General features: G+C 35.9%; 1 protein-coding gene, 1 long non-coding RNA gene and 1 pseudogene across 9 annotated transcripts; 1 reads left to right on the top strand and 2 right to left on the bottom strand.

Annotated features, from left to right (window-relative positions):
• Positions 1-13137: 13137 nt before the first annotated feature.
• Positions 13138-44343, bottom strand: LOC147387656 (uncharacterized). Of its 7 annotated transcripts, none has more exons than XR_015171297.1 (9): positions 44102-44343; positions 43843-43933; positions 42864-42964; positions 39830-40012; positions 39347-39526; positions 39156-39258; positions 38568-38629; positions 38178-38473; positions 37828-38086 (listed from the first exon to the last, which is right to left on the bottom strand). XR_015171297.1 is itself a non-coding variant. In XM_086420925.1 (8 exons), exons 1-7 carry the CDS (start codon positions 44189-44191, stop codon positions 38586-38588), a joined length of 792 nt encoding a protein of 263 aa, XP_086277051.1. In that variant the 5' UTR covers positions 44192-44343; the 3' UTR covers positions 13615-13725; positions 38568-38585. The 7 variants fall into 7 exon arrangements, 5 of the variants coding, with proteins under 5 accessions (XP_086277048.1, XP_086277049.1, XP_086277050.1 ...); XR_015171298.1 differs by having other exon boundaries at positions 39395-39526; positions 44102-44342; XM_086420925.1 differs by lacking the exons at positions 37828-38086; positions 38178-38473 and adding an exon at positions 13615-13725.
• Positions 44344-51672: 7329 nt separating this feature from the next.
• Positions 51673-53836, top strand: LOC147387655 (uncharacterized). Its single transcript, XR_015171309.1, has 5 exons — positions 51673-52161; positions 52492-52590; positions 52702-52782; positions 52935-53062; positions 53267-53836. It is a non-coding gene; the product is annotated as an uncharacterized LOC147387655 (long non-coding RNA).
• A 1311-nt stretch (positions 53837-55147) lies between these two features.
• Positions 55148-62911, bottom strand: LOC147387654 (transcription factor VOZ1-like; annotated as a pseudogene). The gene is made up of 9 exons (XR_015171296.1): positions 62791-62911; positions 62327-62558; positions 62095-62250; positions 59710-60755; positions 57877-58122; positions 57124-57274; positions 56704-56774; positions 55588-55688; positions 55148-55280 (listed from the first exon to the last, which is right to left on the bottom strand). The product of XR_015171296.1 is annotated as a transcription factor VOZ1-like (transcript).
• Positions 62912-66194: the final 3283 nt, after the last annotated feature.

The raw sequence follows: 66194 nt of genomic DNA, 5'->3' as shown, positions 1-66194 counted from the left end.
ATACAAATTACTCGAATAAAATTAATGATTACGTCCTTAATATAAAGAAATTCTTATTTTTTGATTAAGTTTTGATCTTACGGATTTAATGGTTTATCAAACTCATGTAAAAGGATAAATATTTCTTTCATAATGATATTTTCAAAGTGACTAAACTATCTTTGAGTGAAATTACCTTTCTTACCCTTAAAAAGAAAAAATATATTATAAGTACAGAAAATAATAGAAATAAAGTTTATATCTATTTGTTATTAACTATGTTTTACTAAACATACATTTATACATATAATATTATATTTAATCACACTTCATTATTTTCAAGGTATTACATTTGTTTCTTACTCAATAATAGCTTCCAGACAAATATGACAAGGTAGTTACAATTCAAATTCAATAATATTAAATCCAGATAAGAACAACACAGAAATACAAGATACGAGATTTTTACTAAATCTTTAGAAGACCCATTAACATGTGGACCACCCATTCAATATAGTTACAATTCAAATTCAAAAATATTAAATAAAGATAAAAAAACAACATAGGACTACAAGATACTAGATCATTACTAAATCTTTTGAAGAACCGTTGGCATGTGGGCCACCTTTTCTTGCAAGTTAGGTAGACACTTACTTGTAACATTAGGAAAGGGAATCATACTCTAAACTCCCCCTCAAACTATAGGGCATCAAAGCGCAAGGAATATTTGACATGGAGAAGGCTTAGTGAAGATATCATGCACTTGATTTTTAAAAATAAAAAATAGATTAACCAAATATCCTGATGCAACCTTTTCCCAAATAAAATGGTAATCAATCTCGATGTGTTTTGTACAAGCTTGAAACAACATATAGTTTGTGAGGTAGAGAGCATAGATATTTTCATGGAAAAGTGTTATAAGCTGATCTAAATAAAGACTAATTTCTCGTGGAAGAAATGTGAGCCATGACATTTCATTAATTGTAGTGGCCAAGCCCCTTTGTTTAGCTTTCACACTACATCTCACAACCATAATCTATTTTTTGGCACATCAAGATCCATCCATTGTTGACCAATGAGATATGGAGTATCCGGCCCAATTAGTATTAGAAAACCCATATAAAATGAAATGATTATGAGAACTTAACCTAACAACATGTATAGTGATTTGATTTTCTAGTTCGAAATAAAAATCGATACTATATGGATTGGAGTTACCACCATTCATTTTTGAAAAAGGGCGTGAATGGCCACTTGAATAATAATTTGAAAATTTGATTTTTTTAAGCTAAGTAGTGATTCTTGTATGGATAAAGGATTCGGTCTACCTAGAATCTAGGTAAGGGTTCGATTAGAGATTAAAGAAGGTGTTAGGCACCTCTCTCTCTCTTTCTCTCTTTCTCTTTACCAAAGGGTGGTAACCTTTAAAACATAGTCATTTTTAGATAAATAAAAGAAAATAGAAAATTCGAATAAATGATGGTTTTGTACCCTTAAACATAAGGGGCCTTGATGTTGGCCTCGATCATGAGGATCACCTCATTAAATGAGATGAACATTACTCATATCTTGCTTTAAGAGCACATTTTTTTTAAAAGGGTTGGCTTCGACGATTATGAACCACTCTCATAGAATAAGGACAAGTCAATTACCTTTAGCCTCAAAATAATTTTAGTGGTGGTTGCATAAAGTGTTTAAGGTTTAAAGAAGATAAATTTTTGAAAATGGCTTCAACCCTTACACTTTTCATAATGCCGAAACCCGATCTACCGAGAATAGGGAAGAGTATTCATGGCATCCTAAAGCTTTCTAAACAGAAATTAAAGAAAGGAGGGTGATGGAAAGGAAAAAAAAGGGAAAACAATATTAAAATTCAATTCTAACCCACTTTGTGAACTTTAACTTATTTCTTCTTCTTCTTCTTCTTCATATGTTTTTAATTAAATCCTACTTTTAAGGTGTGATTTTTTATGTGGAGAAGAAAGGAAGAGAGTTGGGAGGGATTTGAGTTAAGAAATTGTAAGAGTTTAAGGATTTTTTTAGGGGGGCTTGATAGCATATGAATTTCACAATGGGATATGCAGTGTTTTATAGAGGTTTAAGATAGATTTTGGGATCAAAAGGGTCTAAGGTAGTTTGTGAAGGGAAAAGGACATAAGATTTGGGGATAAAGTGCTAAGAATTTGAGGTTGATGGGGGTAAATATCACATAAAAGATAAATGGATCTTTTTTAACCTATGCCAATGGATTGGTTTGACAATCCATACCCTAAGTTGAATGGTGTTTAAATTAGCAAGTGTTCTTGTTAGGTTGAGAGAATAATTAATATAAAAGATTAGGTAGATTGATTTCGAAAAGATGAGTGTAGTGACGACATGTGGCAAAGAAATTTAGAGGTGTGAGTTAAGTGAGTTGATTAAGGAAATGGAGAGTGATGTAGTATGGAGGTTACTTGTGATAGGTTTTTGAAGAAATTTTGGAGATTAGGCTATGACATGGGGTATGGTGGGGGAATGGTGTATGTAACTATTGATGATGAGGTTTGGTGAGATCGATTTGAGAGAGTGAATATGGTGGTGGTAATGGCACATGTCTATTTTATGAGAATGGGCTTTTGAACCTTGCTGGACCTTGACCTAAGTTAATGGATATGGATTGGATTGTTAGATTTGAATTTTAAGTGATATGGAGATAGGCTTGGGCATGGTTATGAACACATGGGATTAGGCTTTGAGAGATTTAGAGTGAATGGGTTTTGTAGGTTGGATTTGGGGATTGACTATGTCTTTAGGTTGGGGAATGGTTAGGTTAGAATTTTACTTGGGGGATTGGTTGAAGTAGGTACGGCAATTGGGTTTAGAGGGGTGTAATGAACTTGGGGGGTATAATGGGCTTTGAGATTGGTAGGCTTAGAATTACATTTATTGTGGACCTAGAGGCCTATTGGGAGCCTTAGGGCTTGTAATTTAAGTAAATGATATTTTATTTTTTTGAAACGTGGGCTCTTAGGCCTTTAATTAGCAACTCAATCCAAAACACATTTTATGAGGCCTTTTTCAAGGTGGGCTTGTGCAAATTGGGGTGTCTACAACATGATCAATTGTTCCTGGGATATAACTAAGAATTCTAGACTATTTGGAAATGAAAATCTATAGCTTGGTGATTGTATTAGCACACATTATTAACACTACACGATATATCAAGCTTGGTAAGGTAAGATATTAAAGTCTAGCACTATGTTTCTATAGAATTGTGGATCAGAAAAGGAATCATTTCTATGGCTTGGATACCAAAGTTTGGACTCCATTAGTATAGCAATGGGCTTGCAACATGTCATTTGGGCTCGTTTAATCAAATTAGTGGCATCTTTGACTTGATTGGGAAATATCCCACCATTAAACTAACAAACTTCCACACCTAGGAAGTAGTGCAAGTTTCCAAGATCCTTTGTGGAGATTTCTTGGCCCAAAAACTCATGTAAAAATAGGAGATATCACAGGTGAGAATGATGACTTTGACATACAAAAGTAAGAGAAGAGTACCATGGTGATTGTGACAAACACATAGAGATGAATCAGCAGAACTGCATGAGAACCCAAGTGACAGAAAAAAGAGACTAAGGTGGTGTTTGTTTTCGCTATTTTTTAACGTTTATTGCTATAAAAAAAAAAATTCAGCACTTTTTGTCAAAATAGCACGTTTGTTTACTCCATATTTTCAGCGCTTATTGCTAAAAATAAGTGAAAAATATTAAGCACTATTTTGATGCTGAAAAAAAGTCCTGAAGCGGTAAGCACTTCGCTTTTTTGGACACAGACAAGTATACCCTTCATTTTTTGGGCATGGACAAGTATGCCCTTATACTTAAAAGGATATTACCCCTTATATCCTATGGATAAGTATAGAAACACCCCACAAATTAATAAACCCACACCATGGCCAAATTGTTTTCTCTTATATGGGTTAAAAGTTTTGGAACGAGTTGATTTTTGGTGAGGATGATCTCTACAATGAGGAGATCATTCTCACAAAAAATCAGCCCATCAAGAAACTTCTAACCCCATCAAAACAAGTTCAAGAATTATAAATCGTCCATTTTTTTTTTTTGGAAGCTAATTTTGACGTGGTTAGAAGTTTCGGAATCAGCTGATTTTTGGTGAGTATGATCTCTAAACCATATAGACCATCATCACCAAAAATTGGTTTATTCCAAAAAATTTAACCTATATAAGACAAAAAAAATTAGCTATGGTGTGGGTTGCCCTTATTAATTCGTGGGGTGCTTTTATAATTACATATCCTTCATTTCCATAAAAAATTATTCATCCCAAATTAAACTCTTTCAATGTTGATTTCAAATTTTGGTGACTTGTATGACATTATTGTTTTTAATTTGAAATTTATTATTTATAAATTGAAATTTTAAGTATTACTTATTGTTTAAAAATGAATTTAATTTTAATTTTATAAGAAATAATATATTTTATTGTATTTAATAAGAAATAGGCATTTGAAACATGCAAATAATGTATAATATGATTGTAAGGGTAAAAAAGACAATTTACCAATTTTAGTAATGTGTAACAAACATGATTCTGCATCTAAACAAACAACTTTTTCAATACTTAAATTCAGCGCTTATAAGTTTCAGTGCTTAATGCTATTCAGCACTTATTTTTTTCAATTTAACAAACAGCACCTAAGTCAATCAGCCAAGCAAAAGGGGCTTATCGAAGCCCATATAAAGCCCTTTTTAGGCAATAAACACGATTTGGCTGAACTAAGTCTTTGAAACTATGTGGTTGCTCTATGTAAACTGATTCACTAAGCTTTATTGTTCTGGAAAAATAATTTGCGAGTGTCTCAGTTATGAACCTAGGAGATAGTGAGTACGACGTAGATTGTTGTTGGCTTAATGATAGCGGAAAAGGTTTCAATGAAATACATCCCTGGAACTTCATTAAATCCTTTGCAACAAAACGTGCCTTCAATCATTCGAGAGTGCCGTCAGAAAGCAGTTTTCTTTTTGAAAACCCATTTGCACCCTAAGATATTCGTTGGAGGCGATTGTGGAACCAGCTCCCATGTGTGTTTGTGAAGAAGGGTTGCAAGCTCCCCATACATTGCGAGAAACCATCCAGTATGCTTTTGTGTACTCTAGACGGATTTGGGTTTGACTGGAATCGTTTCAGCCAAAAATAGATACTTGGGATTGGACTCAATGATTCCAACTTGAGTTTGTTATCATTGTGTGAGTAGAGAACTCAGGATCACATCATGAAGGCTGGTGGTCTTATAGTGTTGAATTGATTAGAGAAGCAAGAAAGGGTTCCTAGATTGATCCGTCATGGGCTGAAATAAGTATGTGGCTTGTTGGGAAGGTGTATAAGATTCCTTAGAATGGTTTTGAATCAGCCTATTGTGAGTTAAGCTACAGATGTTAATAATAGGCTCTTTATGGACCTGTTGGATAGACATGATGTCTTGTGCCAAACCTAGTTCAAAAGTTCAGTCCTCCATACATGAGGCATTAGTAAGTGATGATGGTGTTATAGTAGTGAGGGGCACATTATTGGACTGATGTGTGACATGTGGATTCACTTTTGTCGTTGTTGGTAGGTCATTTTGATCAATTAATGGATCCATATCCATATTAGCATCAACATGGAAAGAGGGTGATGAGCTTAGTGATAAAGAATCATCACTACCTATATAAGCCACTAATTAAACTATGTAGTTCCATTGATAGCATTGGTAGTTGAAAATAATGAATCTAAAATATTGAAGGGAAAAATGTTTTCATGAAACACCATATGAAGAGATGTGTACATCCTTCCTGTAGGAGGATAACGGCAAAAATGGCCTTTAAATTGATGACTATAGCCCATGAAGATGCATGGTAGAGAACGTGGATCAAACTTAATTTTTTTGGATAATCACAAAAGTACGGAAAACACCTACAGTCGAACTTCTGTAGTGAGGCATAAACGTTTTTCTTTCCAAAATGTTTCTCAAATGGGCTTTTCATTTTTAAGGACCCTTGAAGGTAAATGATTTATCAACTAGAATCGTTTTGAAACTTCCAGCAGCAGGGAAGTTTCAACATTTTAAAAAATATCCTTTTGATGGAACTCCTTATACAAGGTAGAAGATTCCTGCTGCCATGGTGGTTTGGAGAGTTTTCTGATTCAATCAATGTAAATTTAGATTAGATGGGTTACTTTTGATCCCGAAATATATAGTTTCAAGGCTTGTGGAAGTCCAATTTCTTATGTCACTTTAGGTTATATTTATGTTTCTTTTTCATAGGGATGGATCGCGGAACCCTCGATGAATTCACTTGGAATATAAGATTGATTGTGGTATGTTAGGAATTTAGGGAGCGTACCTGTTAAATGCAGTGGAGATCCAAACCTAGAGTCGTGTCAGGTTGGGTCAATCACCGAAGATCGAAAAGTAAAACACTCGTTGCGTCGACGTTACTAAAGCAATCACGATGATTCCACGCCTTAAACTCTAGGATTTTCTATAGAAACTCAAAAACCTGTAGAACTTAGAAAGGAGAGGGAGTAGAGAGAATTTCTGAATTTTTTTTTTTTTTTTGGTATATCTCACGTATGTGATTTTACTCATATTTATAAGGATAAATAAATAATGAGATTGCAGTCTCCTAATCAAATAGGGACTCAATCTCACTAGGACTCTTAACTCTTAAAGGAGTCTTAATGTACATGAATGTGAGATAGGCCCACATGAACGCCCAATAACCAATATCTCCCACTCGTCCATAGTGGGGTTCAACAATCATCTCATCATCTTAAATTATGCAAGTATTCTCTTTATACAAGGGAATAAGGTGTGCAACCAACGGGAGTTTATCTTCCAGAGAAAGCATTATGCTAAGTTTCTATCTAACTAACAAAACACAATCATCTCGTATAACTTACATATGCCCCAAACTTATTTGGCCACATCGGATTGGGCATTTTTCAAACCCTCATGAGCCTAAGCTCATAATAATGTTCAATCCTCTACACAATGTACGAGCTTCCTTTTTTAAAATAAAGATAATTTGTAAATCTATACATATAGTTGAATATATGATAGTATAAAAAAATCCTTTTGAAAATAGAAATATCAGTACACTCGTTGTGTACAATTTATCATCAGAATATGATGCTAAATAATCTTCATCAAGCCCTCATGTTGTTTAGTTGTGGTTAAATTATTTTTCCAGTCATGTTCCATTAGACCTTATCAATCCTACTTATAAGTAACATGCTAGAGTGTCAGTAAACATTAAGGCACAATAATCACTTAATTATTCGATATACTCACACAGTAAGGAAATTGGAAATAATTCATTTACTCATATAGGTCAAAATAAATATCACATATAATATGAATTACATGCTATGATTGAACTCCTTAAAAGTTTGTCAACCTTAACGTCATACGTATCTGAGTCTAGTCACACTATGGGTGCCTAACTTGAACTTCTCAATCCAATTTCTTACCAAAGCACCTGATTAAAGTTCATATCCGGCTTCCTTAGGCTATATGATTTTATAAGTCTACGAATCATAATTGATTTCTATAAATCTCATATCGACAATATTCGAGGTGACATCAATACAATTATCAAACTCGCAATCATTATGCCTTGTAAATTGGTTCAACCCTTAAGATTTAATTGTCTAAACAATTTGTCTTCCTGCTTGCAATCTATGAGCCAGGACGGTTATTATGTGAATTAATGACCTTAGCCGACGAAAAAGCATGTCCATGTTCAAAAATATGGTTAAAAGTGTGTGGGTATAAGATAATCAAATAATAATGCAATATAACAATGAAATAATCAAATGACAGGAATATAATATATATATATATATATATATATATATATATATATATATATATATATATATATATATATATATATATATATATATATATAAGAGTGACAATAAATCTAGGAATCTACCACAATCACAAATCAATACCTACTAAGTTCCAAACTTCTAATATGAGTCTGATAAAATTCTCGGAGAATAGGTTTGGTCAAAGGATCTTTTACCATCTGGCATACAGAAATATGTCATAAGGCTACCTCCTTGTGCGCAACCATGTATCAAATGTAGTGGTAGCTAATATCAATGTGCTTTGATCTTCCATAGTACTTAGGATCCTTCGCATATGTTAATGTTGTCATGCTATTATAATACAATGAACAGGATGTCTAGCACTATGCATTATACTAAGTTGAACAAGGTATCTTCTCAACCACATACTGAGTTGAATAAGGAATCTTCTCAACTACATGGTTTCCTAAACCACAGCATAACATGCAATATATTATGACTTCATTGTGGATAAAGCAACACAAGATTATTTCTTTTTAGACCAAGAAACAACACCACCTCCAATCAAGAATACATAACTTGATATGGATCTCCACTCATCTAGATGGCTAATCCAATCCGCATTATTATAACCCTATAATCGTAAATTTACTCCCTGATAACATAGTCTATAATCTATGTCCCACGCAAGTATCAAAATATTCTCGTCATTATCTTCCAATGAGAAGTTCCTAGATTACTTTGATACAATCCCACATGAAGTCAAATTGTCAAAATGTGGATCCCCTTGCACACACATCATGTGCATGCATTAAGGATTTTTTTGACCAATGGTTTAAATCCTTATTAGCCCATGGGCCCCTTGCACATGTGTGGGCTTATCAACCACATATGGTTGATAAACAAATTTCTTCTCAACCATGGTTTAAATCCTTTTCAACAATATACTGAATTGAACAAGGAATCTTCTCAACCACATACTGAGTCTCTCTCTCATATTCACTTAAATGATATGAGAAGTTCTATATAAGAACTAAACAAATTTCTTATTCCTATCTGATGTGGGACTAAAGAGTTTCATTAACAAACTCAATAGTTCTACAAATCACATATAATAAACCATGGCTAGTAGGGGTTGTTTGGAGTTGATTTCTCATTCACCCAAAAAGGATTTTTGACAACTAAATGAACAAAATTATTCTCTTTAAAAAGAAGAATAAGTTCCCAAGTAGTCCCACTCCAAACAAAGTGTGAGACCTAGTAGTTCAAATAAACTTACTTGGTCACAAAAATCTGGAAAATCCTGCAGATTTTGCCAACAAATGCTATTTTATTAACCCTCATTGGTTAAATGGCCAAGCCCATATGTCATGAAGCACATAGGTCTTGATTTCGAATCTTCCCTGACCTAGAAATTACTTATGCAGGGAGGGGGGGGGGGGGGTTGGACTTCATGTGACCCACGAATTAGCAGGTGCTCTAAGAGGCCTGGATATCTCGATTCCAAAAGACAAAAAAAATGAAAATATCAAAGATTGTTTGGTTTCTTTTATTTTTATTTTTTTGATATCGTAGATATCCCAAACCCTTTTGAGATAAAATTAGTCCCTACGATCGCATGCCCCAACCCCTTCCCAATATGCGATGGAGTAAGTCAGATTAAGAGGCCACCCAATTTAAAACACAAGACCACAGGGAGCAAACCCCAATCGTTAGTTTTGTAACCATTGAGCCCCCCCCCCCCTGGGTCAGTGTACAACTATATTACCAAACGATTCAAAAACTGATGGATGACACAAATGCCCTACCATATCAAGTTTATATCAAAACTAGGGAACATAGTTAGCAATTTGGTATACGGCAAAAAATCATTACGGGATTAATTCTAGTACGATTTGGAATATACATTTAGTAGTTCATTTAAAAATTCGATCAAAATTTTGAAGAACAACAAAAATGTGATTCGAGAATAGTTTGGGTATAATTCGACTTCAATACTCTAAAAAACTTTAAAAAATTTGTGCGTTTACATAATAAATTTTTCATCATACTCATATCCGAATATATAAAAAATTCCCCTATTTTTTTAATATTTATTATTTTTATATCTAATTTTTCAAAATCACCATCAAGACCCTTCATATTTGAATTCATCCTTAGTAAATTACGAACGTATGATATTTTTATGCATTTATATTAAACAATTAAGCCTTATTACAAATCAGTGATACTTGGATGCCTTTACACATATTCTATATATAGAAAAAATTTAAAACTAAGAAAAAAATTGTACTTATGATTAATCACACTACTAACAAACCCCAAGGAGGTGGATCAATGGCAATTTCGATCCAATAAGTGGTGAGAGTCCGTAGGTTGAGTGTTCAATACCTGGTATGAGCAATATTTCCTCAGGACCACCCGCATAAGCGTTACCTCACTTACTTGGTGTGTGTGATGTACGGGCATTGCACATGCCCAGGGGAGGGTCCGATATGCCTTGGTTCCGGCCCTAGCTCATCCTGTCCCCAGACATAAGTCCGAACACCCCCATTATCACAACAAAACAAAAAAAATTTCATACTAGTAACACAAATCTTCATAATGCAAAGTACATACTATCTTAATTAATTGAGTTACCAAGACTCATGTTCTAAAAATCCAAGGAGAGAGAAGAAATGCAAAAGGAGTAAAAAAAAAACTACTTGTTGATTGATAATTTGAATATTCAATAACAAACAATGATTAGTGCGATAACAATCAACCATTAGTGATTGTGTAATGATGAAACCTTTGAGTATAAAGATAGAATAATGAAAATATTATCATGTCATATTGAGATAGAATTTTTTTATTATAAAAATATGGGTTAATTTGTGTTTTTAACCTTTTTGTATAAATATTTTTGATTTGTTTAATTCAGGAAAAGAATAAATTGTGAATGATTCAAAAAATCAAGAATTTTTAATAGGAATTAAATTGGATGGAATTTTTAATCGTTTTGTTTATCATTTGAAAAATTCAAGTATAATTCACGAATTATTCAAAGAATTACTGACTATGCTCAGGAAAGGTCGAAGCTATGGATTATCAAGTGCATAAGATCCACTTTGATATGAAGCCCAAGAAAGCCCAATAGTTAGTGGAGGAATCCAAGAGTGAGAACTATATGTTAATATGGTAGCGAACTACGAACTGGTACAAACTAAATCAATTCCAGGTTGGGTTCGTAGTGAGTTCATGAAAAATACCAAACCTAACGAACTCTTATTTTGGTGAATTTTAGAGATGCACAACGGTTTGGTCAATAAAAGACACAAATAACCCTCATTTTAGAAATCCCAAGATTTGGTCAATATTAAAGATAACTCTTTATATTTTAAATTGATCATATGCCCCCCGACCTGAGTCTTCTTCTATGAGATGAACATAAATGACTTAAATATCCGCCACGAACTGCCTCTAATAATCTGGTTCGTTCAAAAGTAGTGAACCACAAATCCCAAACCCAAATTCGAGCAAAATGAACCAACAAACCAAGTAACAACAAGAGACTGCAGTAGTGATAGGCTGAACAAGGAAAGGTTCATAGTTCATAGAGTAGTAACAAGACCTAGAAGGAAGATCAAGCAGAAGGTCTAACCTAGGGCTGTCAACGGATGCTTATCGGTTAGGATATGGCAATATCTGAATTCGAATTCGAATCCGACGGATGTTCTAAAACTCTATCCGAATTCGAATCCGATTATCTTATTGGATATCAGATAATATCCAATTAGAATTCGAATAATTTGTATATTAAAAAAAAGCATTATTTTTCCTTATCCAACTGATTTTTCATAATTAAAAAAAAAAAAAACTTATTATATATTATGTTATTTGTATAAAAAATTAATCAAATAAAATAATATATATTATATATTATTTCGAATCAGATTTGAAATCTTAATATCCGAATCTGTATCCGATAAGGATTCGAATATATAAAACTATCCGAATTCGAATCCAATATCCAAAATTTTTGGATAATATCCAATTTTTCGAATTCGAATCAGATTCGAATTTTCGGCTATCCATTGACACCCCTAGTCTAACCCAGGCCAACTGAAACGAATTCTATATAATGGGCCCTACAAGAAATAAGGTTCCTGTTGGGTTTCCCTGCTTGGAATTTATTCCTAGAGATGTGCCTTCTGGAACCATTTCTCATTTTGTTAGTTTATTTGTACATAAGTTCTAAGAGTTGATGTAACATTTTGATTGTTGTTGTCTGTTTAACTACGTGCTTTCGGTAGAGTTTATTGTAGTTTTCTTTGTTGTTTTCACCCCAACACTGCAATATCAGATGAATCCACTTAATCCAAAATGGGGTTTGTCTTCTAAAATAAGAATTACCCATAAATCACAAACAAACAAACAAAAAATTTTGAAAATTAACATTGTAAAAGTGGAACATATGTGAAGATTTTGTAGGCATAGAAATTTTAAACTGATCCCTACATTTTGTATGAATCACAAGAAACCCCTAAAATTAATAAAAGGCTTTATAAATTTAAATTGGAGTCCATATTGGGAACGAGCCTCCACCTGTTTGGATTTCACTTTTCCATTGATAAAGCCCATGAATTAATAAAGTCCGATTTCAAGTGATCCACACTAAAAGGCTTTAGACGCATACCAAAATGTAAAACCCACTAAAGATCCATACAGTTCTCAAATTTGAAATTTGACCAAATTAACCTTTAGACTAATTAATCAAAACTCATTAAATCATGGCCATAATTGAAATGTTAAATTATCATAAATCTATAAATACTAAAACTTCACTCATATAAGAGGAGCTTGAATCATTTTTTTTTTTCAAAAGAAGAAATGGACTTTAACCTCTAGAGAAGATCAAGTTTACAAACTCTCATCTTGAAACAAACAAAAAAACCTCCAAGAGAAGATCAAGCTTAAGGCCTTCTCTATGAATAAATAACTCCTTCTATCGATCAAGTGCAAAGTCCCAAGATTAAATAACTTATACAAAATCTCTACAGAAAAACAAACATCTCAAGCGATCATCCACAAATCACGAAACCCTTTTTCAACGGATCAAACGTAATACCAAGAGAGAAAAAAGTTACACGTCATTATTTTGTATGTGACTATTAATCAAAGGATAACACTCCAGTGATCAACTATACCAAGAATTATACATACATTTCTTCATCAAATCAATTATAATCTTATTTCACACATCTCAAGGTAGATCATAAAATTTTTTATCAATAGACTTAATGATACAAAAACTAAACAAGCAACCCATCTTTACTCAAAATATAAGTGTCAAGTTTGTTAAAAGAAATACAAATGATAACAAATAAAGTAGGTGCATGTACTAAAAAGTTTTCGGTTCAGCATACATTGTACATTGTCGTGAGGATTTTAATCCTTTCAATCTATGTACAATCAGGAAGTCCTTTTCATCGGTCAGACCATGTGACTGCATTGCAACCCTGCAGATCCAAGCATGAGAAAAACTAAATCATTATCTTAGGTATGTTGTAGAACACCAAATCAAATTTTCATGAGTTAGAATTCCCATACTTTTCCGAATTCGCACTCGATGTTGGTCTGGATATATGTGTCGCCAGTGATGGAGGTCCCAATGTAGAGCCATGTGAAGCACTGGAGTAAGGTTGCCTGCTTACTTCTGACACGGGTGCACGCAATGGAAGATGCTTGAAAGCCCCAAAGTCGAGATGAATTGGGAGTTTTGGTTGTGAGGGCTCAGGATTGTCTTTTGTCACGATGTGATCTCCGCAATTGACCATGAGACACTGGTGCTGGATTCCTTCCCCATCCAGGTGAAGGCATGTCACAATATGAAAGATGGCTCTGCAAATTTGCAAAAAAGAATAAAATAAAAACATGCAACAAAAAGAACAGAAGATTGACCGTATAGTATTAAAAAAAAAAGGGTTTGAAATCAGTTTACCGTCTTGGGAAAGAATGCCTAGTTCCCCACATGTAAAAAAGCACTACGTATCCGAAAGAAATTTCCTGTTTGAGAGTGGTCATGTCATCATTAAATGATTAACAAGTAGCACAAATGAATAAAAATAAAATACTTAATCTATGCAACATAAAAATGTTTGAGCTAGAAAATTTTGGTGTCTTTAAGCTTTTCTCGAAGGGGGATCTTTGCAAAGAATATTGCTTAAATTAAAGACAGAAAAAAATGAAACTCTAATTTCCAAGTTTACATTGCATGACAAAAGCTAAGTTACACGAGAAATTAGATACATATCTCGACATAGAAGGAATCTTATATTTGAATGGGAGAAAAATTGCATACCTTTACTCACATTGCGCCCAAGGTTTTTGTTTTCTTTTAAAGCACGAAACAGGTTAGGATTACAAGTAAACAAGAAATGAATCTATCCAATAGTATAAAGTAAATTGAGGGATGTTGCTTAATCACTTTTATTTATTATTATTTTTTTCATTTTTATTGGCTAGTACCAAAATAATTAAGAGAGAAACAAAAATGAAAGACAAACGTTATGCACAAGAAAAGCATCGCTTACCCAATATTTCTGGCAATGAAGACACGCAGACTGGGCAATTTAAACTGATGCAGTAGTTTTCCCAATCAAATTTGCAAAAATATACCAAAAATCTACATAGGACCTGTGAGGGGTGACTTAGTTGTAAATAAAATTTATTTATACCTAGAAAAAATAAAAGAAAAAAAAATTAGAATTTATCTGACTCGCCAATAAAGGTTCATCTATAGAGATGAGTGGAAAAGATTGATGACATACAAGACCAATGTCTCCAATGCATATGAAGACATCAAACCATGATGAGCACCGTCGGCTCTCATAGTAGCCCCAAGCTTTAATTAGCATAATGCTGCCCTTAAAGAGGTGGTCTTTGCCAATAATGGGATCAACCTTTGTAATAAAAAGCACGAGAAATGTCAAACCATGTGCCTTAAAAAATAAAGGAAAAGGTTTATATTCAAGAAGCCTACATAAATAGTAAGCTCATTTGATAATGTGCTAAAACCTTCAAAAAAATAAGAGAAATTATAGAATTAAAATCGTACCAATGGAATGTAATATAACCTAGTATTTTCCTTTTAGAGATACATTTATCCATGATTTCTAAATTTTATAATTCTTCATATGGTATGGTAAACTATTGATGAATAAATTATAAATAATTTATCTATAATTTTGAGAGGAATGTAGACTAACCTCTGCATTAAGGCATCGGATGTCCCTCACTTCAAATTCAGCAGAATTGTTCTTCTCTTCTCTTTGAAGGACCACCCAAACATCATCAGCCAATGCAGACACTAGATTTGGACTGGTAAGTGCGGTCAAACCTACCGGTCCATCTAGTAGATACATTTTCAACGGCACCGAACCAAACGTGAACTAAAAAAAGAGAAGTTATAAAAATCAATGAAGAAATCCTCATCTTCAATGAGATGAGAGCTAATTCTCTTCCATGATTAGAGCAATAGAATGTGCATAATGGGGTGTCACATTCAAGTTTAAAGAACCACTCCTTCAAGAAGAAGGCTTATTATTCTATTTAAAAGAAAGAAAATGCCATTCAATCTGAAATCCCAATCACATATCACCCACACTTTTTTACTTATTAGGTGGCTTGTGGCAATCATCCCTAAAGTATAAACTACTGTAATGGAACTTTACTGCTAGATTAATCCCAACTTTTTTGAACTCTTAAAGACTAAGAAAAATAAATAATTAGTGTTCCAATTTTTAAACATAAGTTTATCCCTACTAAATTATAGATAAATTTCGCTCGGATGCCTCTCAAACCGAGATGACTCTCCAGAGTTGGTCTCGTCCGAGATTTAAAACTACACATCAAACAGACAAGACTGCAAGGTTCATTTTTTGTTTGTGTCATCAAAAGAAATCAACATAGCATCTAAACTAACTAATACTATGCCTCTATACTTCTTTCGTATAGACAATTAAAGAGAAGTTTCTCTAAGAAACTTAGGAGACATCTCATAAGAAACTCGAAAGATTTATAACAAAACAATAGAAACGAGAATTCTCCAAATGAGGGACTAGCCGATTAATTCGACAAATTAATCGATAACTTATCAATTGATCGTGAAATATGGTAAAAAAAATTCCCCTTCAACTTGAAATTTTTATTTCCTTCAACATTTAAATCCCAATAACAAGACAGGGTTTTTTTAAGGGGTTCAAGATGATCGATTTTGGTTAGAAATCTTAAAATATTGTTTTATATTTCTTGAAAAAAATTCAATTTTTCGTCAAAACTTTCATGAATGTATCCAAATTAACCGCCTATCGAATAATTACTGAATCTGAGTACTGTTACTATGAATCTGGTGTACAATTTAAGACTTGTAAAAATCCAAAGAAAAAAAAAAAGGGAAAAAAATACATAACTTTATAGCTATAGAGGTAAATAATTACAGAACAAATAAAAATGACAAAATTATCAAAATAAAATCAAGCAAAGGGAAAAAGATCCTCACTACACCTCCAAGATAGTATCTAATTATCCTCTGTAAAGAATTGATAACTGTCACCCTCATCTGCTGAGGGACCATTGTGGGATAAATTTGACATATTATCTCCTTTGTTCTGCTCTAAGCCAATGGTCCTCGCCAATTGACAATGGGTCAGGATTAGATGCCAATGAAAACAACTAGAAGAGTGGGAATGAGCTGTCTTCTGTTAAGAACCTACTAGGCTTTGGTAAACAAATTCGAAGATTGTCCATGAAATCAGAAGCTAAAGGTATCAACTTGGTGAGAAAGAAGTAGTTTTAGAGGAAATGCTTCTATGGGTCTATTTAAGTCCTATTTGAAAAGCTAGAAAATGGTTTAAATAGAAACTTTTTTTTGGAAATTCTATCTGAGTCTATACAGAGATGAACAACAAAGGTTGAAGAAACTTAAAAAAATCGAAGGGAAAATGTCTCAAGAAACAAACAAACAAAAAAAAATAAAAAAAAATTGGGTTTGAAAGGAAAAATTGTCTAATTTGTGCTTCCACTCATTTTACTAGTTTTTGAGCTCACACCAACAACTCAATATATCAAAATCAAGATCTTTCAAATGAGATATTGTGAAGATCTATTTTTTTTTTTTTTTTTTTTTTTTTTTAAATTACACGTGGTGCATATGCAAATGGCAAGAGTTAGGACACATTACTCAAAATGAAGTGATATGGTAGATCGTGTATATATTTTATATCTTACTTTCAAATTGGGTTAGACGCATCTAACTATAGATTACTGAAGTGGAAATTTAAATGAAAAATAAATTTTATACTTTGAAAATAATTAAAATACTTCACAACATATTAAAAAGAACAGTCTACTAATGTGTAGTTTAGTATATCATTTGAAAATCATTTTCTTTTGAATATAAATTACATATTCATTTTAATTTAAAATTATATAATAAATATAGTAGATTTATTTTGACTAGAGGGAGAAAGAAAATAATTAATGCAATTCTTAATAGATACCATTTAGTATTCCTAAATTCACTTTCATTACTCATACATCACGTACGGTGTGCATGCCCGAGGTAGATCAAGAACAATAAGAAATAAATGATAATTTTCTAGGAAATTAAATTATTATATTTATTAAATTATTACTTGATTTTCTATGAGTTACATGAAAAAAAATATATTTAACCTTCTTATTGTGATAGGGCTAATAAACACATTATGCACAAACACTATAGGTATAGAATGGTGCAATCACACACAAATAAGACAAAGAACTACCATCCAATGACATGTTTTGTACATTGATCTACTAAAAATTAATATTAAAAAAAATGAAGATAGTGAAAGTAAATACAAACTTACTTTCAATAACAAAAGACTTGGCTCTAAGACAAACAGGATAAAGGAACATGACTCATTTAGTCGATCCCAAATCTTCCAACTAAAACTTTGGTGTAGTACACCTATTAAAAAACAATAACAAAGTGAGGTGAGGGATAAGTGAATACTTGCTATGTATCATGTAACCTAAAATCTTAACTAACTTCGAAAACTAACACCATGGTTTAAAATCTTGTTTCGATCCAATGTTTCAATTTCTTAAAAAATCGAAACGAAACTGAAACATTGTCGGAATATTTGAAACATTCAAAATATTAAAAACATTTCTATAAAAAATCTTTCCCAGAAAACCATGGTCAAAAGAGTTTTCAATAGTTTGAAAATATATTAGTATAAAAAATATTTACTAGAATATGAGAATTGGTCTATATGTCCTATTCCTTTAAAGAAGACCAAGGTCAAAGGTGTTATACTTGTTGGTGAAGAAAGGGTAGAACAACTTTTATCTAAAAGCTTGTAAAGCAACTCAAGGAATTTGAGATTTCAAGAGAAAAAAGAGAAAAAATGTACTCTCTCTCTCTCTCTCTCTCTCTCTCTCTCGCAAATCTCTCCCCGAATCTCTCTCCTCTCATAGATCTCAAGGCAGATTTCTTTCTTTCCTCTCGCAGATTCCACTTCTCTCACAGATCTCTCGTCAGATTTCCCTCATAAATCCCTCCCATAGATGTCTTTGGAAGATCTCTCTCCCCCAAATATCTCTGTTAGAGATCTCTAAAAAAAAAAAAAAAGATCAAAACTTGGAATGCTTCAATTTGTATGTGGTTTCGTTTTGACATGACAAAAATCCAAAATGTTTCATATAAAACATTACGAAACAAAAAAAAAAAAATTTAACCATGACTGACAACAAATATATCAAAAGCTATACAAATCAATGAAAATTTCCATCCACATGATTAAAAGGTTGCTACACTTACAAGACTTATTTTGCAGGACTCTGCTTAAAATGTCCAATGATTGATTTACCATTTCCCCTCTTTGACGATCATATCCATTTTCTACAATTACCTATAAAATGGAAAATATAATTAAAATTCAAGTGCTGATATTTTTTTATTTGAATTCTGACAATGAAAATAGATAGAAAATGGTAAGAATAGAAATAAAGAAACTCTTTGATGAAATATGTTTAATTTTACCATAATATTAAAACCTATTCATAAAATAAAACCCCTTACCAGGTAAATGGGGGAGATTGTCGAATCATCATCTTCCATGGCTTGTGAAAAAGAAAAAAAAAACATGAAGAACTAGGTTTCATCTTCTCAATGTCTTAACATGATTCACTTTCATCAAATCGCTAAACACTCATTTTATAATTTTTCCCCTCAAACTTACTGTAAAATGCTTCGATGCTCCACCTGAAGACAACATGAGTATAAATAATGTGCGGGCAAGGAGGTATTGTCAGGTTTACTGTGGGCTACAGACTGTAACTAATAAATGTTACTTTAAAAGTTATATTATTTAACTCTTTTTTTATAATTTCTAAAATGAATACAAACAACATCCTCATCATTTCTGTTGACCTACCTATTTTGTTTTTAGTATGGGTTTTCTTGTAATGCTCAATGCAGGTTTTCTTATAAAGCCCCATGTACAGTCTGTCAGTGTTCAGTCTGAACATACATTAATTAACTGAGTTGTCAAGAAACCGTTGGTATCTTTTCAATATCTCACGTTTCATAACCTGCAACATATTTTCATGTTTTTAAATTTGTATCATGTGTATCTCATGTGTTGTTGGGCTTGAATTCAGGCCCAAACTCATTTTAAGAATTTATATGTCTAGCAAGGGGTGGCAATTTTACGACAACCCTCAAACACGACTAGAAACGACAAGAAATTAGTGGGTTTGGGTTATTATAGTGTCAACCCATCTAACATGATTATTAAATGAGTCGGGTCTAGGTTAGGAGCGTCAACCCATTGTGACACGTTTAGTTATTTTGCCGTTAACATGTACTTTTAAATATATCAACAATTATTTAAGAAGTTTTTTAAATTACCCACTTTTTATGATAAAACTTAGTTTATGTTTTGTGATACTTAATTTATGTTTTTAGATATTAGTTTATCGGTTTGTGACTTTATTTTTAGTAATGGTATTTTATTTTTGTGGTGGAAATGGAACATATTTTTTTTTTCAACACAAATTTGAATTTTATTAAACAAATTACATATGGGTCGGGCCAAGTATGCTTATTTATAAATGGGTTGGGTTTGAGTTTAAGTTTTTGACACGATTATTAAATGGTCGGGTTTGAGTTTGATAAATTTTCATAATACCCTTACCTCAACACAACACGACCCATTGCCACCCGTATGTGTAGCTCAAATTGTGTGAGTGCATGCCCATTGAAGCATGCTTATCACTGTGCAGTCATACAATAATCATTTTTTTTTTTATTCAAAATCAATTATAAATAAATAAAATTAAAATTAAAACACTTTGTAGATTTTGGTGCAATATACAAAATTCCAATCTAACCTTTATGAATTTTGTCAAAATACCTATATTGAATATAAACTTTTAAATAATGCATTGACTTTAAAATAAAAATATTTTTAAAACAAATCTATGACTACAATTACGAAATTGAAAGTCCCTAACGCTTTGTATTCAATTCTTAGCTTATGAACTTAACGATACTTGAATTCTAACAAAGATTGGGCTTCAAATCTTGTCTCAAAACTCTACTTTCTTTGATGATTAGGTTAAAACTACTTGGTGATTTGAATCATTTCTTTAACTAGTTTAGCTTCTGGTTCAATTTCTAACAAGATTAAAACCTAATCTAACGCGTAAAATGGGTCAGATACTGGCTGGATATGAGTGTGTCCATATCCATATCCGAATTTGAATCCGAGTCGGATCATACTACTTAAGTCCATATCCGAACCATTTTACTTTTATTAAAATTATATGTGGATTCAATTCGACCGAATTTATTGATTCGGGCTGGATCATATCAAACTGCTTAAGATTATTTTAAATAAAATTGCTAAAATGTAATTTGAACTTAAGACCTCTCCATTTTTAAAAATAAGAAACTTTTTATCATATAAAATATTTTCAACATATGTTTTGTCATCTTGAAATGAATTATTTAATTATATTATAATAAAATAAGATGAACGGTCATATGGAGTACGTACAAAAATGGAGAAAAAAGTATTATCAATTTTCTTTTATTTGAATGAAAATAATTCAAAATGACTTTGCCAAAGCATTGTTTTTAGCACAAACCTCTCAAAATCTTGTTAGGTATCATGTACATATACACAATATAAAAAATTTAAACACCAAGTATTACTGTATAAATTAAAGTATGCAAAATAAATATCAAAATATAGGATACCAATATATAAGAACAAATGCAACATATCAACATAAATAACTGCACAAACTATCAAACTTAAAAGTCACACTAAAATTGTAGGAAAAAATTATAGTACAAAATTAAGATAACAAACAAATAAAACAAAGAAAGCTTTGATTTTATATAAGGAAGGACAACCACCAAGGTACAATGAATAGTTGTAACTCACAACAGAGATTCAACGATTAGATAACAATGAATCCCTATGGTCATAAAAATGATCCCAGTGATCATGAGAATGAATGGTACCAAGAAATTTTCAAATAAAGGTAAGGATGGAAATCTTTATTAATAAATATCGGAAGGTAAGTGTTAAAGACTTTTGGCTTTGGTAAATTTCTTTTAGTATTTTATAAACTAATTTTAGTATCAAGGCTCTTAGGTAGGAATCACACTAATTTCTCTAGGTGGAAGCAAGCGAGAAGAGGAGGAATAGGGACGGATTTAGAGTGGGGGCAATGGGGGCACTTGCCCCCATAAGAATTTTCAAACCTTCTTTGGAGTAATGAACTATTGCTCTCCCAATTTGTCTTACACTCTTAGTTGCCTCCCACAAAACAGTTTCCATGGTTATGTTGTCCCCACAAAAAAAAAATTACAATCTTCATTGCCCTCACAAAAAAACTTCCACTCTTACATTGCCCCCACATGAGTTAAATCCTGGCTCTGCCCCTGAGGAGGAATATCTACTCTTTAGTGAATGTTCTCGAGTTGTAAGTGATCAGATGAAGAAAATCATTAATACAATAGACAAAAAACAATTAGATACCTCAGAAGTTGCTTTAGAGTCAACGAACTCTACAATAAAGTAAGACCAATACTAAGTATATAATGTGCAACATCAATGACAAACGAAAAGAAAATAATCAACAAAAACTGACGATCAATAAATACCTCAAAGTGGTCATATTCATTATATTTGATCTGTTATGCAAAAAATTAGAGATTATCAAAGAAAGATTGTAAGTAATGTTCATGGATTGGTGGACTCGAAGAATTTGAACGTGCCAATTTGAGCTCAAGAAATAAGCACAATGTATATTTGTGATGATTGATTCTTAATACCACTCCAAAGAAAAAAAAAATTCCATGAATTTCAACTTCTTAAATTTTCCATGTAAAAAATTGATTTTAATTATTTCAAAAGTATAGTCCCCCTAAAAGAATTATTGATTTTCTACAAGTCCATTGTCTTCCATCACTATATGAAAAATGGAAAATTCGACAGAAAAAATTGACGGGCCAAGGCTTATGAATTTTAGAAACTTAATTTTGATGGTCTAGGACCGTCAAAATTCTTAATGTTCCCAGATTTGACGGCTTAGAGCTGTCGAATTTCTCCCATCCTTCATTAATATGACAATTTTGACCCGTCGAAAAAAAAAATTGACAATGAAATATTCGACCTCTTGGTCCGTCGAATTTTATGAAATTTGACAGCTCAAGACCGTCAAATTTAGGCTTTTTTCACATTGTGCATGTTAATTTACTTGGCAAGATCATATAGTGTAAAACCTTTATCTATTTTATTATCATTGATTTATAAAACAAAATATTAGAGAAAATTGAGTAATTAATCAAATCGCATCACAAATCCAAAGTCAAAGGGAGTGTGTTTTGGTGAGTTTACGTTATACTCTAGTGGAAGACTAGAAGATCATGGTGAAGAAGGTGTACCAATGATTTTGAAAATGTCACCAAAACCAATGCCAATTTGCTTTTCTCATTTGATGAAAATGCTAGGGTGACTTGCCATAATACTCCTAGTAGCACTGAGAATATGCTTGAGTGTGCAGAAAACCATAGATGCTTTTATTAAAGAAAGATACACTCAATAAAAATCAATGGTTCTCTCTGCACACACGCACATAATGATACATCGATTGTTATTTCAAGTTACTGTAGCAATACTTGTATCATTTTGGTAATTTACACATAACCCCATCAATCTCATTATTCATTGTGACACCAACAGAAAAAATTGGCCTAAATACCCTCGTCTTATGTCATCAAGATCCTATACCATTGGATCTGGGGACTATAAAAAAAGGTTAAAGAGATAGGCCTTAGCGTGTCACCATTGAAATAGGGACAATAAAACCTTTTTCCTCACTAGTTAGACATAGAATATCTTGTTCACTTGACCGCTATCCACAAAAGGCACTAGTCCTACGATGCTCCCTGGGCTTGACCCACTTACGTAGTGCCATGACATCCCAAGTAACTACACAAATGATTTTGGATCCCCTGTTCTCCTCTGCATGTAATCCTTCACGATATGGGAACCAAGTCCTTATCTACCTCATCACCACCATAGAACATTACCTAAATCTTCAACCTCAAAATTCTATCTCTCGCAACCTTCAAACCTCAAGAATAAGCATGATACGAATTATAACTACGCTCCACTTATAAAGTCTTCAACACTGATTATACCATATGTGAGGGAAATTCTGAAATAAGGACACGTGGCATGAGTTTGAGGTCGGAAGTATCTCCGAAGCTCAGATTGACGGAAGATAAGCCCGACAGATTGAACTCCTCGGGTGCAAATAAATGATTGAGCTCGGACATGAGTCACCGGTAGGTAAAATAGTACGGGTAGTGGCAGCATAGGTCGGTCGTACGGATCTGACTTATGCGACAGTTGATTGACAGCATTAGCAACTCACGTCATCCCAGAGGTGGCAGGGCAGTTGCACCAACTCCTGCAGCTGACATGTCAGGGAGTGAGCTAACTGCCCTAGGTCACCTCAAAGGATGGCGCAGAAATCAAACCAGATCAATGCCTATAAAAGAGGGAGGGCTATGGGTAAAAGAGGTTCAATCTCTTCTTCTCTAAAAAAGAAAACTAAATTACACTGATCAATTGGTCTAACTTGATCGTCGGAGTGGGTTGGTTTGCAGGTCCGCCCGAGATAAGAGAGAAGAAAAGTGTAGAGCAATTTCTTGCATCTACAATTTGGCGCCGTCCGTGGGAATCTTACAAGGAGAAAAACGACCAAGATGGGAAGGGCTAGGGGCGAAAATCGTGGAGAGCCATCAAACCCGCTACCAGCAGACTCGCCTCCAAACGCGCAAGACCCAATGCTTGCAATGTACAACTTACTCACGGAGATGAGAGAGGAAATGCGCAGGGGGTTGGAGAAACAAAATAATGAGATAATGAATATAAGGAGGGAAAATGAGGAGCTCAGGCAAAGGCTAGGTGAGCGTGCGGAAACCGAAGGAGGCCCGGGTGCAGAGCGAAGCAGTGATCATACTGTCCGAGTAGCACGGACAGAGGCAGACTGGACCGAAGATTCAACAGCAATCAAAACGCAGCAAGGAAGCTCTGAAGTTAAAGAAACAATGACGAGGAAGGAAGTGGAAGAAATGCTCAGGAGAAGGGATGAGGAATTCGCACGAGGGAAGGATCCCGCACAAAAGGTACGGAACGCAATTCAGGAACTCAAGGGGACACCATTCTCGTCGATGATAATGAATTCAGAACCACCAAGATCGTTCCACATGCCGAAGTTCGAAACCTATGATGGAACACGGGATCCTATGGACCATATTCTGCATTACAGAAGTCAGATGGTGTTGTACCAGAACGATGATCCATTACTCTGCAAACTATTTCCGTCGACCTTGAGGCTCGGAGCCATGATGTGGTTCCAGGCTTTACCAGCTGGGTCCATTATGAACTTTTCCGAGCTGGAGGAAACGTTTGTCGGGCAATTTGTCCACCTGCGAAGGAAGAAGGTCGGAGTTAACACTCTATTTAACCTTCGACAGGAGTCCGGGGAGAGTATCAGGTCATTCGTAACTCGTTTTCGAACAAAGGCCCTGGATGTAGAAGGCATGGATGAGGCAACAGCCTGCGCGGCGTATATCGCTGCGGTCATCCCGGGAACACGGTTGCATGAGTCCTTGATCAAGTCTGACCCAACTCGTCTAGAAGATTTGTATGCAAAGGTAGAAAAGTATATCCTCGTGGAAGAATCCGTCAAAGGCAGGAGACGAATTGCTCAGACAGTGGCCAACAGCGAAGGGGGAATGGATGCTACAAAGGTACCGGCCCACCTCGGAGGGGAAGGAAACAAAAAAAGGCGGAGAGATTCGAACGAGCAGTCATGGTGGAAAAGAGGCCGGGTGTATACCCCGTTCAATGAAAAACTATCCGTGATACTGAGGCACATAAAGGGAGAACTCGATTTCGTTCAGCCACCGCGGGGTTACAAGGGGAAACCCGGAAAACCATACTGCGAGTATCATGAGGCTGAGGATCACCCTACTGAGGACTGTTACAGGCTGCGCCATATCATTCAAGATATGATCGAAGCAGGGAAACTCAAAGGTTATGTCTCCGCGAGAAGAAGAAGAAGGGGGGAAACTACCGAGAGAGCCGAACGGAAACCCGAACAAAGAAGGCCGACTAAAGGAGGGCGTCAAGAGACGGAAGAGCGCAGGATAGTCCATACCATCACGGGAGTGTTGGGGGCCGAAGTGCCATCTAGGCGGGCGATTCGGGAGAGAGTGAAAAAGATCTGACATATGGTCGGGGTCAACAGAGTGGCATCAGGAGTACGGGTAGCAGGAACGATGTGCAACGGAGCGGATTCCCGGGCAATTGTGTTCACGGAGGATGACCTGAGGGGAACGGCAAGGGCCCATCAGGACGCACTAGTGATTGCACTCCCAGTGGGAAATGTCGAGCTCTGTAGGATACTGGTGGATTCAGGAAGCGCAGTGGATATTCTATTCCTGAGCGCGGCAAAGAGGATGGGGGTTTCAAAGAGTTTGGAACCAACACCAACCCTCGTTTATGGGTTCAATGGTACTCCGAGCAGTCCGGTAGGAGAAATCACACTCCCGATCACAGCAGGTTCAAAAGTGGTACTGACGAGATTCGTGGTAATAGATGCGGACTCAGCCTATAACGCGATCCTGGGGCGAAGGTGGATACACGAGATGAAAGCAGTACCATCAACCTATCATCAAGTTATTCGTTTCTCGGGTAAGGAAGGAACAATGGAGATCAGGGGTGATCAGGAGATGACGCAGAGGTGTTTTCACCTAACCTTGAAATAAGACCGAGGCCCCGAGGCCATTCCTCAGAAGAAGAGAAAGGTGCCAACAACTGGGAACGAAGCTTCATAGCAATTACAGAAGCAGCCACAACGGGAGCAGCGGGTAACAGTTGAAAAAGTCGAAGCCGTGGACCTCGGCGATGACAGGGGTCAGCTAGTTAGTATCGGCACCACAATGTTGTAGGAGGAGAAGGCAGCATTGCTCCAACTTCTGAGGACAAACAAGGACGTGTTTGCGTGGTCATTGGAGGACATGCCCGGAATCGACCCATTGGTGGCGTGCCATAGACTAAACGTCGATGAAAGCTTCCGACCTGTTAGACAAAAGCCGAGGAGGCTGTCTCCGCGCCTCAGGCAGGGGGTAAATGAGGAAATCGAGAAACTTTTAAAGGCTGGGTTTATCAGGGAAGTAGAGTACCCAGAATGGATAGCAAATATAGTGGCAGTACCGAAGAAGGACGGGAGGGTGAGAGTATACATCGATTTTACGAACCTAAATAAGGCATGCCCAAAGGATAGCTTCCCGCTACCGAGGATCGATAGGTTGGTCGATGCCACTGCTGGTCATGAGAGAATGCCATTTATGGACGGATACTCGGGGTATAACCAAATCCCCCTAGCAGTGGAGGACAAGGAACGAACATCATTCATCACCGAGCAAGGGTTGTTCTGTTTTAAGGTCATGCCGTTCGGCCTAAGAAATGCCGGGGCCACTTACCAGAGACTCGTGACAAAGATGTTCGAAGGATTAATCGGGAAGACCGTGGAGGTGTATATCGACGACTTATTGGTGAAAAGCAAGAAAGCAGGAGACCATCTGACAGACCTCAAGCAAACTTTTGATCGACTGAGGAGTTTCGAAATGAAGCTGAATCCGAAGAAATGTGTTTTCGCAATCTCCTCTGGGAAATTCCTCGGGCACATTATCACCAGGAGAGGCATTGAGGCCAACCTAGACCTGATCCGGGCGTTAGTAGAGATGCCGAGCCCCACTAACCAAAAGCAGGTACAGAAGTTGACAAGGAGAATAGCTGCGCTGAACAGGTTTATCTCCAGGGTATCCGATCGATGTCGTCCGCTCTTCACGTTGTTGCGAAAAGAGAAGAATTTCACCTGGGGGTGGAGTGCGAAGCAGCGTTCAGCGACTTGAAGAAGTATTTGGGGCAGCCACCGATCCTTAGCTCTCCGGAAGAAGGAGAGGAGTTGGGAGTTTACCTGGTAACAAGTTCATCGTCAGTAAGCTCGGTTCTCTTTAAAGTCGATATGAGACGGGAATACCCTATCTACTATGTCAGCAAAACGTTGGGCCTATCAGAGATGAAATACACCAGGACGGAGAAGGTGGGATTGTCGCTCGTCTACTCAGCACACAAGCTCAGACCTTACTTCCTTTCACACCGTGTCCGATTTGTGACGGACAACCCATTGAAAGAGATGATGCATAGATCCGAAAAGTCAAGGAGGATGGCGAGATGGGCTGTAATCCTCGGCGAGTACGACTTACAATTCGAGTCACGGACAGCATTAAAAGGACAGGTATTGGCAGACTTCCTCACTGATTTCCCGGTTGAAGATCCAAACTGGGAAGAGTTGGAGAACGAAGACGAAGGGGCGGAAGAAGTGGAGTTGTGGGACAAGCAGGCAGGCTGGAGAATTTTTGTCCATGGTTCATCGAATTACTCAGTCTCGGGGGTGGGAATAGTACTTGTAACGCCAAGCAACGACAGACTGGAAAAGTTAATCAAGCTTGGATATGGGGCGTCAAATAATGAAGCTGAGTCCGAGGCAGTCATCCACGGGCTGAGAATGGCAAGCGAGTTGAGAATCGGCCGGGTAAAGCTATTCACCGATTCCCAACTTATAGCAAACCAGTGCAATGGGAAATTTGAAGCAAAGGACAAACGCATGGCGAAGTATCTAGTCTCAGTCAAGCGGGAGATTAAGAAGTTCGACCAAGTGGAGATATGCCAGATACCAAGGGATGAGAACAGGCATGCGGATTCGTTGGCTTACATTGCCTCAATGCTAGGAGAAACGGAGGGACGGTCTTTACCGGTGGAATACCTGCCTAAAGCAAGCATCGAACACGAGGAAAGGGAATGCGCACAGGCTGGAAGAACCTCGGACTGGATAGAAGAGTTCACGCAGTATCTCCACTCAAAAGTTCTCCCAGCAGACAAGGGGGAAGCCAGAAAATTACTTCGGCAGGTCGGCAAATATACTCTCGTTGGGGAGGAGCTGTATAGGATGTCCTTCGGGGGACCACTGCTTAAATGCCTTACTAAGGAAGAATCCGAGCTCATAATGGCGGAAATCCACGAGGGAATCTGCGGTAATCATTCGGGAGGACGGTCGCTCGCCAATAAGGTTATCAGTCAGGGCTACTTTTGGCCCAGGATGCAGGAAGACTGTAAGAAGTATGTAAGGACCTGCGATCAATGCCAAAAACATGCCCCTATGCATTTGCAGTCGGCTAGCGAACTCCATCCTATGAAATCACCCTGGCCGTTCTCGATATGGGGTATGGACATCGTTGGACCTCTACCTCGGGGAAAGGGGGGTAAGCTATTCATCCTAGTAGCTACAGACTATTTTACTAAATGGGTGGAAGCTGTTCCCCTCACGCGGATTAGGGAAGAGGAAGTTATCAAATTCACTTGGGAGCACATCATAACGCACTTTGGAATTCCTTACGCGCTGATCTCCGACAACGGAACGCAGTTCAAGGGCAATCGCGTGCAATTATACCTCAGGGAATACGGAATCCGATCACTGCAATCGTCACCAAGATATCCACAAGGAAATGGCCAAGCTGAAGCGTCCAACAAGACAATCCTCTAGAACTTGAAGAAGAGGCTGGCGGAGCATAAGGGAAGATGGGTAGACGAGCTACACAGCGTCCTATGGGCATACCGGACCACGGTAAGAAGGGCAACAGGTTTCACCCCGTTCGCACTAGCCTATGGAACGGAAGCTGTTATTCCAACTGAGATACAGGTTCCTACTACGAGGACGCAAGTGGCCGTGACAGAGTTCAACGATGAAATGGTCGCTCGGAATTTGGATTGGTTGGACGAGACGCGGGAAAGGGTCATAGAGAGATTGGTACGGTACCAACAGGTATTGAAGAGATCTTATGACCGGAAGGTACGTACTAGGGAGTTCAAGGTCGGCGATATGGTGTTACGAAAGGTATTTTCCAATACCAAAGAAGTCAGTAGTGGAAAGCTCGGCTGTAACTGGGAAGGACCATACATTGTGCGCAAAGTCGGGGAAAATGGCGTGTACTACTTGGAGACATCGGCGGGGGACGTAATTCAATCACCATAGAATGTATTCAATTTAAAGAAATATTATCAATAAAGTCATCTTTGCGCCTATGCCTGCTACCTAAGGGAAAGCCTCGGCTCCTCCATAGGAGTCGAACCCAACTGAGGAGTTGGTCTGATGGAAAAAGCCTTGGTCCCACCACGGGGACCAAGCCCAACTGAGGAGTTGGTCTGAAGGAAAAAGCCTTGGTCCCACCACGGGGACCAAGCCCAACTGAGGAGTTGGACTAAGGGAAAGCCTCGGCTCCTCCATAGGAGCCGAGCCCAACTGAGGAGTTGGTCTGATGGAAAAAGCCTTGGTCCCACCACGGGGACCAAGCCCAACTGAGGAGTTGGACTAAGGAAAAGCCTCGGCCCCTCCATAGGAGCCGAGCCCAACTGAGGAGTTGGTCTGATGGAAAAAGCCTTGGTCCCACCACGGGGACCAAGCCCAACTGAGGAGTTGGTCTAAAGGAAAAAGCCTTGGTCCTACCACGGGGACCAAGCCCAACTGAGGAGTTGGACTAAGGAAAAGCCTCGGCCCCTCCATAGGAGCCGAGCCCAATTGAGGAGTTGGTTTGATGGAAAAAGCCTTGGTCCCACCACGGGGACCAAGCCCAACTGAGGAGTTGGCCTGAAGGAAAAAGCCTTGGTCCCACCACGGGGACCAAGCCTAACTGAGGAGTTGGACTAAGGGAAAGTCTCGGCCCCTCCATACGAGCCGAGCCCAACTGAGGAGTTGGTCTGATAGAAAAAGCCTTGGTCCCACCACGGGGACCAAGCCCAACTGAGGAGTTGGTCTGAAGGAAAAAAGCCTTGGTCCCACCACGGGGACCAAGCCCAACTGAGGGGTTGGACTAAGTCAAAGCCTCGGCCCCTCCATAGGAGCCGAGCCCAACTGAGGAGTTGGTCTGATGGAAAAAGCCTTGGCCCCACCACGGGGACCAAGCCAAACAGTGAAGTTGGACTAAGGGGAAGCCTCAGCTCCTCAGTAGGAGCCGAGCAAAACTGAGGAGTTAGTTAAAATGATGGTAAAAGTAATCATTCCAAGGGTGTATTAAAAGTAAGAGAAAGCGCATTGCACAAGAGTTGACACAAAAACTTACATAATTCCATTAATATCGAAAGTTTACATAAGGGATTACAAAATTGGATTACAGAAAGAAAGAGGAAGAAGAAAGAAAAAATTTTATGCGTCCGCTTCGGTCACGACCTCGGCTTCATCGGGGGCTTGATCCTCGGACGGAGCAGCTGGATCTTCGACAGGTGGCTCGGGGGCAGCAACAGTTTCTACTTCGGGAATCGCCTCCGGATTCTTCGCAGTAGCCTCGGCTCTCCTCAGCTTTGCTTTCAGCTTGTTGTAAGCCGCCTCCCAAGCTTCCTCCGAGGAATCCAGCTGGGCTTGGAGGGAGTTAAGTTGGTCTTGAAGAGCTCTCTCTTGCTCCGCCTCCTTCGCCTTGACTAACTCCTCCAATGATGAAATTTTCCCCTCTGCCAGAGCCAGGCGGTCTTTATTCTGCTCCAGCTCGGATAATGCGCTATCCAAGTTTTTTTGGAGTTTTTGGGAGCTGGCCGCAGCCATATCCCTCTCAGCCTGGAGTTGAAGAATGCGACCCTCCGCGGAGGTATCGCTAGCCTCAACGAGTTTGGCCATGGCATGCTGGGCCTAGTAGGAGGAAAGAGAAAAGCATTAGAAGGGTACAAACGCAGAAAAATAGTATCAAGTCATGAAGAAAACGAAAAGTAAGAGACTTACCATAGCCAAAGCTCGGAACGCTTCATTGGAAAATTTTGCCGAGTCACCGACAAAACTGCGGCGTACTTTCTCCACATCCCGCGGAAGCGCGGACGAGTCGAAAATAGCCCTAGCTACGGCCGGGTCGGATAAGGCCGAGTCCCTTTCCGACACCGGCCTCCCCTTGACTGATGGCTGTACCATCCAGGGGGTAGGAAGGGGCAGATTTCCCATTCGAGCCGAACCAGCCGAGGATGCGTGTGAGAGCTCGGCTGGTTGGCCTGCTTCGTCGACGGTAAGGGGAGGGGGCAGCTGCAGCACTGGCGCCGGGGCTCTAGAAGGATGAGGCCCCCTTCTCAGCCTCTTGAGAAGAGGCTGGTGGTCTTCTTCTTTTTCTTCTTCTTCGATAGCGGAGCCCCCCACCCTCGGGGCCCCAGTAGTTGGGGTGGGCGCAACTTTCGCAACCTCGTCCTCGGAGTCGGATCCCAGGACTGGGGGAGGGCGCTTGGACTGAAGAGCCATGGTCGAAGGGCGGAGCGGTGGAGGTAGAAGCTCGGCAACGTAACTGAAAAGATCGGGGTTCGATAACAAGTGCGTTATCACCACCGACTCCCAAGGGAACTTGTCCTTGCTAGGACCTGCGGACATAGCAAAAAGAAGTTAGCTCCAAGGGACTAGTAGATACAGACTATAAAAAGTTGAATAATGAGAATAAAACAAGACTCACCATGAGGGTTGAAGGAATGGTGCGTCAAGGGAGGGAGTTCATCCCCGGGAGCGCTTTCCCACTGCCCGGACAGCTGGATAGGGAATAAAAACCATTCCTTATCCGAGTCTGGAAGCTCGATCAAAGACGGCTTCCCTCTCCTCTTGGAAAGGTAGAAGAAGCCCGGCCTACTCGGGCATTTTTTTAGGGTAAATTGTGCCCTAATATCCGTTAGGCCGAGTTGCAGACCTTCTTCCAGTCTCTCATTCATTAGCTCGAAGGCCTGGATAAGACGGAAGAAGTTCCCACTCATCTGGCCGGGAGCCCTCCTGAAGAAGTTCAGAACCTCTCGATTTAGCCTGCTAAGGGGAACTCGGAGGCCAGCCTTCAATTGCCCCCAGTACACCACAGAGGTACCTGGGGGGCATTCACGCTGAACAGAGGTCTCGTCCACATAGGACAGACCCACGCCACTAGGGACACCAAAGGTATCCCGGACGGTGTCCAGTGGAGGGCGAACGGGGGAATAGGACTTCCCCCTGGCCATTTAGAAGAGAGAAGGTGAAGAGGAAGGGGCAGAAGATAGGGGAGGGACCTTGACCGGGTTACCTTTACGCTGCGTCTTTCTAAAAGAAAAGTTAGAAGCTCCTGGTCTCTGGGCAACGATCAGCGGAATGGCACAGCGGTGGCGCAGCGGAGGCACAATCAGAAATGTACGTGAAAACAAAAGGGATGCGAGAGAACGATTGGGCAGAGTAACGGCAAGGGAGATCAAAGTGAAGTTGAGAATTAGAAGTGAGAGGGATATTTATAGACGAGTAGGGCCTCGAGATCTACACTTGGGATCAACGAACGGGGTTTCTCAGATCAATAATGATGAAGCATTAAACGCTGAGAAGTCCAATATGACCGTTTGCCCCCTTTTCCACGCGGACCGAGCCATTCTCCGGGCGCCACGTGTACTCTATGCAATAATTACGCCGTATAAACCAGCAGACAGGACGCGCACTACGATAACAGCCCAACCGACCGCCGTCCTCGAAAAACGAAAAGGCTAAGTAACGATTCGCCAGGAAGAAATCATTAATCCTAGCTGAGATCCAATGGGAGGTTGCCCTGTGTCAACTCACTAGTTTCTTATTGATATTCTCGAGCACCCGAGCAATTTGCCCGAATCCTCGAGAGGGGGTATTGTGGGGGAAATTCTGAAATAAGGACACGTGGCATGAGTTTGAGGTCGGAAGTATCTCCGAAGCTCGGATTGACGGAAGATAAGCCCGACAGATTGAACTCCTCGGGTGGAAATAAATGATTGAGCTCGGACCTGAGTCACCGGTAGGTAAAATAGTACGGGTAGTGGCAGCATAGGTCGGTCGTACGGATCTGACTTATGCGACAGTTGATTGACAACATTAGCAACTCACGTCATCCCAGAGGTGGCAGGACAGTTGCAACAACTCCTGCAGCTGACATGTCAGGGAGTGAGCTAACTGCCCTAGGTCACCTCAAAGGATGGCGCAGAAATCAAACCAGATCAATGCCTATAAAAGAGGGAGGGCTATGGGTAAAAGAGGTTCGATATCTTCTTCTCTAAAAAAGAAAACTAAATTACACTGATCAATTGGTCTAACTTGATCGTCGGAGTGGGCTGTTTTGCAGGTCCGCCCGAGCTAAGAGAGAATAAAAGTGTAGAGCAATTTCTTGCATCTACACCATACTAGATATCAATAGGCCCTCTGATTATGGGGTTGAAGTGCTAAAGGTTGTGGTGCATATGGGGGAAGGGGAACTACTTCTCTGTAGTGTAACCGAGGGAGAGTTTGGTACTATTGCACTACAACTTTTCAACCACCATTTTTTTGGGGGAATTCAATTCCAGTATTCATTGACCAGGTGGTCTGATTCACATTTGGGGGGGGGGGGGGGGTTCATCATATAGATAACCTTGCATGTCCTCCATAGTCAAGGACTCTCATTCCCATAAATAGAGGAATCGATCGATCACTCGAATACTTACTAAACTAGTAGTGTCATGAGGATATGAAGGAGATGGAGACCTTCATATTTGTAAATAACAAGTAATACTCAAATTTTCAATTTCTAAACAATAATTTTATTTCTAGAACCCAAAAAATTTTAAATTAAAAACAATAATGTCATACAAGTCACTAAAATTTGAAATCAACTGTCATAAAATCTGTTCATACAACACGCACGATCTTCTCTCTCATAATAACAGTTGGAGCATCCCATCATCTTATTTCAAAGATGAAAGAACTTAATTTTGGATGAATAATTTTTATTGGAATTGAAGGATGCGTAATTATAAAAGCACCCCACAAATTAATAAAGGCAACCATAGTCAATTGTTTTTGTCTTATATGGGTTAAAGTTTTTGGAATGAACCAATTTTTTGTGAGAATGATCTATATGGTCTAGAGATCATCCTAATCAAAAATCAACACATTTCGAAACTTCTAACCACATCAAAACTGGTTTTCAAAAAAAAAGGACAATTTACAGTTCTTGAACTTCTTTTGATGGGAATAGAAGTTTCGAGATAGGCTAATTTTTGGGCAGGATGATCTCCTCATTGTAGAGATCGTCCTCACCAAAAATCAACTCTCCGAAACTTTTAACCCATATAAGACAAAACAATTAGGTTATAATGTGAGTTTATTAATTTGTGGGGTGCTTATATAATTATCCATGGGATTTAAAAGATAATATCTTTTTTTAAGTATAAGAGCATACTTATCCATACCGAAGAAGAGAAGTGCTTACCGCATTAAAATAATGCTGAATTTTTTTCACTTATTTTCAATTATAAGCACTAAAAATATGGAGTAAACAAATGCATTAATTTGATAAAAAGTGCTGATTTTTTTTTCAGCATTAAACGCTGAAAATAAGGCTAATAAAATGGAAGCCAAGGTGACCAAGTAGCAGCCAAGACCATGTATTTCTCAACACCACGCCAAAAAAAAAAAAAGTTTCATACTAGTAACACAAATCTTCATAATACAAAGCACATACTCTCTAAATTAATTGAGTTACCAAGACTCATGTTTTGAAAATCCAAGGGGAGAGAGAGAAGAAATGTAAAAGGAGTGAAAAAACTAATTCTTGATTGATAATCTGGAGATTCAATAACAAACAAAGATTAGTATGATAATAATCAATCATTAGTGATTGTCTAATGATGAAACCTTTAAGTATAAAGATAGAATAATGAAAATATTATCATGCCATATTGAGATAGAATTTTTTTATTATAAAAATATGGGTTAATTTGTGTTTTTAACCTTTTTGTAGAAAATATTTTTGATTTATTTAATTCGTGAAAAGAATAAATTGTGAATGATTCAAAAAATCAAGAATATTAATAGGAATTAAATTGGACGGAAGTTTCAATTGTTTTGTGTATCATTTGAAAAATTCAAGTATAATTCACGAATTATTCAAAGAATTACTAACTATGCTCAGGAAATTGAACCTATTTCGGTCGAAGCTATGGATTATCAAGTGTATAAGATCCACTTCGATATGAAACCAGAGAAAGCCCAATAGTTAGTGGAGGAATCCAAGAGTGAGAACAATGTTAATGGGTTCACTAATATGGTAGCGAACTGCGAACTGGTACAAATTAAATCAATTCCAGGTTCGGTTCATAGTAGGTTTATCTAAAACAGCAAACCTAACGAACTCTTATTTTGGTGAAGTTTAGAGATGCACAACCGTTTGGTCAATAAAAGAGATAGATAACCCTCATTTTAGAAATCCCAAGATTTGGTCAATATTAAAGATAACTCATTTATTTTTTAAATTGATCATATGCCCCCCTGACCTGAGTCTTCTTCTATGAGATGAACATAAAGGACTTAAATATCTGCCACAAACTGCCTCTAATAATTCGGTTTGTTCAAGAGTAGTGAACCACAAATCCCAAACCCAAATTCGAGCAAAACGAACCAACAAATCAAGTAACAACGAGAGACTGCAGTAGTGATGGGCTGAACAAGGAAAGGTTCATAGTTCATAGAGTGGTAACAAGGCCTAAAAGGAAGATCAAGGAGAAGGTCTAACCTAGGGCTGTCTACATATGCTTATCGGTTTGGATACAGCAATATCCAAATCCCAATCCGAAATTTTTATCTGATATCCGAATTCGAATTGGAATCCGACGGATGTTCTAAAACTATATCCGAATTCGAATCCAATTATCTTATCGGATATCAAATAATATCCGATTAGAATTCGAATAATTTGTATTTAAAAAAAAAAAAACATTATTTTTCCTTATCCAACCAATTTTTCATTACTAAAAAGAACTTATTATATATTATATTATTTATATAATAAATAAATCAAATAAAATAATATAAATTATATATTGTTTCGAATCAGATATTATCGGATTTGAAATGTTAATATCCGAATATGTATTCAATAAGGATTCGAATATATAAAACTATCCGAATTCGAATCAAATATCCAAAATTTTCAGATAATATCCTATTTTTCGAATTCGAATTCAAATCGGATTCAAATTTTTGGCTATCCATTGACACCCCTAGTCTAACCCAGGCCAACTGAAACAAATTCTATATAATGGGCCCTACAAGAAATAAGGTTCCTGTTGGGTTTCCCTGGTTGGAATTTATTCCTAGAGATGTGCCTTTCGGAACCATTTCTCTTTTGTTAGTTTATTTGTACATAAGTTCTAAGAGTTTATGTAACATTTTGATTGTTATGGGCTTTATCCATTGGTTATTGTCTGTTTAACTATGTGCTTTCGGTGGAGTTTATTGTAGTTTTCATTGATGTTTTCATCCCAACACTGCAATATCAGATTAATCCACTTAATCCAAAATGGGGTTTGTCTTCTAAAATAAGAATTACCCATAAATCACAAACAAACAAACAAACAAAAATTTGAAAAATTACATTGTAAAAGTGGAACATATGTGAACATTTTGTAGGCATAAAAATTTTAAATTGATCCCTACATTTTGTATGAATCACCCTTACAAATAATAAAAGGCATTATAAATTTAAATTGGAGTCCATATTGGGAACGAGCCTCCAACTGTTTGGATTTGACTTTTCGTAGATAAAACCCATGAATTAATGAAGTCCAAGATTTCAAGTGATCCACATTTTTACACCCAAACCAATAAGTAAAACCCACTAAAAATCCATAGAGTTCTCAAAATTGAAATTTAACCTAATTAACCTTTAGATTAATTAATCAAGCTCATTAAATCACGGGCATAATTGAAAAGTTAAATTACCTTAAATCTATAAATATTAAAACTTCACTCATATGAGAGGAGCTTGAATCATTTTTTTTTCTAAAAAAGACTTGAACTTTAACCTCTAGAGAAGATCAAGTTCACAAACCCTCATCTAGAGACAAGAAAAAAAAAACTCCAAGAGAAGGTCAAATCGTTTTCAGAAACTAAGAAATTATTCTCAACCGATCAAGTGTGAAGCCTGAAGAAAAGAAAATCTACAATAAACATCTATAAAACCTCCAGAGAAGATCAAGCCTAAAGCCTTCTATATAAATAAATAACTCCTTCTATCGATCAAGTGCAAAGTCCCAAGGATAAATAACTTATACAAAATCTCTACAGAAAAACAAACTTCTCAAGCAATCATCCAGAAATCACAAAACCCTTTTTCAACCGATCAAACATGAAACCAAGAGAGAGAAAAATAACACGCCATTGTTTTGTAAGTGACTATTAATCAAAAGGATAACACTCCAGTGATCAACTGTACCAAGAATTATATATCCATTCCATCATCAAATCAATTATAATCTTATTTCACACATCTCGTGGTACATCATAAAATTTATTATCAATAGACTTAATGATACAAAAACTAAATAGGCAGCCCATCTTTACTCAAAATATAAGTGTCAAGTTTGTTAAAAGAAATGCACATGATAACAAATAAAATAGGTGCATGTACTAAAAAGTTTTTGGTTCAGCATACATTGTACATTGTTGTGAGGATTTTAATCCTTTCTATCTATGTACAATCAGAGCGGGGAAGTCCTTTTCATCGGTCATACCATGTGACTGCATTGCAACCCTGCAGATCCAAGCACAAGAAAAACTAAATCATTATCTTAGGTATATTGTAGAACACCAAACCAAATTTTCATGAGCTAGAATTCCCATACTTTTCCGAATTCGCACTCGATGTTGGTCTGGATATATGTGTCGCCAGTGATGGAGGCCCCAATGTAGAGCCATGTGAAGCACTGGAGTAAGGTTGCCTGCTTACTTCTGACACGGGTGCACGCAATCGAAGATGCTTGAAAGCCCCAAAGTCGAGATGAATTGGGAGTTTTGGTTGTGAGGGCTCAGGATTGTCTTTTGTCACGATGTGATCTCCGCAATTGACCATGAGACACTAGTGCTGGATTCCTTCCCCATCCACGTGAAGGCATGTCAAGTATGAAAGATCGCTCCGCAACTTTGCAAAAAAGAATAAAATAAAAATATGCAACCAAACGAACAGAAGATCGACCGTATAGTATTAAAAAAAAAAGGGTTTGAAATCAGTTTACCGTCTTGGGAAAGAATGCCTAGTTCCCCACATGTAAAAGCACTGGTATCCGAAAGAAATTTCCTGTTTGAGAGTGGTCATGTCATCATTAAATGATTAACAAGTAGCACAAATGAATAAAAATAAAATACTTAATCGATGCAACATAAAAATGTTTGAGCTAGAAAATTTTGGTGTCTTTAAGCTTTTCTCGAAGGGGGATCTTTGCAAAGAATATTGCTTAAATTAAAGACAGAAAAAAATGAAACTCTAATTTCCAAGTTTACATTGCATGACAAAAGCTAAGTTACACAAGAAATTAGATACATATCTCGACAGAGAAGGAATCTTATATTTGAATGGGAGAAAAATTGCATACCTTTACTCACATTGCACCCAAAGTTTTTGTTTTCTTTAAAGCACGAAACAGGTTAGGATTACAAGTAAACAAGAAATGAATCTATCCACTAGTATAAAGTAAATTGAGGGATGTTGCTTAATCACTTTTATTTATTATTATTTTTTTCATTTTTATTAGCTAGTAGCAAAATAATTAAGAGAGAAACAAAAATGAAAGACAAATGTTATGCACAAGAAAAGCAACGCTTACCCAATATTTCTGGCAATGAAGACACGCAGACTGGGAATTTTAAACTGATGCAGTAGTTGTCCCAGTCAAATTTGCAAAAATATACCGAAAATCTACATAGGACCTGCGAGGGGTGACTTAGTTGTAAATAAAATTTATTTATACCTAGAAAAAATAAAAGAAAAAAAAATTAGAATTTATCTATGACTCGCCAATAAAGGTTCATCTATAGAGATGAGTGGAAAAGATTGATGACATACAAGACCAATGTCTCCAATGCATATGAAGACATCAAACCATGATGAGCACCATCGGCTCTCATAGTAGCTCCAAGCTTTAATCAGCATGATACTGCACTTAAAGAGGTGGTCTTTGCCAATAATGGGATCAACCTTTGTAATAAAAAGCACGAGAAATGTCAAACCATGTGCCTTAAAAAATAAAGGAAAAGGTTTATATTCAAGAAGCCTACATAAATAGTAAGCTCATTTGATAATGTGCTAAAACCTCTAAAAAAATAGAGAAATTATAGAATAAAAATTGTACCAATGGAATGTAATATAACCTAATATTTTCCTTTTCGAGACGTTTATCCATGATTTCTAAATTTTATAATTCTTCATATGGTATGGTAAACTATTGATGAATAAATTATAAATAATTTATCTATAATTTTGAGAGGAATGTAGACTAACCACTGCATTAAGGCATCGGATGTCCCTCACTTCAAATTCAGCAGAATCGTTCTTCTCTTCTCTTTGAAGGACCACCCAAACATCATCAGCCAACGCAGACACTAGATTTGGACTGGTAAGTGCGGTCAAACCTACCGGTCCATCTAGTAGATACATTTTCAACGGCACCGAACCAAATGTGAACTAAAAAAAGAGAAGTTATAAAAATCAATGAAGAAATCCTCATCTTCAATGAGATGAGAGCTAACTCTCTTCCATGATTAGAGCAATAGAATGTGCATAATGGGGTGTCACATTCAAGTTTAAAGAAACCACTCCTTCAAGAAGAAGGCTTATTATTCTATTTAAAAGAAAGAAAATGCCATTCAATCTGAAATCCCAATCACATATCACCCACACTTTTTTACTTATTAGGTGGCTTGTGGCAATCATCTCTAAAGTATAAACTACTATAATGGAACTTTACTGCTAGATTAATCCCAACTTTTTTGAACTCTTAAAGATTAAGAAAAATAAATAATTAGTGTTTCAATTTTTAAACATAAGTTTATCCCTACTAAATTATAGATAAATTTCGGTCAGATGCCTCCCAGACCGAGATGACTCTCCAGAGTTGGTCTCGTCCGAGATTTAAAACCACGCATCAAACAGACAAGACAACTAGGTTCATTTTTTGTTTGTGTCATCAAAAGAAATCAACATAGCATCTAAACTAACTAATACTATTCCTCTATACTTCTTTAGTATCGACAATCAAAGAGAAGTTTCTCTAAGAAACTTAGGAGACATCTAACAACAAACTCAAAAGATTTATAACAAAACAATAGAAACAAGATCCTGACATAGTCACAAAATTCTCCGAATAAGGTACTAGCCGATTAATTCAGCAAATTAATCGATAACTTATCTCGATTGATCGCGAAATATGTTAAAAAAAAAAAAAAAAAAATCCCCTTCAACCTCAAATTTTTATTTCCTTCAACATTTAAATCTCAATAACAAGGATTCAAGATGATCGATTTTGGTTAGAAATCTTAAAATATTGTTTTATATTTCTTGAAAAAAATTCGATTTTTCGTCAAAACTTTCATGAATGTATCCAAATTAACCTCCTATCGAATAATTACTGAATCCGAACACTGTTACTATGAATCTAGTACAATTTAACACTTGTAAAAATCCAAAGAAAAAAAAAAAGGAAAAAAATAGAATAATTTACCAAAACGGTACAGTTTTTGAAATTAATTACCAAAACGGTAAACTGTAGGAATTAATTCCGAAAATGGTAATTTTACCATTTTTGGAATTAATATTTTTTACCAAAATGGTAAAAACAGTAAAATGTAATTTTTTTTAACCGAAAATACTCTTTTTTGTTTTACATATGTATTTTACCATTTTAACCTTAGAAATAAATTAAAATCCAACTAAATCTTTCTCCTCTTATTAATCTTCCCAACACTAAATAGAAATATGAAAGAGGAGAGGATTTTTTCGTAATTTTAGACAAAAAAATAAGAAAGGGTATTTTCGGTATAAAAAAAGTACATTTTACTATTTTTACCGTTTTGGTAAAAAATATTAATTCCGAAAATGGTAAAATTACCGTTTTCGGAATTAAGTGCTACAGTTTACCGTTTTGGTAAATAGTCGAAATGTGGTGCATGTTTTGGCAAATTTACCAAAAAAATACATACCTTCATAGCTATAGAGGTAAATAATTACAGAACAAATAAAAATGACTAAATTATCAAAATAAAATCAAGCAAAACACCTCCAAAATAGTATCTAATTATCCTCTGTAAATAATTGATAAATTTGACATATTGTCTCCTTTGTTCTGCTCTAAGCCAATGGTCCTCGCCAATTGACAATGGGTCAGGATCAGATGCCAATGAAAACAACTAGAAGAGTGGGAATGACCTGTCTTCGGTTAAGAACCTACTAGGCTTTGGTGAACAAATTCGAAGATTGTCCATGAAATCAGAAGCTAAAGGTATCAACTTGGTGAGAAAGAAGTAGTTTTGGAGGAAATGCTTCTATGGGTCCATTTAAGTCCTATTTGGGAAAAGCAAGAAAATGGTTTAAATAGAAATTTTTTGAGGAAATTCTATTTGAGTCTATACAGAGATGAACAACAAAGGTTGAAGAAACTTAAAAAAAACGAAGGGAAAATGTCTCAAGAAACAAACAAACAAAAAAGAAAAAATTGGGTTTGAAAGGAAATATTATCTAATTTGTGCTCCCACTCATTTTACTAGTTTTTGAGCTCACACCAACAACTCAATATATCAAAATCAAGATCTTTCAATGAGATTTTCACCTAGTGCGATTTTGAGAAGATTTTTTTTTTTTTTTTTAATTACACGTGGTGCACATGCAAATGGCAAGAGTATTTTATATCTTACTTTCAAATTGGGTTAGACGCATCTACCTATAGATTACTGAAGTGGAAATTTAAATGGAAAATAAATTTAATACTTTGAAAATTATTAAAACACTTCACAACATATTAAAAAGAACACTCTACTAATGTGTAGTTTAGTATATCATTTGAAAAATCATTTTCTTTTGAATATAAATTAAGTATTCATTTTAATTTAAAATTATATAGTAAATATAGTAGATTTATTATGACTAGAGCGAGAAAGAAAATAATTAATGTAATTCTTAATAGATACCATTTAGTATTCCTAAATTCACTTTCATTACTCATACATCACTTGCAGTGCGCATGCCCAAGGTAGATCAAGAACAATAAGAAATAAATGATAATTTTCAAGGAAATTAAATTATTATATTTATTAAATTATTACTAGATTTTCTATGAGTTGCATGAGAAAAAAATATATTTAACCTTCTTATTGTGATAGGGCTAATAAACACATTATGCACAAATACTATAGGTATAGAATGGTGCATTCACACACAAATAAGACAAAGAACTACCATCCAATGACATATGTTTTGTACATCGATCTACTAAAAATTAATATAAAAAAAATGAAGATAGTGAAAGTAAATACAAACTTACTTTCAATAACAAAAGACTTGGCTCTAAGCTGCGCAGGATGAAGGAACATGACTCATTTAGCCGATCCCAAATCTTCCAACTTAAACTTTGGTATAGTACACCTATCAAAAAACAATAACAAAGTGGGGTAAGGGATAAGTGAATACTTGCTATGTATCATGTAACATAAAATCTTAACTAACTTGGAAAACTAACACCATGGTTTAAAATCTTGTTTCGATCCAACGTTTCAATTTCTTCAAAAATCGAAATGAAACTGAAACATTGTCGGAATATTTGAAACATTCAAAATATTAGTAACATTTCTAAAAAAGTCTTTCCCAGAAGACCATGGTCAAAGGGGTATTTCAACAGTTTGAAAATTTATTAGTATAAAAAATATTTACTAGAATATAAGAATTGGTCTATATATCCTAGTCATCTAAACAAGACCAAGGTCAAAGGTGTTCTACTTGTTGGTGAAGGAAGGGTAGAGCAACTTTTATCTAAAAGCTTGTAAAGCAAGTCAAGGAATTTGAGACGTCAAAAGAAGAAAGAGAAAAAATGTACTCTCTCTCTCTCTCTCTCTCTCTCTCTCTCTCTCTCTCTCAAATCTCTCCCCGGATCTCTCTCCTTCCATAGATCTCTCGGCAGATTTCTCTCTCTCCTCTCGCAGATTCCACTCCTCTCACAGATCTTTCGTCAGATTTCTCTCATAAATCCCTCCCTTAGATGTCTTTGGAAGATCTCTCTCCTCCAAATATCTCTGTTAGAAATCTCTAAATTAAAATAAAATAAAATAAAAAAGAAATAGATCAAAACTTGGAATGTTTCAATTTGTATGTGGTTTCGTTCTGACATGACAAAAATCCAAAATGTTTCATATGAAACATTACGAAACGAAAAAAAAAATGTAACCATGACTAACAATAAATATATCAGAAGCTATACAAATCAATGAAAATTTCCATCCACGAGATTAAAAGGTTGATACACTTACAAGACTTATTTCGCATGACTTTGCTTAAAATGTCCGATGATTTATTTACCATTTGCCCTCTTTGACGATCATATCCATGTTCTACAATTACCTATAAAATGGAAAATATAATTAAAATTCAAGTCCTGATATTTTTATTTGAATCCTGACAATGAAAATAGATAGAAAATGGTAAGAATATAAACGAAGAAACTCTTTGATGAAATATGTTTAATTTAACCTTAATATTAAAACCTATTCATAAAATAAGACCCCTTACCAGGTAAATCAAGGAGATTGTCGTCGAATCATCATCTTCCATGGCTAGTGAAAAAGAAGAAAAAAAAAAACATGAATCACTAGGTTTCATCTTCTCAATGTCGTAACATGATTCACTTTCATCAAATCGCTAAACACTCATGTTATAATTTTTCCCCTCAAACTTACTGTAAAATTCTTCGATGCTTTACCTAAAGAGAAGATGAGTATAAATAATGTGCGGGCAAGGAGGTATTGTCAAGTTTACTGTGGGCTACAGACTGTAACTAATAAATGTTACATTAAAAGTTATATTATTTAACTTTTTTTTATAATTTCTAAAATGAATACAGACAACATCCTCAGCATTTCTGTTGACCTGCCTATTTGGTTTTTAGTATGGGTTTTCTTGTAACGCTCCATGCAGGTTTTCTTATAAAGCCCCATGTACAGTCTGTCAGCGTTCAGTCCAAACATACATTAATTAACCGAGTTGTCAAGAAACCGTTGGTATCTTTTCAATATCTCGCGTTTCATCAACTTGCAACATATTTTCGTATTTTTAAATTTGTATCATGTAAATCTCATGCGTTGTTGGGCTTGAATTCAGGCCCAAACTCATTTTAAGGATTTATATGTGTAGCAAGGGGTGCAATCTTACAATAACCGTCAAACACGACTCGAAACGATAAGAAATTAGTGGGTTTGGGTAATCATAATGTCAACCCGTCTAACATGATTATTAAATGGGTCGGGTCTAGGTTAAGAGCGTCAACCCGTTGTGACACGTTTAGTTATTTTGCCGTTAACATGTAGTTTTAAATATATCAACAATTATTTAAGAAGTTTTTTAAATTACCCACTTTTTATGATAAAACCTAGTTTATGTTTTATGATAATTTATGTTGTAGATATTAGTTTATCAGGTTGTGACTTTATTTTTAGTAATGGTATTTTATTTTTGTGGTGGAAATGGAACATATTGTTTTTCAATAAAATTTTGAATTTTATTAAACATATTTCACATGGGTCCGGTCAGGTATACCTATTTATAAATGGGTTGGGTTGAGTTTAAGTTTTTCACACGATTCTTAAATGGGTCGGATTTGGGTTTGGTAAATTTTCATAATACCCTTACTTCAACACAGCACGACCCATTGCCACCTGTATGTGTAGCTCAAATTGTGTGAGTGCATGCCTGTTGAGCCATGCTTATCACTGTGCAGTCATACAATAATCATTTTTTTTATTCAAAATCAATTATAAATGAATAAAATTAAAATTAAAACACTTTGTAGATTTTGGTGCAATATACAAAATTCCAATCTAACCTTCATGAATTTTGTCAAAATACCTATATTGAATATAAATTTTTAAATAATGCATTGACTTTAAGATAAAAATATTTTTAAAACAAATCTATGACTACAATTACGAAATTGAAAGTCCCTAACGCTTTGTATTCAATTCTTAGCTTCTGAACTTAACGATACTTGAACTCTGACAAAGATTGGGCTTCAAATCTTGTCTCAAAACTCTACTTTCTTTGATGATTAGGTTAAAACTACTTGGCGATTTGAATCATTTCTTTAACTAGTTTTGCTTCTAGTTCAATTTCTAACAAGATTAAAACCTAAATCTAAGGTGTAAAATGGGTTAGATACTGGCCAGATATGAGTGTGTCCATATCCATATCCGAATTTGAATCCGAGTCGGATCATACTACTTAAGTCCATATTCAAACCATTTTACTTTTACTAAAATCATATGTGGATTCAATTCGACCGAATTTATTGATTCGGGCCGGATCATGTCAAACTGCTTAAGATTATTTTAAATAAAATTGTTAAAATGTAACTTGAACTCAAGACCTCTCCATTTTGAAAAATGAGAAACTTTTTATCACATAAAATATTTTCAACATATGTTGTCATCTTGAAATTAATTATTTAATTATATTATAATAAAATAAGATGAATGGTCATATGGAATACGTACAAAAATGGAGAAAAAATTATTAACAATTTTCTTTTATTTGAATGAAAATAACTACAAAATGACTTTGCCAAAGCATTGTTTTTCTTTTTTTTTTTGATTGATGAGCTGGGGTTAAAGGGATCCCGCCCTGAAAACACTACTGTCGAGTGTAAATACAAGTTAAATCTTCCTCAATAATTCTTAAAAGTTCTTGCCAAAGCATTGTTTTTAGCACAAACCTCTCAAAATCTTATTAGGTATCATGTACATATACACAATATAAAAAATTTAAACACCAAGTATTACTGTGTAAATTAAAGTCTGCAAGATAAATATCAAAATATAGGATACCAATATATAAGAACAAATGCAACATATCAACATAAATAACCGCACAAACTATCATAGTATCAAACTTAAAAGTCACACTAAAATTATAGGAAAAAATTAAGATAACAAACAATTAAAACAAAGAATTGCTTTGATTTTATACAAGGAAGGACAACCACCAGGGTACAATGAATAGTTGTAACTCACAACAGATATTCAAGGATTAGATAACAATAAATCCCCATGGTCATAAAAATGATGCCAGTGATCATGAGAATGAATGGTACCAAGAAATTTCCAAATAAAGGTAAGGATGGAAATCTTTATAAATAAATATCGGAAGGTAAGTGTTAAATTAAAGACTATTGGCTTTGGTAAAAATCTTTTTAGTATTTTATAAACTAATTTTAGTATCAAGGCTCTTAAGTAGGAATCACACTAATTTCCCTAGGTGTAAGCAAGCAAGAAAAGGAGGAAGATCTACTCTTTAGTGAATGTTCTCGAGTTGTAAGTGATCAGACGAAGAAAATCATTAATACAATAAACCAAAAAAAAAAAAAATTAGATACCTCAGAAGTTGCTTTTGTAAAGCGGTAGATACCCGAGAATGAACAAATTGAAGTTTGACCAAGGCTTGTGTCGAACACAATGTCCTTAAGACAATTTTGTTCCCGCAACTTGGTGCACACGGATCAATGAACAATTGTCTCACAGGATACAACGATCACACATATAGAGGTAGCACTACAATCTACACGTCTAGCAAACCGAACGCTACTGGTTGTGACTTTATTTTTAGTAATGGTATTTTATTTTTGTGGTGGAAATGGAACATATTTTTTTTCAATAAAATTTTGAATTTTATTAAACTAATTACACATGAGTCCGGTCAGGTATACCTATTTATAAATGGGCAGGGTTTGAGTTTAAGTTTTTGACACGATTATTAAATGGGTCGGGTCTGGGTTTGGTAAATTTTCATAATACCCATACTTCAACACAGCACAACCCGTTGCCACCTGTATGTGTAGCTCAAATTGTGTGAGTGCATGCCCGTTGAGCCATGCTTATCACTGTGCAGTCATACAATAATCATTTTTTTTATTCAAAATCAATTATAAATGAATAAAATTAAAATTAAAACACTTTATAGATTTTGGTGCAATATACAAAATTCCAATCTAACCTTCATGAATTTTGTCAAAATACCTATATTGAATATAAATTTTTAAATAATGCATTGACTTTAAAATAAAAATATTTTTAAAACAAATCTATGACTACAATTACGAAATTGAAAGTCCCTAATGTTTTGTATTCAATTCTTAGCTTCTGAACTTAACGATACTTGAATTCTGAAAAAGATTGAGCTTCAAATCTTGTCTCAAAACTCTACTTTCTTTGATGATAGGTTAAAACTACTTGGCGATTTGAATCATTTCTTTAACTAGTTTTGCTTTTAGTTCAATTTCTAACAAGATTAAAACCTAAATCTAAGATGTAAAATGGGTTAGATACTGGCCGGATATGAGTGTGTCCATATCCATATCCGAATTTGAATCCGAGTCGGATCATACTACTTAAGTCCATATTCGAACCATTTTACTTTTACTAAAATCATATGTGGATTCAATTCGACCAAATTTATTGATTCGAGCCGGATCATGTCAAACTGCTTAAGATTATTTTAAATAAAATTGCTAAAATGTAACTTGAACTCAAGACCTCTCCATTTTGAAAAATGAGAAACTTTTTATCACATAAAATATTTTCAACATATGTTGTCATCTTGAAATTAATTATTTAATTATATTATAATAAAATAAGATGAACGGTCATATGGAATACGTACAAAAATGGAGAAAAAATTATTAACAATTTTATTTTATTTGAATGAAAATAACTACAAAATGACTTTGCCAAAACATTGTTTTTAGCACAAACCTCTCAAAATCTTATTAGGTATCATGTACATATACACAATATAAAAAATTTAAACACCAAGTATTACTGTGTAAATTAAAGTCTGCAAGATAAATATCAAAATATAGGATACCAATATATAAGAACAAATGCAACATATCAACATAAATAACCGCACAAACTATCATAGTATCAAACTTAAAAGTCACACTAAAATTATAGGAAAAAATTAAGATAACAAACAATTAAAACAGAGAAATGCGTTGATTTTATACAAGGAAAGACAACCACCAAGGTACAATGAATAGTTGTAACTCAACAGATATTCAAGGATTAGATAACAATAAATCCCCATGGTCGTAAAAATGATCCCAGTGATCATGAGAATGAATGGTACCAAGAAATTTCCAAATAAAGGTAAGGATGGAAATCTTTATAAATAAATATCGGAAGGTAAGTGTTAAATTAAAGACTATTGGCTTTGGTAAAAATCTTTTAGTATTTTATAAACTTATTTTAGTATCAAGGCTCTTAAGTAGGAATCACACTAATTTCCCTAGGTGTAAGCAAGCAAGAAGAGGAGACTGAAGAAAATAAAATTACACATGTAAGTCTAATGTGATTTGTCTCGCATCCAATACAACCTAGTAGACTGAAAATTTCAACAATGAAGGACAAATGTAGAATATCCACTACCCTTAATCGTTTCTCAAGCCGCAAATGAAGTGTAAGTTCCTCTACTCGCCTTGCTAAAATATGGGTAATTCAAATAAAACTCAGTACCAGAACCTCTTAAGCAATTCCACACGACAGCAATGGCGAGGACTGTTGTTCGGGTGCCAGAATCCGATGGAGAACCATTGCGGGTAGGTGAGGGTGCTGGGGCAGGTGGAATGTTTTGAACGAGGAAAGCAACTCTCATGCCATGGAAGCACACTCCGTCAAAACAGTAAATTTTCGACATTACTGTAGCACTAAATTCGGCGGCCCAAATCCGTAGTTTAAATTTCGTTGATCCACAGCCCACGTTTAGGCCCATAAAAAAATTCGACAGGCTTAGCCCACCGAATTTTTCTCCCTCGTTTTAACGGCCCATTGTCTTAACGAACTCTCCTTCTCTCATTCGATTTTTTCTCCACAAATTTTCGATCTGTAAGTCTCTCCTCTCCCTCTCTCTGTCTCGATCTCTCGATTTCTATAAGTCTGTTGATCTCTCGATATCTGTGACTCTCTCGATCTGTAAGTCTCTCAATCTCTCGATCTCTCCTCTCTCTGTAACTCTCTCGATCTGTCGATCTATAAGTCTCTCGATCTCTCCGCTCGCTGTAAGTCTCTCTCAATCTCCCATCTCTCTGTCTTGGATCTCTCTCTCAGCTATTTGGATTGATTGATTCGAAAAATTATTGGTCGTCTTCTTCGACTTAAGCTCAAATCGAAGAACTGAAGATAAAATCCTCTCGATCTAGTCGTCATCTACGCCTTCCAAGAACTGAAGCTCAAATCGAAGAACTGAGCTCAAATACTTGATCTTCTCTTCTCAGCCAACTATTTTCGAAGCTCAAATTGAGATAGCCATTTGATTGGTTCAGTTCCAGTAAGTTTTCTCTCATATTTTTTCTCCTTATTCATCGTTTATCAATTTTTTCTTGTTTATAGGGTTTTTTTAAATAGTTCGATTGCTTTTGTTTAATTTTTTTCTCAACATTTGCTGTAGAAATTGTTAAATTTACTCATGTTGTCATGATCATATCTGGTTGAAGAACAATTATTATCAACAACATTGATAATCAGATTATATTGTCCTTGATACTATTAAAACCACAACAACCTCTTCAGAATTACAAGTTCTTCTCTACAAGAAAAACATCATTCTCAAACAAACAACATCGAAAATCAAAAGAAGAAAATCCACACAAAATCTCTATATATTTTCAAACATAAAAACTCAAAGCAAAACCGCATATTCTTATTCGAAGTACTGAGAGAATAAAGTCCTACATCAACAATTTTCTTATATTTGATTGTTGGTTAGATTTTACCATTCCTTTGAATGAATATTTATGATTTGTATCACATTTTTATAAAAATTAAGAAAAATATTTATTATTATTAGTTTATACTTTAAAATATGTTGGTATACTTTATTATGGTAAACTTTTTCAAGGGAATCTACTTGTGATGTTAATTAGTTAGTCTTTTCAGCGGTTAGTCTAAATTACTTGACAAACATTTAAGGTTAGATCTTCAGTGCCACCTGCTGCATATGTGCCATGTGTAGCTATTCCATTGGCCGCATACTGCCCTTATGTTCCACCTTATTTCTAACTGTAGATTATTTTGATACCTTACATCCAAAAGTAGAGCTTGCATTAGATTGCTTAACAGACTATGGAGTATTTAGATACTTTGGCCTTTTAAATCGTAGTCTTGATTATGAACTGTCTAACAAAGGCATAGATTTTTCCGTGTCTAATACATTAAATTTAGTCATGCCAATATGCGATCCAATGAAATTCTGATGTGTATAAGTCCTAGAATAGGACGTAGATGAGTACATTGCTGTCACTAGGCCACGTGCCTGTCGAACACCTTGGTTGAAAGTTACGTCTCTCATATAGAGGTACTTTTCCCATGGTTCTCTCCCCGTGAAATTCTAAGGCCTACTTACATTTGTTTGCCTTTACTAGTATCCTTTTCATCCCATAGTATCCATGCCTGAAACAATTTCAATTCATAACCTTGATCATTAAATGATAGAATGGTGATATTTCAACCAAACAGTGCTTGTTTCAATCACACCCATTTTTTGTTTGAAAGAAGATATAATTTTTCATAAAAGCTTTCAAACTATTCTTCCTGGTGCAGAAATGGCAATCCAAACAGGCACTTTAAGTTCAACATACTTACATGTCCGAGAAGGTTGTGATGGTGATTTGGATGATAAAATCCTCTGTTCATTATGCCACTTATTAGCGTAAGAGAAATTGTCCATGGCGGTTACTATGGTTGTCCAGTCAAACAAAGGTAGTTCTTGCTCTTCCTTCCCACTTTTGTTATTAACTGCTAGTTAGGAATATTGTTGGAAAAATGAATTAGTATAAAGAAACAATGGGTAATGTCCCCAGGGCTACACTATAATAATTGCAGAGTTTCCCATCTTTATATATCATCATCATTACAACTACTCAATGCAAATCATCTCTGTCCTATCCATGAAAAATTATAGAATAATAACTTGGGCGTTTTGGTTCCAAGAATGTTGGTGCTACCCATCAGATATCTGTGGCAATCATCTTGAAGGATTTTTCTTTTGCATTAGTGTATGTTTTCTTGTTTCTCATATCAAAAAAGTAAACAGAGGAATCTGACATGACATATTTTAGGCCCCAATAGATATATTTAGTTATTTGAATCATGTTTCGGTAAAAGCTAATGATCAGGATGATGGTAAGGAGATTTTTTTAGTCATTCATCGAAAATACAATGAGACTCCTCTTTAATAAGATCCAACAAAGTTCTCCTTTCTAGTTGGTACATCTCCAACCTTACGCAGATCATGCCCACAACTTCTTCGTTAATTTTAGCTTTAACATGTCCATATTTTATTGAAATAATTTGATAGATGGTGTGGTTCACCTAATTTAGTATATTTTTTCAGCAAATAAGTCTCACTTGGTTTGGGAGTCTAGACGACACTTCACCTTACATCGAAGGACATGATCTGTTCTTGAATGACACGTTTCAATGCAGGGCCGGATGTTGACATTCATATCAAAACCAGAATAACACCTTAATTTCTTCTTTGGGAAGTGCAGGTGATAATGTCAAACCACCATCAAAGCAGAGAACAAGGTCAGTTTGGATCAGCCCATGACATGAAAAGTAACTTCTTACAAGCATGCTTAATGTAATATAATAGCACTGCAGATAATCAGACAATCACATATTTTATATTAGAAGATTTTTGTAAGTGTTGAGAATGATTTTACCTTCTTTCTTTCTCTTTATTTTCCAAATAATGCACCCGATCACCAAACCCAAGAGAAGCATATATTATTATTATGTTCTCCTCGAGCTACTACTAGTCACTGGAGGCAAATCAAATTGCCATATGTAGGATTGAGGCCTGAATGTGTTTTGTGGTTGATTGAAATTAGAGGTGTTACTTTTTGATGAATACAGGCAAAGCTCAGATTTTATAGAAGAATACATTTTCCCTGGTGGGTGCCTTTCGTCATTGAGTAGACTAACATCCTCTATGGCTGCTGCATCTAGACTTTGGTAAAAATTTAAAGGATCATCACTATTATCACATTTATATCATCTTCTTTTTCTTTTTTTTTTCTTTTTATTTTGAAAATTCAACATTATGTGAAAGTATCGTTAATGCAGTGTGGAGCATCTGGAAAATATAGGAATACATTACTACCAAACACTGAGGTATTGGAGGAATAATTTCATGGCAAAACAGAGGTACAATGAATACAAATAGTTTAATTTGAGGTCGTGAGGTCGACACATAAAGAAATTTCCATATTCTTTTTAGATTCAAATATTGCATGTCATCTCATAAAAATCTCTGTTTATCCTTAGATTCTGATATTGTGTTACTTCTTGGATTCCAGTAAAATACTTGCATTGGGATTCGATGAGAAGTTCATCAAGACATGGGAATATTTTTTTGTCTATTGTGCAGCTGGTTTTAAAACACGTACTCTCGGACAATGCAAACCAGCCCTGAATTTATGAAGTGGTAAGAATTTATGCAAATTCTTTTCATTTGAAACATTAATAGTTAGAATGGGTCCTGCATTGCTTCTAATTTTAGCCGATTTCATTTTCTACTTGTGGGAGAATCACTTTGATAATCCGAGTCAAACTAACATCATCGAATTTTAGAATCAAATTATGGGTAAGAATTCTCCATTGATGATCAATGTTTGTTTATGTTTCATAGATGAACCTCTTGAACAATGCGGTGAAGATGTTACCTTACTGTGATGGCATAATGAGAAAGCTCCTCAAGGACTTCTCAAGCAATCAGTTAAGAAACAAAGAGATACATGGCTAGATATGGTTGGTTGCCAATTACAATAGGTGAGTTGAGGAATGGTTTTCTTTGTCCCTCTACCACAAAACAATAATGATGAACTGCTGTTTGGCCCAACTACAAACCTTCATGGTGCATCAAGGAGTGACCATGAACAGAAAGCTTTCTCATAATTTCGAAGTACCAACTCCATCACTGGTGGTTATTCCACTCATAATCATGCTTCTCTCTATCCCCCTATATGAGCATTTAGCATCTGTGTTTGCCAAAAAGCCCTCGGGGAAGAGTAACTGTTCCAACCTCTCCGACGTATAGGTTTGGGACTAGCTCTGGCATCTGGATCAATGGCCATTGCTGCAGTAGTGGAAGTTAAGAGGCGTGGGGCTGCAAAGAATCACATTACGCTATCTGTCTTTGGGTTGGGGTGGCAATACTTTCTACTTGGTGTGTCATACATGCTTACACTTGGGGGAATGCTTGACTTTTTCTACTCCGAGGCTCTTGATAGAATGAGGAGCATGTGTACCTCATTGTCGTGATGTTCAACTTCCACGGGGTACTTCCTTAGCTTTGTACTGGTCTCGATCACTAATGCAACGAGTCGACGGTTTGGGCATGAGTGGTTGGGTGGAAACGATTTGAATCACAACCGATTGGACCTGTTTTACACACTTCTCTGTGTTCTTAGTTTTCTCAATTTGCTTAACTATATGTATTGGGCTACGCGATATTAGACATGGGAAAATCGACTTTGAGAATTGCACTTTGGTTATGTTTGTACTATGTGTTACATTTTCTCAGTTGTGTAGACAAGAAGCTTATGTTAAACCTTGTGAATGTCTGACCCAATTACTTCAAATAAGCTAAAACATAACTAAGCTGGATTTAGTGATTATTTAGGTTTCATTGGCACAGCTCTACTTTCAATAGAAGTACTTCTGTGGAATCACTTTTATAAGCCCAATCAAGTAGGAGTAAGCCCAATCCAAATGAACCTGACAAATTTGATGCACATCCAGATTTGGGCGAGTTCTAGTTGAGGACCTAAATTTTTTTTTTTTAAAAGAATACCCTATAGCGACGGTTGGCAACCGTAGTCTTTAAAAAATATTTTTTTAATAAAATACCCTATAGCGACGGCCAATAGCCACTGTCGCTATAAGTCCATATACCGAAGTCCCTTGTGGCTGTTGCTATATGTATTTGCGACGGGGTTTCCTCTACAGCGACGATCGGCAACCGTCGCTATATCCTAAATTCTATGATTTTTAACCGCCGATTATTTTTTCGACAAGGCAAAATTCGACGGTCGAGACTGTCGAATTGTCCCATAATTCGACGGTCGAGACTGTCGAATTGTCCCATAATTCGACGGTCGAGACTGTCGAATTGTCCCATAATTCGACGGTTTTGGACTGTCGAATTTTGAAAATTTTCACATATAGCCTCCACTGGTGAGGAAGTAATATGTCTTGGCTTCGGTGAGATGATACACGTCGGGTCCTGCTCCACCTGTTACATTGGCGATCGGATTATCCGATCTACATGCCTCATAATATGTCTCGTTCACCTCCAAAACGTTGTAATGTACCTTATTATATCCAAAATCTGAGAAAAAAGTAGGGAACAAAATAGGAGAAGAAGATCAGTACAACAATTTTTTTTTTTTTTTTTTTTTTTTGTATAAGTGTAAAAACTTCAATAAAGGTGGAAACCAATACAAAACAAAACAAACAAAAAATAAAAATAAAAACAAGGAGGCTGAGAAGCCCCCAAACAAGCAAGAGAAAATAGAAACAAAATAAAATAAGAAAAGCAAGACAACAAGCATAAGGTACATGTCACAACCACACCAAGCAATGATTGCCGCCTTCAGAAGATTCTTATAATATAAATAATCTCTTTGACAACGCCAATGAGCCTGAAAGCCAATAACATGTATGGATTAACAACTCAATATCTGAGCTTCTAAATCTAAAAAATCATGAGAATTGGAGTGAATTTATCTTGCAATTATAAGTGAATTTAGACCCTACAAATAAATAGAAAATCCACATATTCATCATTTGATATCTAAATGACATGCAACCTTTTCATCATATCTGTACATTAACAACGGAATCCACATGAAACACCATTTGATATCTAAATGAACTCAAATGGTAGGAATCAAATAGTGTTTAGAAAAGCATCCCTCGTAACACATAGATGGAATAAAAATGACTTACTTTCCTTCCAAAACTTCTAGTGCAAGGATGCCAAAGTGGTGAAGAAATTCAGAAAATGTTTGTCCAGTAGGATATCTAGTAAAGCTGATCCAAATTGCCCCCTACAGGTATGATATGAATGGCAAAACATTTTAATTATGTCAATGTAAACTTGGTAATTTACAACAAATCAACTGCAAACATGTAAATGAGAAGCAACCAATGTTAAAGAAAACTCTCATCTAACTCGATGGGCATGATTAAGTCACACTAGCTTGATAAGAACTAGGTGCAATTAATATATTTTTTATCAGTGGGCAGGGACGTATCAGTCCCTGTTTTAAAACCAGGTTAGGCCCATGACCTACCCCCTAAATGGGCTTTGTGGGCCTTGCCTTTGTTAAGTTCCACCCCAACCCTCTACAATTTTTTCAATATTTTTATGGAATTCTGAATTGGGCTAGAATTGGGAGTACCGAGAGTTGTAACTCCTAAAATGAACTTCAACATTTGATTGTCTTTGAGCGTAGGAGATCGAGTCATGATAGGATGCTGAACACAAAATGTTGGCATCCATCACCACATGGTGGTTCAAAGGTATCCAGGACCTTTGATGCGAGGGAGATCTCGGTCCAAGACATTATTATTTCAATTTTGGGTCTTGTTTTCCTTTGAAGTAAAATCGTTTAGTCTAAAGAATCCTTCTTCGAGCACTTCTTTGGGAGATGGTATGGGGGAAAGATAGGGATGTCTGTTATGTGGAAGTATTGCATTTTATATGATATTCTAGTACATCCAGATCCTTGGATTAACAGACTTCTCGGAATGTGACTTTTAGAATAAGCACCACATGGAAGCATGGAGGCAACCACGAAAATTTTCTCTACATCTAGAGTTGAGGATTCATACTCATATATCCACACCATAATAAAGCATAATTTTTTATCAGGCAATTTTCTTTTTCAGCCTTGGTGCCAAATACCAAACACTGCAACATAAGGAATTGGATTCGAGTGTGATTTCAAATATGTAAACTAGATAGATAACTGTTTATAATGAAGCAAAGGGGATTTCTGGAAGGACAATAAATAAGAAATTTATATTAAGTTACATGAGCACCAATGAAAATATCCTTACATGGTATATGGCTAAAACTGCAAGATTGCTTCCACGGCTCCAGCTGCTCCAAGGAGATGGCCGGTAGCACCCTGAGATAAGATTAACCTCTAAATGCAAACTGAAAGACCACACATGCCATCCTTTCAAGAATAGCCCTCAAAAAAATAAATGCTACAAGAAGTGAGCTATCAAGGAAAGGCCTATCAGCAAATTTCAATCAAAGGAAAGCCTTATATGGGATTAGCTGCATGAATCCTGTTCCTCCATTCCACTCTATCAAGGGTCATGTTTTCGAACAATCCCCATGTAATCTTAGAACTTATAGCTTGAGGAAGTGGAGGATCAAGTTGACCACTAGTTCATTGGTTGCATTTTGTTTATAGATAAAAGAGATCCTATAAAATGAGAGGAAGATACAAAGGATGGAGATTGACCTACCAAAAGACAAAGCAAAACATGACCATGCGAAAGCTTATCCATTTTACTGTTTGCTGGGTAAGTGGGGAAGTGCAATATTTCCCAAGATGAGCTAAATTAGTCAAGCCATTTCTCCTCAACAGCATCAAATACAAGCTCAACAAGTCGGCTTCTGTTCAAGATAACTTGAAGTATTGAAATGCACCCATATCGATACCAAAGTACAAAAAAAAACACAAATCAATCAAGGTACCAATGCAGATCCACCCATTCACCCATTAGATGATCGTGAGATATGAGGTCCACTAAAGTTTGCCCATCAAAAGTGGTTCATTCGAAATACATAATTCACTTGTATATTGTGAAAATATGTGGTGTAAATATTACGAAGCAAGAGTTCCCACATTAGAGAAAAAAAAAAGACTATTAGAATAGTCTAAAGGAATTAGTCCGAAATAACTATTAATTAATTCCGGCATCCAATACCTAAAGAATGTGTGCAATGCAAGTACAAGATAAAAGAAAGTGCGCCAATAAATAATACATAACCACAACACAAGATATACATGATTCACACAATGGGGCTCAATCATGGGCAAGTAGAAATCTTCTAATCAAGATGAAAATTACAATAATGGGGGTCAATACTTACCTTCCAAACACCGGTGAAACTCACCAAGCTCTATGCACAAAACTCAAGCAAAAACCCCAACGAGAAAACTACAAGAATCAGAAATATTATATACAATAAATGTAATGCCATGAAAAAATTACCTAAAATATGGGATTTTGGCTATCCAATATCCTGCAGAGAAACCCACTACATGGAACATCAACACCGGAAGAACCAATTGGAAACCTTGTGGAGACAAAATCTGGCTCCGATTTATAGCAAGAGGACTTCCAATGCAGTGAAGTACAAACCATGGCAACAAAAGGCATAACTGGTTGAATAATGCTCACAACAGATTTGGCATAAGTATTAAACACAAGACCAAGCGCGATGGGTACAAGCACAACCTGCAAAAAGGTCATAGATATTCAGTAACCTGAGTCATATTAGGTGCAAAAACCCCATGTATCTTTTTGCTAAGCAAAATTAACTTTGTTCCCCATAATTGAACATACAAACAAAAAAATCATAGATATTTCTCTTGGATCTTGTCAATCCAAGTATTTCCAACCACTCAATTTCTGGAATGAAAGCAAGGTAAGCAAGAAAACAAAATTATCATGTCATTCTAGTTTTTAAAATATTCAGCATACAAGAGATATCTCTAAGATCCATGTTTTGTCCCCAATGTTTGATTTCATATTTTGAACAATTGGGATAGCATATTTTTAAACATTATAGTTGTACTTGTTACGTGCATGCTTGAATTACATATATATATGTCAATCGAACTCGAGACTTACATGTGAAATGAATCATTTATTTATTTTTTGGAAAATGCTGAATCACACAAACGGAGACACAAAGGTAACAAAAATAATGTGGTGGCGCGCACATAACCGTAGATGCTTTTTACTCGTATCTATAACAGATCAAATTCATCATTAATCCTTCAAGACCAAGTCTTGGAGAGAGCACATACACACTTAGATAAGGCTTCATACTTCAAAGTAATTTTAGTGCACTTAAAATGAAAGTAGAAATCACATAAATCCAAAAACATATATAGATCAGCTTGCTACATTTTATTCAAATACATGAAAAAAGCACATAATTAACTTGAAAACCATGAGAAGAAGTTAACAAGATGCGGAACAAAATGAACTTGCTACTTCGAGTTAGTACTCGTGGGAAATCATCCGATCTTTCTTTCACTTAGCAGAAGTTGAGTTTCTACAGCAGTATTATACTTGTAATGCTATTTGGTCTGTGTTGTACTTGCATGCGCCCAATCAACCTCTCATAGCCCATAAACCAACCCAATCAGATGAACCTACCTGAGTACATACATGTTTCCTTGCACCATTCCCCAATGTTCAGACTAGTGTGAGACATCAAATCCCCTTAGATCTAAGAAATTAAAAATAACACATTTTTCAAATTACAAAGAGGTCCAACAGAGTACACTTCGATAATCAAATGATTTTACTCTTACTTGAATAAAACTGAAAATTTCTGATTACATCGATAATCAAACCGAATAAAAGTAGCTTTTTCTTTTAACAAAAGCTACCATAAGTTCCTGCAATTAAAGTCCAAACAACCACACACTACAACAAACTGAAATCCGGCTTTCCTATCCTTCATTCCTCAAAGATGTCACAAACATCAAACAATTCACACCATATGTGATTCTTCAAACAATTAATTTCCATAAATAGCCAAAAATTCAACACATAAAAAATGAAAATTTGAAGAAACACGAAATTAAGAATTCAGATCTAAAAAGATAGATCGAGAAGCTGTTTGGTAGCAGATGGAAGCTGTTTGGTAGCAGATGGAGACGGCTGAAGAGCTCAAGCTCGTGAAGATTATTTATACTCAACCGATAATAGAACAAACAAAATTGTGTATAATCACATCTAAAAATCTAAATCTTCAATCCAAATTCCTGATACAATTTATATAAAGAAAAGAGGGATTAGAGAGAGTACCAAGCCCGAGAGATCGATCAAGCGAGCGACTGAGCGAGAGAGAGATGAGATCGAGGGAGAGCGACTGAGATCGAGAGAGCGACTGAGCGAGAGAGAGATGAGATCGAGGGAAAGCGACTAAGATCCAGAGAGACAATCGAGAGAGAGAGACAGAGAGAAACGATCGGGAGAGACGACTGAGAGAGACTTTTGTTCCATCTAAACAGACGGATATCTGGTCGGATAAAATGTGGATAAAACGGTTTTTAAATGTAAAACGGTTTAAACCCGTTTTTAATTAGAAACGGATAAAATCCATTTTATAATTTTGTTCCTGATTGACTATTTTCTTGTAGTGATGGAATGTTGTCCTCTATATCCCCCTGCAGCATCGGATCATGCTTTTGGATGCCACAAGGTGAGTTCAATGACCCTTGGTAAGATTAGAAATCTTAAAAAGTTAGTAAGCCTGGGCTTACTCTAAAAATAAAAAACACGGATGTAAGGTATTGATCAAGAAGCCAACAAGGACATCATGCAAATTTACCGGGCGCATTCCATGGAGACTTTGTCGCTGCAGCTCCCTCGCATTCTGGAATTCCAACATCTTTTCCCTGTGTTTTCACAGAGAGCAGCAAATAATAGACCATCCTTGAGGCCAATGCCTCCAGGTCGCAGAACAGGAGTCATACCAGGTGGGCCTTCATTCAAGGCTAGAACTGCATGAAAGCTACTGCAATGGTATTGATACCAATCAGATCCTTGAGCGGGTCTCGGGCAATCCCAAAGAGCACATTTTGGTCCTAAGAAGGCAGAAGGTGGAAGACAGGTAGTTGGCAGGAAGCCAGATATATGGTGGTGCATTGCATCTCCACACTGACCATTATTACCATTGAAACCAATATAAAAGGAGTGGTCAAAATCTTGTTGTAAATCAAACTGCTGGTAATCCAATGGATTAGCCACATCCAAGTTATTAATCAATGTAGGTTGCACCCCTGAAGGGGACCTTTGCATTCAATCCCTTGAGTTGCACATTCTTGTGGGGCCTGATTCACAAAATAGTCCTGAAAGAGAAAAAAAATTACACAGCTTATCAGTATGTATTCTCTTAACCTAACAAATCAGCTGATGAAGATGAGGGCAGTAAATATATTTATATAATTTATGAAAAGGAAAAAAAAAAAACAGAACAAGAAGACAAACAGATCTTCTGATTTAGGGTGAAAGAGGATGTCGATTTTGGCAATTTTCCTCTTTATGAACAATGATAAACCGACTCAAATCAAATCGATCTAACCATACGATCAATTGGATGCATTTCAAAAAATATGGTAATAAGGTGGACTTATTGATGAATAACTCCAAGGAACTATCCTATCATTGCTTACACTTTTCGGATGAGAAATAGAAGAATGGAAGTGAACCACAAGTCAATGCATAATGAGACAATGTAAGATCATGAAGGATTTAGAAATGATAAATTAGAGTGCATTCAGGCTGGAGGCTAGTAGAGGCTATAACCAAGTACAGAACATTTCATCAACTTCATATGGCCTAAAGTTAGTGTAATTATCAAGAATTAAACATAAAAATGCTTCACTTTCTATTGCCTCAGATCTCCAGTAATGGTGTCCCTTTCTCACTCCCCTCAGATTCTGTTTAAGTATCTCCCAGAAACCACAACACCGATCTTTTTCAATAAAATTTTTATTATGAAGAAATAAAGAAGGCAACTGGAGAAATCCTATAAATTCATATTTCCATTATATTGTCAATATTTCTTATAAAAATAAAAATTAAAATTAAAATTAAAAAAATTACAGCTTATTAATCATTGCCCATTTGAAATAAGATAGGCAAAGCAAATATTTTCTACTTATCAAAAAATATAAGCTTTATATTAATAAAGAGAAGGAAAAGTAGTCAAGGTAGCCACCAAGCAGAACTATACAAGAAACAACAAAAAGCTAACAATCCAAAGCCACACTCTCGGTCTAAACAAAAGAGATCCCATCGATATACATGAATCTTTTTTTAAAAAAAAATTCCACTTAATTCAGAAAAAACAAGATGTTTGTGTTATCAGATAGATAAAAAGTATAGAAAGGGATTATTGATTTGTTGAATATTAGCTTAAAAATCACCTAGTGCATCATCTTATCGAGGGCCGTTCATGCAAACAAGAGGGAAAAGGTAGTCAGCGTTGAAGCTATGGAAGAGTTAATCACAATAAAATATCACGCGGAAATCACTCATTTAATTGTTGGATGCAAGCTCTCGCGTAAATAAGAATATTACTCTCACGTTCCAAAATTGACCGACAAGTATCTATAAAAATCCAACAAAAATTAGTCATTGAATCGAGAACAAAATTAACCATAAATCAATAATAACATACAAAACCTGCTGAAACACCATAGTATCTTGAGTTTGAAGGTTTTGACCATCGGGCTCGGTCTTCGGGTTGGCCGATGCTGCTAATGAACTGGTTGCATCATCTTCTTCCTCGCAATTCTGCAACAATCGACAAATATCCGAAGTAAAGCTGAGACTACCTCCCTGCATAAACAATTACAAAGTAAGATCACAAGACACACACACACGGATATAGAGAGAGAGAGAGAGAGAGACTAACAAGCAAAGAAGAAGCTGGAGAAGGTTCACTGAGTTCTTCTTTCCACTCGATTAACATCTGATGCACTTGTTCTTCAAGAACATTGATGTCGCTTGTTCGACTCTCTTTACGAGCGAATTGGAGATCCATAAACATCCCTTGAAGGTCATCTACTCGATTTTTTGCCTTATCTTTGAAGAGCTGATGAGACGCAGATTTGCAACCACTATTTGAACCCTTCACCATTGAAACCCTAGAACCAAAAAACAAATCTACCTTAATTCCAATCCTAAACAGCAAAAAAAAAAAAATTAACCGCAGAAAAATCCCTAATTTCCAACTATCACGAAAATCAATGGAACATATTTGAATCAAAAGTTAAAAATTCATAAAAATCCCTAAATTAGGCAATCGAGATCAACAGAACAGCACACAAACACAGTTTAGTAGAGGTGAAAACCCAGATATTGCAGGATCAACTGTACCAAGAATTATATATCCATTTCATCATCAAATCAATTTATAATCTTATTTCACACATCTCGAGGTAGATCATAAAATTTATTATCAATAGACTTAATGATACAAAAACTAAACAAGCAACTCATCTTTACCTAAAATATAAGTGTCAAAGTTTGTTAAAAGAAAAACAGACGATGACAAATAAAGTTGGTGCATGTACTAAAAAGTTTTCGGTTCAGCATACATTGTACATTGTACATTGTCTTGAGGATTTTAATCCTTTCTATCTATGTACAATCAGAGCAGGGAAGTCCTTTTCATCGTTCAGACCATGTGACTGCATTGCAACCCTGCAGATCCAAGCACGAGAAAAACTAAATCATTATCTAAGGTATGTTGTACAACACCAAATCAAATTTTTCATGAGTTAGAATTCCCATACTTTTCCGAATTCGCACTCGATGTTGGTCTGGATATATGTGTCGCCAGTGATGGAGGTCCCATTGTAGAGCCATGTGAAGCACTGAACATGAGTCAAGATGAATTGGGAGTTGTGGTTGTGAGGGCTCAGGATTGTCTTTTGTCACGATGTGATCTCCGCAACTGACCATGAGTCACTGGTGCTGGATTCCTTCCCCATCCAGGTGAAGGCATGTTACAGTATGAGAGATGGCTCTGCAAATTTGCAAAAAAAGAATAAAATAAAAACATGCAACAAAAAGACCAGAAGATCGACCGTACAGTATTAAAAAAAAAAAAAAAAAAAAAGGTTTGCAAAGGCCAATTCTAAGTATATAATGTGCAACATCAATGACACACGTAAAGAAAATAATCAACAAAAATTGACGATCAATAAATTCCTGGAAGTGGTCATATTCATTATATTGGTAACAGGCCAATTTTCCTTTACCTGAGAATTGCATTGCTACAACTAGTGACTCCACTGGGAAAATGTGATTTTTTAAAAAAATTCTTGGCCACTTTCAAACAAATCAATTTCCATCATTGATTTGCTTACGACACCTTTATCTCTTTACATTGTTTTTTTTCTTTTTGTTGGATTGTTTTTCTTGTTTAGGGAATGGATGTGATTTTATTTTTTATGTGAAATGGATGTGTTGTAAAGGATAATACACACTTTTTCAAATGCGCATATGCAGTAACACTTGCATAACCTATTACATAAACCATCCCCACCTACAAAATTTTAATTAAACTCAAATAATTAGGAGTCTTACATATGTCCCGAGCTCGCTTATTTCAAGTAACGGGCATAAAGGCATCCAATCCAATCACCAACCTACGAATTGTGTACCTCAATTTGCATAAAGCTTTGACGATTGGGTGTCTATAAATCACTTGTAGTCAGGGGAGAAGTTATAGGGGGCCGAGTGGGGGCTATAGCCCCCACTGAACTCTGGAAATAAAATACTGGAGTTCAGTCATTTGAAAAAAACAAACTTTATAATGGCAGATTTTTCCACCTCCATGTGATCTGTACATTTATCACCGGCCTTAATTTGCTTGTCAAATATTAAGGAGAAATTTTAAATAGTTCTACAAAGGCAGGTTTTTCTGCTGCTATAGACCTTATAAATTTTCAAAAAACAAATTATAAAATATGTAGAAGTGTAGCTATAAAATAAATATTTTAAAAACAAATAGAATATGAACTATACAAATTTGTATTAAACATCCATGTTTCTACTTGTTCCACCTCCCTATTTGTGGTTTTTAAATGACTAATGATTCTTCATATTTTAAGGCTCAACTTATTAAAAATCTATGATTTTGTCAAAGCAGTTGAGGGCAAGCTTAAGGAAAATCTAGAAGTCCATTGTTAGTCATTATTTAAAGTGATGAGACCAACATTGGAACAAAAGGAAATTCATATTACCAGTCAACCATCATTAGTACTTAGTCCCCCACTAATAGAAAAGCCTTGCTCCGCCCCTACTTGTAGTTACATGCATGAGTCGATTAGTAGTGGTAGAACTCGACTTTTCAGCTACTTTATCATGGTACATCAATAATTCTCATAAGGGATAAGGGTATTTATGTCCAATAATAGTAAAATGGAAAAGTGAAAAATATTGGTAACGTATTTGAAATAATACTACGTGATCACCGTATGCATTTTAGCGTTTCAGTTTATCAGTAGTCATTTCTTTTTTTGTGTTTTTTTTTTTTTTTTTTTTTTTTTTCCGTTGAAATTGTGTCATAAGGTGGCATACATTCCGCCTTCCTCCTTTACATGGGCTTGGGAGTTGGGATATTGGATTTCTAGTTTTAAACCCATACCCCCACATAGGTGAAGTTTCTTTCTTATGCATTGTGCTAGAATTAATATATACTTATATTGACAGGAAACCTACTATATCTAATATTAAACTAACAAACAAACCATAATTATGAATCAAGAGGATGTAACATGAACTCTCAATTATTATTTTGTGGAGAGGTTTTTAGGCAATTCTACTCCTCAAGATGTGTGTGGCTCTTAGATGATGAGCTCGGTCTTGATCTTCTATCTTTTTCTCATGTGGAAAAACTTCGGCTCTCTCTTTTGATGTCTTCTTAGCCAACATGGCCAGTGAGATGGGAAAGGTGGTCAACATTGATTCATGAAGGCCATTTTGACTATCTCAATCTAAGTCCTTCCACTCGCCAACTCCAAGTCTTCTCAAAAGCCTTTTGGCCTTCCACACATCGGGCTACGAGTTATCGTTCACTTCGGTAGATGACCCAAGGTGTTCTTTGTTTCGAGCTTTGGCGGTATGATTGAACTCCTTGGCTAAAGGCTGAAGTCTTCCGTTCTTGGTCCTCGACTTTTCTGTGAGGAGGTGTCCTAATTCCTTTCAATATATTATTGTTGTGGTCATGAGGAATCTTCTTCTTGTCAGCTTGGCTTTTCTCCCTCGCTGGTGTAGGTTAGACGTCTCCCTATATCCAAAGACTTGGCTTTGAATTGCATTCTTATACCTCCTTCTTCAAATTGTTGATCTATTTTTCTTCTCTGCTGACTTGGTTGTTCCTTATTTCTCCCTGGATCGGTCTTCCTTCATTGTGGGCGATGATCTGGTGAGATCCGTCTTCTAGTGGAGTCAACTTGTTCTCTTGACTTTCTCTCTTGTATGGCTATAGAATGAATACTTCTCTGAGACCTTGTAATATCGAGTGCAGCCATAGGCTTGATGGTAGAAGGATGAAGGCTCTGGTGTGGGGTCTGCCAACGTTCCTCCAACAATCTTATTAGTACTTGGAGAATAGAATAATAAAAAAGAAGATGAATAATAGAATTGCAAAGATGTTTTACAGATATTTTTCTTCCTACTTACTTTTACGTCATTTTTTTTCTCTCTCCATCTCTCAACTGTTCATGACTTGGTTTATATAGACAATTATTCAGGGACAGGTATTGTTGTGC

Source organism: Akebia trifoliata, chromosome 13 (assembly GCF_017979445.1).
Source record: "Akebia trifoliata isolate Shusen 1 chromosome 13, ASM1797944v1, whole genome shotgun sequence".
NCBI classification, from domain to species: domain Eukaryota; kingdom Viridiplantae; phylum Streptophyta; class Magnoliopsida; order Ranunculales; family Lardizabalaceae; genus Akebia; species Akebia trifoliata.
This window is presented reverse-complemented; position numbering and strand designations above follow the sequence as displayed.

What these genes read in the sequence shown, in the direction of transcription:
- LOC147387656 (XM_086420922.1), bottom strand. Translation starts at nt 44,191, where the DNA reads ATGAAACCTAGTGATTCATGTTTTTTTTTTTCTTCTTTTTCACTAGCC. An exon ending in CAAGTCTTTTGTTATTGAAA is followed by an intron (nt 15,276 to 17,735) that starts GTAAGTTTGTAT and finishes CTCTTTTTTTAG; the next exon opens with TTCACGTTTGGTTCGGTGCC. An exon ending in AGGCATTCTTTCCCAAGACG is followed by an intron (nt 13,726 to 13,825) that starts GTAAACTGATTT and finishes GCAAATTTGCAG; the next exon opens with AGCCATCTTTCATATTGTGA.